General features: G+C 45.3%; 5 protein-coding genes across 6 annotated transcripts; 2 read left to right on the forward strand and 3 right to left on the reverse strand.

Moving 5' to 3' along the window:
• The first annotated feature begins 16,503 nt into the window (after positions 1 to 16,503).
• Positions 16,504 to 21,708, forward strand: LOC136467639 (aspartyl protease family protein At5g10770-like). The gene is made up of 2 exons (XM_066466399.1): positions 16,504 to 16,676; positions 19,792 to 21,708. Exons 1-2 carry the CDS (start codon positions 16,583 to 16,585, stop codon positions 21,069 to 21,071), a joined length of 1,374 nt encoding a protein of 457 aa, XP_066322496.1. The 5' UTR covers positions 16,504 to 16,582; the 3' UTR covers positions 21,072 to 21,708.
• A 5,163-nt stretch (positions 21,709 to 26,871) lies between these two features.
• On the forward strand, positions 26,872 to 29,996 carry LOC136467636 (protein S-acyltransferase 18-like). 2 transcript variants are annotated; one of them, XM_066466397.1, is made up of 9 exons: positions 26,872 to 27,029; positions 27,138 to 27,251; positions 27,347 to 27,703; positions 28,062 to 28,130; positions 28,247 to 28,318; positions 28,411 to 28,539; positions 28,631 to 28,711; positions 28,888 to 29,046; positions 29,184 to 29,996. In XM_066466397.1, exons 1-9 carry the CDS (start codon positions 26,931 to 26,933, stop codon positions 29,658 to 29,660), a joined length of 1,557 nt encoding a protein of 518 aa, XP_066322494.1. In that variant the 5' UTR covers positions 26,872 to 26,930; the 3' UTR covers positions 29,661 to 29,996. The 2 variants fall into 2 exon arrangements, with proteins under 2 accessions (XP_066322494.1, XP_066322493.1); XM_066466396.1 differs by having other exon boundaries at positions 27,138 to 27,703.
• Positions 29,997 to 33,381: 3,385 nt separating this feature from the next.
• On the reverse strand, positions 33,382 to 34,204 carry LOC136466099 (uncharacterized). The gene is made up of 2 exons (XM_066464575.1): positions 33,809 to 34,204; positions 33,382 to 33,717 (listed from the first exon to the last, which is right to left on the reverse strand). Exons 1-2 carry the CDS (start codon positions 34,112 to 34,114, stop codon positions 33,382 to 33,384), a joined length of 642 nt encoding a protein of 213 aa, XP_066320672.1. The 5' UTR covers positions 34,115 to 34,204.
• A 1,812-nt stretch (positions 34,205 to 36,016) lies between these two features.
• On the reverse strand, positions 36,017 to 36,890 carry LOC136466100 (ubiquitin-conjugating enzyme E2 11-like). The gene is made up of 2 exons (XM_066464576.1): positions 36,657 to 36,890; positions 36,017 to 36,574 (listed from the first exon to the last, which is right to left on the reverse strand). The coding sequence occupies exons 1-2, from the start codon at positions 36,888 to 36,890 to the stop codon at positions 36,017 to 36,019; spliced, it is 792 nt and encodes a 263-aa protein (XP_066320673.1).
• Positions 36,891 to 39,022: 2,132 nt separating this feature from the next.
• Positions 39,023 to 60,573, reverse strand: LOC136467640 (uncharacterized WD repeat-containing protein C2A9.03-like). The gene is made up of 10 exons (XM_066466400.1): positions 60,429 to 60,573; positions 59,974 to 60,147; positions 58,655 to 58,822; positions 58,489 to 58,575; positions 57,617 to 57,751; positions 57,416 to 57,526; positions 40,804 to 40,895; positions 40,620 to 40,725; positions 39,777 to 39,863; positions 39,023 to 39,664 (listed from the first exon to the last, which is right to left on the reverse strand). Exons 2-10 carry the CDS (start codon positions 60,124 to 60,126, stop codon positions 39,251 to 39,253), a joined length of 1,353 nt encoding a protein of 450 aa, XP_066322497.1. The 5' UTR covers positions 60,127 to 60,147; positions 60,429 to 60,573; the 3' UTR covers positions 39,023 to 39,250.
• Between the last annotated feature and the right edge of the window lie 375 nt (positions 60,574 to 60,948).

Below are 60,948 nucleotides of genomic sequence, written 5' to 3' on the forward strand. Positions count from 1 at the left end.
GGATAGCCACATACATATGTAAAGGACTCTCGGATGATAAAAAATCAGTTCATCAAGGTTGCAAATAGGAGTGGTAATGTCCTCTCTATTAACGATGTCCCATTTTGCCTACTTTGTGCAAAGGATTTTTCGTTTGGTGTACTTATTAATTTTCCCTTCAGTGCCATAAAGCGTGTTGCCTTCCAGCCTGTCATGGAGTTTGGGTCAGCAGCAGTCCCATTATGTCGCTATTTGGAATCTAATCTATATACTTGCTCAGCTTACGCGCTCAACCAAGCCACCCTGCAGCAATCGTAGCAGGTAGGCTACAGCTAATTTTTATGCAGTTATATTCCTCAGACCAACTTTTGGTTGGTGGGTTCAGAAAATCTATTTGCGGCATGGCATACACTTAACATATGGCATCACCCTGCCCTCTTCTCTATGTTCTCAGTATGCAAACATGGTTTCTGTTTACTCAATTATATGCACTAATAACGTAATGTATTTTCTCTGTACAGGGATATCCTTCTTACCTCAGTGTGGCATCACGGGCAGCTCGCTGCTGGTTGCAGGCTTCCAGGCTTTGAGCCTATACGGTCTACCAAATGATAGAGTGGACGATTGGGCTACAAGTGCTGGCATCCCAGCAGCAAGGTAATATGGATTATGTGCTTTTTTTCAGCATGCTCATGTCATAGCTCATAAGAAAGGATGATGCTTTCTTTTTCTATTTATCTATCTTGATTATTTTGATAGAAAATTGTATGTGTCCGATGCGCAATGCTCATCCTTCCCAATGCACTGCCTGTGCAAGGATAGGTGAAACTAGCTGTAATTCGTTTCTTTTTTACTGGAGGTAATGGTAGGACCCCTAATTTGTGATTTTTTCCGTTTAGTTTGTTTACCTTCCAGCCTTGTAACAAAGCTTTGTTGGTTCACATAATATGTGTTCCTATTTTATACGAATAAATAGTACACCAAACAACAGGTATTATGAATGAATTGGTTTGTACTGCTTCTACAACTATTACCAAGTTATTTTCGTTGTATTGATACCTATAGCTAGCATCAACTAGAGATTTCGTCCATTCATAGCTAGATTGTCCAGCAGATTTTAAAAGAGATTCCCGCATTACCCACTTTTTGTTAGTTTAAAACAAAGGCTTGCCTTTCTCTTGTAGAATATATAATATGATCTCTATGTTATGTTGCGGCATTCTGATAGTTTATTATGCTCACATCAAATTTAATGTTGCCTCTCCAACACCATATACACAGTATGAGATCCGACGCATTACTATCATGTTCAAATCAGGTCTTTATTATGGTTGAGGTTAGATATTCTTTTCGTTAAAAATAGGTTTTCCTTACTTCTGGTTTCCTCTTCTAAAAGTGAATTGGCTTTCACCCAGTAGCCTCGTTACCTACTACTATTGTTCTTTCCTCTACAGATCGTGTTTAGCATGATTGAGTGCCATGACATTTTCTGGTTGCTAGATCTTAAAGGTATGAACAGTGGAGATTTCGGAGTTTGTAATTCTAAGTGGTTGTCAACACCACTTAAATGGCAACTAATATGTGTTGCGCTGGCTTCTTGTTTTCATAATTTTATTCCCATAATTTAGGCATGTATTGCTAACTTCCTGTGAGTATCTAGGTTAAAAAAACCTGCTCAAGTCATCGCTGCTTTTCCATGTCTCTCTTACATCATTCAGCTCCAAATTAGATACGCCTAAGAAAACAAATATATTCAGTTAATTCCTACCTTATGGACATATTCATTTGTTTTTTCTATGGCAGCTATTTCAACTCAGAATACATATATGTTTTTGCTTAGTTCAGTGCCTTTTCTAATTAATCAAGGAGTATGACCATAGAAACTATTGTAAGTACCTCACTATGTATTCTTAGTGAATGAACTAGCCTACCTGCCTCTATTTATGAAAATTGTAAAAAACATAGATTCTTAATTCTGAAAACTGTAATATGTTTTCATGAATCTTATGCAGGCCACTTATGAGGCTACTGTGCATCTAGTATATGTTTGATAAAGTGAATTGAGGACAAGACGAGTAGGTTGCCCATCATTAGTTTTCTCTGAATATGTACATTTTCTTTCATCTAGTGTTCCTATTGTTGGATATATTATGGGCTTGGCCCATCTAATATTTAATAAATCAAATAAAACTCTATGGTAGGTAACATTAAGCGTTGTATGGTTTAATATCATACGGGATTTTGACTGAACGTTGACTCAGCTTATATGGTTGGAAATTTTTCATCTTATTTAAGAAGCTGAGAAAAGGACATAGGCGTGCCACACGCGCGTGCGCGCGTCGCCACCGCCGGCGGCCGGGCCTAGGCCGTGGCGATGCGAGGCGAGGCAAGCGGCGAGCGAGCGGGCAGGCGTGGCTAGTCTTTTGCCACTTAATCCACATAATTATGGGAGTTTTCTCTCCTTTATGGTGGAGGCGAGGTGATTGCGCCGTTTTCGTTTCCCCGTCTCTTCGTGTCTCCGTCTCCTGGATTCCTCCAGTGGCTCTCTTTCTCCCCGTCGTAGGCATAAAACAGAACGTCCTCCGTCAGTCCTTCCTCCCTTCCGCAACCGCTCCCGAGAGAAACCACATCTCAGCAGTCCTCTGGCTTTTCCGTCCCGTACCTCTGCGCGCACGAAGTAGCGGGAGAGCAGGTGCCTCCGGAACCCTCGTACGCCTGAGAACCTTGCACGGGGTGAGCGGCGATTAGGTTTTTGGGGAGCGATCCACGACTGCTCGTCCACGTACGTCTTCTTCTTGGTGATCGCTCTCGAAACCCGTCTTCTTCCTAGTGATTGCTTGCGGAACAGCAAGGCGTCTTCTTCCTGGTGACCATTCGTGGGACTGCACTACGAACATCTTCCTGCATCGACTGCGGTCCACGACTTTGAGCAACGCACTATGTCGACTAGTGCGAATGGAGCCTCTGATGCCCTCGGCATGGGACCCTCCGCTGAATACAATCTAATCTCTTGATTACTGTATTTTGTGCTTTACTGTATCCATCTGTATATCATGTATGCATATTGTAGCGTTCATTAGAGATATACACATGCACATATATGCCGTCACGAACTCGCTGATGTTATATTTCTGGATTAAATTGACCATGAAAATGCCTAATTATCTAACACCTGTTCCCATGAATATCAGGATTGATATACTCCAGACTACTATATTTCTAGCAGTGTCTGGTATGGAATGACGTGTTTTGTCTCTGCATATGTAGACCCATATTCTCCGGCTCATGGTTCATTTAGGTCCTCATTATATGTTAATCAAGGTTTGGGCCATGCCAATAGTTTGTTTAGTTTTCTTTTTCTTCACAGACAAGGTATCTGCATTAGGGATAAATGAAGCCCGTGCATGTTTTCAGGTGCCCTACCGATCTTAAAAGCACAACATATAGTTGGCCAGCTGATGGAATGTTCATCACAATGACAAGAGCAGATTTCTCGTGATGTGTTCTCAACCCCTTGGCAATTATTAGGTGTGAGATTCAATTGTTTTTCTTCCCTACGTGGCCTTTAGGTCCCGTGCTTGATTCTCTTATAGAAAAGGTATGTCACCCGCACACCATCAACTCTTCTGAAATTATTCCTACCTACATTCAAATATTATAAGATAAACAATCCATGTCAAATAATATGTGCCCTGAGATATATTGCATCTCAGAGAATCGCTCTCAGTAAGGCTTCATAATGATATTTCTTCTATTTAGCTATGTCCATTTCCTACGTTGGAGGTAGAATGCATATTTACTTTCTGCTCATTATGCCTAAAGTCATAGTTGTATCTACTTGGGAAGGTCCATTTGGTTGCATTCCAACAACTAACACCACCTGGGTTTGGCAGACACAGATTGGGACCTGTTGGTTAAGAAAGCGAAAACCAAAGAAAAACAGAGATAGTGGATCATTGTTTACCTTTTGTGGCCTCTTACTCTAGAGTAATAAATAAAATGTTAATTGCTTGGTCTACGCCATCTTTTTCAGACTGAACTGTTATTAAGAACCATGACACTACTACGTTTCATAGGCTCTATCTCTTCGTGTTGTAGGCACTATTCCTTACTAAACTGTTGTGAGACTTTTTAACATATCAAACCTTTCATGCTTTACAGGTGACCAATTGGGATGCAGCCACTACACGGAATGTGTGCTGCTATCAGGCATTTGGTAAATTGCTCAGACATGCACACTACATGCCATTATCTTACGCTTCACAGACCAAGTAGATCTAACGAAAGCAAATGGATAAACATGTTCATCCAGCAGCTGTGCGGTGTGCCTCAGCCTCCATTGGTGACCTTTCTGACCGTGAACCAAAATACTAAAAACCTTGGCAGCGCCGTCAACCCAGATGTATAGCCGCTCCGTCAACCATTGTGTGTACAAAATATGTATAGTTATGTGCAAGACAGCATTGCTACTTATCATGCTGCCTATGTACAAAGCCACTCTGTGCTATACACTGTTATGCAATGTATAAAGTACTGCATATGCTATCAGGTTAGAACATCGCTACGTAAAAAACCAATGTTCCAGCTTCCCTATATAACATATATGATGGATGCATTTCCGCCTAACTTGCGACATGCGCAATGGGGCGCGTGATGGACTAGTGAACTATGAATCATGTGAACTAGTACAAGGCGCGCGCCCCTGCACGCGAGCACAGGTGACCATCTTTAGGTATGTACAGGTAGGTCTTATACGCTACACACACTGCTGATGTATATAATTAGGGTACATTTTGATGGACACACAGGATGCATATGTTACAAGTGGCTGCATATTTCATACAGATGTGGCGAGAGCAAGCGAAAGTTGTTAGGTCTGCACAAGCAGGATCCATACACAAATATTGACGATGTACATAATTAGGGTACCATGGTGGATACACGTACAGGATCTATATATTACATACAGCTAGGCATATGATACATAGGAGGGCCTGATCCTTTATGCCATCAGACGGTTTGTTCAGGTCTGCAGTTGACGATCAGGTAACGCGGCGACGCAGCCAGCGGTGCGCTAGCTGGAGGAATCTGTTTTTAAAACTATAGGATGTAAGCTGTTTGTGGCTGGGCAAACATAACTTCAACTGATGGGATAATGGGGCTGTACCTGTGTTCTGGTAGTCAATTAGGGAGATCATGGTTCCCAGCCATCAGACGGTTTGTTCAGGTCTGCAGCTGACGATCAGGTAAGGCGGCGGCGGAGTTAGCAGTGCGCCAGCCGGAGGAATCTGTTTTCAAAATTATATAATGTAAGCTGTTCGTGGCTAGGCAAACATAACTTGACTGATGGGATAATGGGGCTGTACCTGTGTTTTGGTAGTCAACCAGGGAGACCTGAACATAACTTCTGCTAGGAATTAAGCTAAGGTGATAACAGCCATTCCATAATTATGAACAATAATTTCAGAAAGAATCATGCAAGCAAAGAGCCCATGCAGGCTGTTGGTAATAGAACACATGTAAACCAAAAAAAAAAGCACCAAGAGCTGCATAAGAAATTCACCAGGTTCGCATCCTGTGATATCCATGGTTTTGTCTTGAACACCAACAGCGGAGCAACCCTTAATCTGAGAATAATGGGACTGAAGGGAAGACATCGATATGATAAAAAGGAAATGGGAAAATAATAAAAACTTCCTACAGAACTCACTCAAATGCCGCAGGATGGGTTTAGACTATTTCTGCCGGTAGCACTCCCAACAGGCTAGCCAACCTATGTGGGGAATTTTTTTCTTTAATCAATGAGCAAAGCACCGAAGGACAAAGCAGAAAAAAGGAATATATGGAAAACAGATGTTAGAATGCAGAAATAATAATAAATCAAAGGGACATACAGGAAGAGGGCGTGCTGGAACCGGGAAATTATCTGAACAACAAGCGCCTCACAAGAAGGACATGAACTGAACATGTGAAATAATGAAAAGTATGAACATGAACGCAAAGAGATGAATGCAATCAAGAAGACCACACCACGGATAAGTAATAATTCAGTAGCAGATGATACATGGTTATGGAATCTAGTACGTTCAATAGTTGGGATAGCCATGTTCCAGTTATGATTAGGAAAGCAACTATAATTCTATCTTTGTTCATTGCCGAGCAAACAATGGCAGATAGTAAGGTTGGTAAGCAAGCGTTTTTGTAAATATCATTGAGCAAACAAATATAAACTATATATGTTCCCCTTGTCTATAGCGAAAAATAGAGAGCATGGTATATGACGAATTTAACATTTAATATAACTAAATGTAAACTACTACTGCAGCCACCATGTACGAACTAAAGAATCGTTTATGAATAGGAGTGTAATGTCAATCAAATCAGCATGCTTTATCGGAACTAAGCCATGTAGCATAGAATGAAAGAGTGATCAGTGAGCAGACCATGTCTCATATGACAGTAGAGGGTAGTTTCCTACCAGGGTGAATCAGGTTGTGAGGTTGTCTGCACATGGAACAGATATAGTAACCTATTGACTGAATTTACAATGCAAAATTTAAGAATAACTAAGGAAATAAATTTGTAGATTTTCAGAATAGGAAGGTAGGAGGCAAGAGCAACATAAACATAGCTGTGCCAAGAGGTATGTTTGCTGCTGTATTTGTATTTGGCTAGCTCAAGGCAATACGATAACATAAGAGTAATAAGAAATGTAATACACCAAGGTACAGGTAATCATTCCTTAAATGAAGATTAAGCTATCTTTGCTCGCAGTTTTATACTGTTTCAGTCTAACTTATAAATAACTTCTAAAAATGTGCTACTTTACGTTGGTCTAGGAAATTCAGAAGGAGGGGAAGGGAGAGCAACATAAAGATGCATTCCTGAAACATGATCTCTAGGCTATTCACTGATATGGCAAAAGATGGCAGAGATAGCCTAAATGGCCACTGTACATAATAACTAAAAGATGTTAACGCATACATGTTGTACCAGCACCATGGAAACACTAACTCGAGTGTCGTCCTCCAAAAGTCATGTCGTTAGTGACGAGGCATTCCAATTTCATTGGACCAAAACATACAGTTCAGAAAAAGGACTAATTATTTCTGAGCTCCCGCCAAGGATCAATTACTGGCAGGGTAAAAATGGTAATGACAGATCATAAAAAAAACATAGAGGAATGGTTGCTTTTAGGCTATTAGCTATAGAGAAGCGATAAAAAGAAGAAAAGAGGAATGCTATTTTCCAGTAACCGCTGCACTGGGTACATAAGTCCTATTCTTTTTTTTTCTTTATAGAACAGTCAGGGTAAATTCAATCTAAAACAAATTGTGGATAGGTAACAATTGTTCATCTAACTGGAACCATATAAGGGACTTACCGGACACTGCATCATTTAACTGGAAGTTACATACCACACAAGGGATTTATCGGGCACTACATCTAAAAACCTAGCATAGAGATTTACACTTGTGTGGCTCTAGTTCATGGTATCATCAAAGGCTGGTCAACCAAGGCAGTGATAACTGAGAATGGAAAATTGAAAACTGGTAGCTCTGTATAGTAGGGCTTAAAAAAGTTTGAAGTGCAAATAAGCAAGCATAGGAGTAAAAAAAACAAACCAAAATGGTATCTTTGAAATTACTTGAACCCCTCTCCTTTTGTCGACAGCCCAGGAACCAAGACTTGCAAAAGGGCGTACCCAGTGCAGAGAGCTCCCGCTCTGTGCGGGGTCTGGGGAAGGGTGTCAGTGGCAAGCCTTACCCTCGCCTGTGCAATGCGAGGAGACCGCGACTCGAACCTGGGACCTTCCGGTCACAGGCGGTAAGACTCTACCGCTTGCACCAGGCCGGTTGCAAGGGGACAATAAATAACTGAAATGCTGATGTTATCTCAAAATGCTATCTCAAAATTCACTTATGGAATGATGATGTCGTTTCTCGAACCAAAATTCACACACAAGAGTAAAAGTTATTCTGAAAAACCTGGGCGAGCATTAGCCAAAATAACTTAGCTAAAAACTTGATGGAAGCAATTGTACTGTTGAGCAACTGTACTGCAAGGGAAACCTACACCTAAGTAGGGCAAACCATCAAGAAATTCTAGAATGCTATCAGGAGGGATTAAAACAAGGTAACGAGCACCAGCATCCACTCAAATTGTTTGTTCCAGCCCTACCAAACCTCAATATATCATCACCTGCATCATGTCGTTACAGGGCGATGAAAGCATAGATTATTAGCCTCTTGATGTTCCATATGTATAGCTTCTATCCACCACATGGCCCTGCACACCAATTTGAAATAATCAAAATCTATTATAATGATTTCAGATAGGTTAATTCTGAGAGGCGGACAGACCTTAAATCGTTGTAGTCCAAAAAAAAACAGCACCTAAATAGGTAGCAGCAAAATAGAAAAGGTAGAAAGAGATGCAAACAGCAGCAAGTAACTGGCCATTACCTGGAGCTATTGCAGTTGAGTTCAAAAAACAGCAGAGCGCATAATAATTGTACTGAAAACTCAAAGAAATAGGAGGCTGAAAACTGTTGACAGGCAATCAAAGTGTTTGACAATGTAATCCTTAGGAATAGGGCATGTGCTCAGAACCAGCAATATATAATTTGACGTCACAAGCACTGATCAGAGACAATGATCACAAGCCTAGAATGAACAAGAATGAATCTATGACTTCACAAGCAATAAACCGAACCTCAGATTGAACAGTTACGTGCTATTGACATCACAGGCAATGATCATAAGCAAGTATGAATGGAAAACCAAAGGCAAAGATCAGGCTAGACAAAGGGAAAATCTATCACATAGCAATGACATCAGAAACTCAGATTTCATAAGCAAGACCTAATTCCAGCCACATAGCATGCGAATAGCATGCGACTGAGTAGGCAATAAACACTACCTCTTATCGGTGCCTCCAAAAAAAAAGGGAGTACCCAGTGCAGAGAGCTCCCGCTCTGGTCTGGGGAAGGGTGTCAGTGGCAAGCCTTACCCTCGCCTGTGCAATGCGATGAGACCGTGACTCCAAAATACAGAAAATAGAATAGGCAGAAAGAGATGTAAAAAACAGGACAAAGCAACTGACCATTGCTTCAGCCATCATGTTATAGGTAGATCAACATGCAACAAAAAAATCAACATTGCTCATAATCATTGCCTCAGCTATGAACATAGTAGAGAGATGTAAAAGGAAGACACATCATAGGTCATGACCATTGCCTCAGTCATCTAAAAAACGAATGAGTCGTGAACCGTGGAAAGGTTGCCCATGATCATTGCATAAAACATTCAACATTTATGATGTGATCATCACAGCACTGGCCCATTCCCTCAAATCAAAATGTAACAGCAAGTGGACAGTGTACCCATCACTGCACATGACCAGAATGCAGAACAAACCCAAAAGCATCAGAACTGCAAATCAAACAAATATCATTGATATGGTCATGTGCTCAGATCAATGCCACAAACACGGGATAGCTCAAAGGAGCACCTAAAAACAGTCTGTTGGTTGGACTGTGCTGCGCTGCGCGGGGGCTCATACGCCGAGCTGCACCGCAGCCCGGGGATGCCGACGCTGGGGCCCAGCCGGCAATGCCGAGACATCGGGAGAGAGGGAGGGAGAGGGTGAGAGTGAGGGAGAGAAATGCGAGGGAGGGAGCGGCGGAGGCAGCGCGTCGGTGGGAGGGATCAATTTATTGGAGGGGCGACGTGGCCCGTTCCTGGCCACGAGAAGGCAATTTCGGGCGACGTGGCCGCCTGTATGAATTGCGGGTGACGTGGCTAGTTGGAGAAACCAGGGAAAAACATGGGTTTGGAGGAGTTAATTAGCTATCAACTGTGATGACAGTTTCCCACACAGAAGATAATTGAAATATAGGTGGTCTCCCATCCAGTGACGAAGCTAGAAAAAAATTAGGAGGGGCTGAACAAAAGAATAGAGGCTTTTTTATCTTCTCTCAACCTTAGCCCCTCCTATCTAATACAGATATGTATAAAATTTTAAGAGAGGGCTTAGGGGGCTCCACGTGCCAAGATCGGTAGGGGGGGGGGGGGGGGGGGGGGGGGGGCTAGAGCCCCCCTAGCCCCACCGCTGGCTTCGTCACTGCTTCCATCTGCAAAATTGAGTCAGGCTATGGTTATACTTTATGGAAACTAATGGGCCAGAAATGTGCTAATTATATATTTTTAACCTACGAGAAGCTTGAGCTGTCTATTTAGGCAGGCATGGTTCTACTATATGTCTATTTAGACCATAATGCACAAGAAATATGTAGAAATTTATCGAAGTTGGTATACCGCAAGGGGATAAACTGGTAAGGCTGAAAAAAAAATGAGTTTTTTTTTTTTGTCATCAGACAGACCGAACAATAGGAGACTACTGCTTTGTTCTAGAGAAGTAACCCTACAGCGACACAGCAAGTGCAAAAACATGATGATACCTCAGTCAGATACCATCACCTATTATCAAACCTAAACTGATCCAGGGCAAATTAATATTAATATTGAGTCTACTGCACAAACATGGATACCTCAATGAAGCCGATGTCCTTGGCTGCCTGCAGCACATAAGCGCATACTCATTGATGAGTTCGTGGGGGGACCCGGCTACGAAAACAGAAGCATGTTCACATATACAAGGCTATTCTGTGGTATCATAAAATAGACAGTTTGGACATGCAGGTAAAAAATGGTTTGCCGTAGACATTTTTTTTCCACAAATTAGTCTTCTATAAACAGGGACTCTTCTCTGTTGCGTAACCATCAGAAATTTCAATACCTCCATACTATAAAGCCTAAAGCAAACTCAGAAGTACCTGTGATGCAAACTTTGCTTTAAACATTGAACGTAGCTAGCAGCATTCAGTTTCGTACAGCATCGTAAACAACAATGGAGCAGGGAGAGCAGCTCTGCCCATGACATCGAGGGCTGGTGCTGGTCCGGCTCATTTCCATCCTCAAACCTCGGCCACAATAGTCAGCTCATCCACTCCTGGGTCTGCACAAAAGAACTAAAATGCGTAAAAGGTCGAGTTCGAATCCACCCCTTTACGGTGAACCAATGATATTGGTCTGATGGCCATGAGCAGGCAGAAGCAAAATTTTAAAATATGACACGGGATGCAACAGGATGGTGAGGTATTAGTTAAAGATGAGTAGACAACATGACAAAAATTGTTCAAAATAAAAATCCACTCTGAGTGGGGCTGCTCTCCAGGCTCAGTTAATAAACATTAACATGCATGGAAACAAACTATGGACAACGCCATCATTGCAGGATGACTGGTACATGAAGCGAACCAACTGAATAAATTATGGGGTAATGGACAACTAACATCTATGTTTCGAACGACACACACAAATATTTTTTGCTCAATGTTCATAAATGTAAATGAGCTTCGAGAACCAAAATGACAAAGCATGGTTGTCCTCATGTGCACAGAACTAAACATCTGGTAGCAAATTTAGTAACTCCATATGCCAGTCAAACTCGATGGAGCTATCTTGTAGGACACAACAAATTGTTAGGACAAATAATAGAAGTGAGGGGATAATTTTAGGGACAAATCTTGCAATAAACTAAGAACAACAATTCTGCAATGCATATATGTATTTATGTAATCTTGGAGGAGGCAAACAACATAGAAAACTATCAGTGACATGGTCACATTTGTAAGCAGGCCAGACCTTTCTGAAGCGCAGGTATGATTGGCAATGAGGCGCAGGTACAGTTGGCAATGCCCGGGAACATGCTGATTGGCTGACAATCATAATCATAACTGCAGCATAGAAAGTCATATAATTAGTTTGTAACGGAAAAAGACGCAGCACTATCAATGGGAGAAGATGCAGCACTATCAGGGCAGTCCCAATGGTGTATTGATGATGGTTTCTATCATCATTAAATGACTTGCCACGTAGGCAAAACGCTGACATGGCAACGTAATTAGTGAAGAAAGAGAGCAAAAATCTTAGAAATGGTTTCCTCATGAAGAAATCAGGTCTTCTCTTGATCCAATGCACTAAGAAACTATGAAATCGCCATTGGAGAGAAACCACCAGTTTCTAGGGGGCTCGTGCCGCACTTCCATTGGAGAAAGAAGATAGAGTTGGGAGAGAGAAAGAGAAAATAATTATTACTCATAGAAACCATGGGTTGGAAAGCAGTATTTTTTTTGTGCGGTATCCTATGTTATAGAAACTACTAGTTTCTTTCATTGGGACTACCCTCACATAATCAACAACCTGTAGAATGAGGCAATGATGAAGTAATGTTCACAAACTTAACATATGGGTTAGGAGGATGAATCTTGAATAAAAGTCAAAGGTGGTAGAGTGGGGATGTTGAACCTTGTCATCGTTGCCTGGCGATCTCGTATGGCTAGGGGGATGGCTTCTCTGTAGAGAGTAGAAATCAACTATATTAGTAAGAGGTCAAAGCAACGGGAGACCCAATTTCTTCGAGCCGAACTCATCTGTACGAACTCAGCAAGGGTTTCCTCAATTAAAGGCCAACATGCCGTCTAGCTATAGATCGCCGTCCACAGTGAAGGAGAGCGAGCGTCCGCGAGCGCTGGGAGAGAAAGATCCCGCAGGGAGCAGGGAACTTGTAGCCAAACTTTTAGCGAGAAGATGAGAACAGCCACCTAAGGTTTCCTGTAGCGCAGGCGCGCATCTCGTGTGCATATAGATCGCCGTCGACAGCGAGGGGGAGAGAGCCTCCGCAAGCGCTGGGAGAGGGATTTACCTCTTTATTATTAGGTACAGATATAGATTTCGAAAAGAAATACTTATATAGCAATACATTAATTGTCGATAAAACTTCTGCCATAACTAGTCAAGTGTTAGATTTTTCATTCAGCATCGCGGTCTCTACAATAGCACACTTCGATGCTTGAGCCTTCCTTCAACCTTCTCTCTCTGGTGTAAAAAATTAAACTTCTCTCTCTTGCTTCAAGCATCGGTAGTCTTTAGAGACATCACTAGGGCGTGAACACAATTTCCTCACATCCTCCACGGACTCCAGCAACTTGCAATTGCCAAAAGTTGGACCTCCTGATGCACCAAAGTTTCCAAACTTGAAGTTCGTAATGCGTCCTACCAATTCTTAGGCGAGCTCTCGCAACCACCTCCAAACCTCCAATGGCTTTCTCGCAGCATCATGTTCTTCTCAACAAATTCCTTATGTCATCGATATAACCGTTTTGAGTCAGTGGTACTCTAAACACTAAAGAGTAAATATTTATTAGTCATCTATATCCAGCATTTAGACCGTGTTTAGATAGAGTTAAACAGTCTAAATAAATTTATTTAGTACCACCAAAATATGCATATCATGCATATAAAAATCTAATATGCTAACATTGATACATAATTTGCGTGGGAGCAAGTACAATTTTATTGGTCTATTCGACTTCGTAGAGAAATGATGTGAACATATTATTTTCAAGGCAACATATTTTTTTTTGAGGAAAACAGGAGGATGCCAGGGCAACATATTGAACTTATTTCTAGAACATCCTTTAAAAAGAGAGCAATATATCACTTTTGAAGTTGCACGTTAGAGGCTATAGCTATAGAGATCTTCGTCAAACATTGTGGTTGTCTTTTAAAAAGGGTTACTCGTCTTTTTGACAATTTTTATAAAAAAAACAACTAGAGGCTCGAACTATAATAAGGATTTTACTTGTATATAATTTTTTTGCAGAGGCTCAAATAAAATTTTATTTTCTAAAAAACTCAAATATTTCGATACTTCAAGTCCTAACACTGCAAGGCCTTTATATATTCCTTGTTCCTTGAACCGATTGAATGACTGTTCAATATCCAAACTGTCCGCTCAAAGGGAAGAACCAAACGAGCAATTGATCCGAATGGAGCCTAGTGGCTGAGGTCTACTACTTGGCCCAGAGAGGCATAGCCGCCGGTAGCTTGTAGGCCTGTTGGCCCAGCTATTTTTTCTTTGTCTAAACCCAAACAACGGCCGAATTGGCTCAACAAGCTATGTTGACCTGGTTGGCCCAAACTTTGATTGTCCCATGGGCTAAAATATGGTTAAGAAACATGGTAACGAAAAATGGAATTGGTTTTATTCATCTTCAAAGAAGGACTGAAGAAAACTGTTTTTTAAATAGAAAATGAATAGAAGAAGACTAATAGGATTGCACATTGCACTGGTTGCTCCCTCAGATTTCTTCGTACGTAGTACCATCACTATTCATTTGGAGTTTACCATGCCAAAACATCGTAGGCCTACACGCACCTCATCAAACTCAGTAGACTTGGTACGAAGCATGTACAGTGTAGGTGCCTGTGCATAGCGACAAATTTTATCTCTCTCTCCCCCCTCCCCGATGGTGTCATTGACACCTGGTTCTTTTATTTCTTAAATAAATACTTAAAAGGTGGATAAAATGATTAAGGGCCTGATCAGTACAGCCAATTTTGGCCGGCTGCTGCTGTGTGTACTGTATATCTGTGTTTGAGGCTCTGCAGCCACAGCCTGCAACGCTGCAGGAGTAGCACAGCCGAGCACAACCTAATGGCTTGTTCATTCGGGCTATTCAGTCGACTTTAATTCGTACAAATCAGTTATGGAATAGTATTTTTATCTCATAATAAATTAGTTGTACAAATCAGTAGAAGCCGATTTAATAACAGCCGAACAGAGCGTAAGTTTCTGGTCGAAAAAAAGCTAAAGTTTCTAAGCCTGTTTAAGCGCTTATTTGCGTCGTAGGGTTTGAATTGAATTACCGTGCTTATCGACGTGGCAGGCTGGCAGCATCCTCTTTAACCATATGCATACAAAGCATGTTGTGCCACTTAGTTTAGAAAAACATGTTGTGCCTAAACACTAAATAAAGTCTCGCCGCACCGGCGCACCGCACCATATGCAGCATGTATACATATACATGGCGCTACCTGATACTGCTAGTCTGTTACCTAATAATACACTAGCGCCACAGCAGCCCTGGGCGCCACGATTGTGCGCGCATCCTTTTCTTCCTCGCCTTTGATGGGCGGGGACGAATTTTCGGCGCACGGCCGCGCAACTTTTATTTATCGGCCGCCGATGCCCGATAGATGGAGCTGCCTGGCGAATGGCGATGGATCGGTCACCGGTGAGGCCGCCACGCCCGGCGGAACAGCCGAACAGCTCACGTGGTTGGTGCCCCTCGGCGCCTGCCTGCCTCCACGAGATTATTATTCTTCTGTCATTTCCTGCGGGCAGCAGCTGTGCATTGCGGTTGCAGTGTGCTGCACCGAGATCCGAGGCGGAGCCTGTTCCTTTCGCTGAAATTTGACTTATGCTGATGTTTATATTAAAATAGTGAGAGAGAGAAATACTGTTCATGGAAACGAGCTAAGAGTCGGAGGAGGCGTCTGGCTGAAGCTTCGTTCCGATGAAAAGATTCCGTCACCGGTTAATCAGATGCAGATGCTGGCTACCTACATTCTCTTTTCTTCTGCAACAACTGCAACTCACTCAGTACTGCCTGCCTGCAGGAACATGATTACTACTCTATATGATATGGTGCCAGTTGATTACAGATCGATTAGTAGCATGCAGGTCACTTTCACCTTTTCTTTGTCGTCCTGGCCCCTGGTCGCGGGAAGTTATCAGCAGTAGTGTTTTTCTCTCACGATAAATCAAAGCCGGTTTTTCGGCCAACCAAACGGAAATGAAATCTGAAGTGAGAACGAGACTGAACTCATTAGCTATAGTAGCTCTGACCAAGCGGATATCTGTCAGAGGCAAGTGTACTTGGTAGTTGCTAGTGACAAGTACAGTATACGGAGTATACTCTATTTTCATGCTGGTCATCTCCCCTCCCCCCGTTGCATGTGGTAGGAGCTCTACAGATTTCAATTAAACGAGGAGAGAGAGTCGCCGATCCAGCACCAAGAGCTGAACCCACTAATGCATAGCATTTGGTAACCACCTCGATCGGTCTACCATCTGTCAAAGCTAGTACGAGCGATGTTGGACGCCATTTATATAACTGCTGAGAGTTCTGTTTAGACTGACAGGTGCGCTTAACCGCCAGCTTAATTGAGCATGGTTAGTAGAAGGCGGCTTCATAGTTGTGCACCTACCTTGGCTTTGGGCTGCAGAAAAGCAGCTACCTGTTGGCTGTCGCTCTTGGTCTTGGCTACCATCTCGCTGCATACATCACAGGGCAACAACAGTCCTAATTCTGAAGGCAACAATACTACCGGTACAGTCCATCGGCATACGGAATCAGAAACTTCCAATCAGAGAAATGGATCCAAAAATGAAAACAAGAAGAAGATGAAAAAAAAGTCTGATGCCTGAATTGATACGATGTCTCAGCAGAGAAAAGCAGTTATCGAACTATAGAAGCAGTGGTACTCAGGTGGTTGGACTGGATTAAAACGGATCGTTTTTCAACCGCTGATGCGAGAGACTGAAAGCTACCCGGGGATTCCCAAGCAGGAAGTGCGCGGCGCACCATCGGAATCTCTATAAAAAGGCCGCGAGGTGGTCGGGCTTAGCGTCATAGAGCCACAGGCCACAGACACCTCAAGGAGGACTGGCGAGGAAGCTGCTTTCAGACAAGATGGCGCTGCTTCGGCTTCTTGCCCTCTCGCTGCTCTTCGCAGTGGCCACTCCTATCAGGGACATCACCGATGCTTGCTCGTCACAAGTAAAGGGTACTGCTGCTCCTGATCTTTATGCGTTATTCGTTTTTTTTTCTGATAATTCGTGTGTTTGCTTGCTATGATTTTTTCTGCATGTAACTGATCAGGCTCGTAAACGATAGCATCTAGTGGTACTGAACTTTGACGACAGTACTGTTTTGTTTCATCTTTCAAATTAAGTGAAATTATCGGCGGCGCGAGATTCATGATCTCCAGACAGAAACTGAAACTACGTACTGTGGCCATAATCATAGCTCGAGCTGAATTGTTCGTGTGCAAAACATAGTTTTTTTTTCAAGCAGGGAGGCTGAACCTGTTGCCTTGTCCACGGCAGGCATAAAGCAAGTAATAACTGAACGAAAGCTGACAGCTAGGGTGGGAGCCAAAGGACTGATGGTCGAATCTTTTCAGCACTCGCAGTAAAATATTAACGACAAACTGTATGAAAGTATGTTAGGTACACGTATGTCCGTACTACTAGTAGATTATGCATACTTTGCATGGTTCCATCGCCACTAGCACCACGCAAAGCGTCCATAGTTAGGCCAAGATAGGCGAAAAAAAAGATAGGCGCATGTATTTTCTGACGGACAATCGGTGCTTACCCTTGTGCTACTGATAGCCTGGCTGGTGTGTGAGTCACATGTACACCGTCGAATTTCTTCTTCTTTTGACTCAAAACAGTGGAGGAGACACGCCGTCCATTTGATACCATCCATAGCCTAATCCATCAACCGTGGATGTCTGCTTCTGCCGACATGCATGTGCATAGCGTAGCACACAAGTATTTCTTTGGCAACAGCCATTTTGGCCAACTTATCCTGAGAAGATGAAATCTAGAGGCTTGAATTTACCGCCTTTTTGGAATCCATCGATCACACGGCTCCGATTGATCGGAATTGATAGCAATTCAGTGCCATGCATGACTCGTATGGCTTCACTCCACTGTCCACTAACTATGCCGAGTTGAGATTCAGATCATGAACTGAGTACTTGTTCCTCCGATCCACCCGTGAACGAAGCCAATCAATCCCTCCCCAATTCCCACCGCCAACCACCGTATCTATCACGTCCGCAAAAGGATGGCCGTCGAAGTGGGCAGCCAGCCAATGCACTCCTCTGCGTCAGAAACGTCACCGGACAGATATGCATGGTTTTCAATGCCGATCGAGATGGAAGACGCCTCCTTCAATTTCCCCTTTCTTCGCCATGAATCAGTGCCTGTGTCGGTGTGTGTACCCACGCTGGCGCCGTAGTGGCATCATTCATCAATAGTACCAGAAATGTGCTGTGTGCCTGTGTGCATAGCCGCTGGGTTACAGTGGTCCTGCCTCCTCTTTGAAAATACAGTGATTAACAATAGCAAAACAACTAATGGGTTCTACAATAGTACAATCCATTCATCATCAGTGAGGCAGTGTAGCAGCAGTGCAATCTTCGGCCCTGTTCGCTTCGCTGAAAAGTACGTCATGGCTGAAAATACTATTCGCTGATTTGTTGTGAGAGAAAAATACTGTTCCTTCGCTGAAACAGTACGGCTCATAAGACAAGCGAACAGAGCCTTCGTCGTTGACTCGTTGTCTTGCTGGGGAAATATCTTTTGTGGGTGTTTTGTGCGGGTTTTTTTCCTCACACAAAAACATAATGTGCACAATATGATTGGGCGGTATGTACTTGGGAGCAAAAGTCACGTAAGGCGTGTTCAAATGGATGCCACCTTGTGACTAGCCGACAACCGCTCCAATTAACCTGCTGCTGGCCATTTAGCACAATGTTTTTTTCCCAGCTAGGACCGTATCAACATCTTGTTAACTACCAACTACATGCATTAACATTCGTTTAAAAAAATACATGCATTAGCTTCGTTTCTTCTTCTTTTTTTTTACTTTTGTCTCGTTCTCGTGTTACATGTTCGTTCCGTAGTGAAATCGCACTGATTTAAACGAGGGTAAAAAAGAAAAGCTTACGTAATCTTCAGTGACCATGAGTAGTACTCCCTACCAAACTTAACTGCCCAAATAAGTGGCTAGAACTATTATGTGTTCTATGAATCGAACATGTCTCAAGCTTAACAGCTGAAGTATCACACGTGGTTACCCAAATTGTCTCCAAGCTAGGAGTACTATATACAGTACATATGAAAATTAGGAAAAGTTTGATGTCGTCAATAATAGCTTCTCTGCTAACTACCTCAAATTAACACGTCTAGGATGGAATTTAATACGATTACAACCAGTTGATGCGTACATCATTTAGCTACGCTCTAAGATCTAAAGCTGTCCTCGTGAGAGAGTGCTCGTGCATCAAGCTGTAGTTGTACGTACATGGTACATATACGTACCCTGTATGGCTGTATCACGTCATATGCATGATTGCCACTCGCCCACTCACAAGCCGTACCCCAACCTGTAAAATAAAGTACTCCGAAACTTCGATCTCTTTGGGAAGGACAAACAATAATCTTATGTAGATTAGGCTGCCTTTTCCCTGGCCATGCCAGTTCGTTCCAAATCCGATGACTGCTCTGCATGTTCTAAATTTTGTTCGGCTGTTATTAAAGTCGGCTGATAAGTCGGTCTCGACTAATTTGTTGTGAGAAAAAAATAATATATATTCTAGCTGATAAGCCGACTTATAAGGCGAACAAGCCCGCACTAGTCCAAGTTCACAGCAAAAACTAGTACAGATATATATATTTTTAAAAAGAACTACTCGTAGCATGGAACTGTACTACAGTATATATACTAGTACATGATTGTGTATTCGTCTTTATATTGGCCACGTTGCAACGTTTGGTAAGACGTCAGAACATTATATATGCTGCATCACTATCCAATCATATAAGGCTACTGGCTGGAAAACTACTGGCTGGAAAACTGCACGACAGCAACTGGTGCGGTAGCTAGGCTCAGTGCATGCGTACGTATTCGGTGTCGTGGCCACGACAATGCACTGATCGAAGACGAACCGAAGAAATAGTAAGGGATGCCTTTATAATTTCTTTACTTGCGCATTGGCATGCATGAAGCAGAAAAAAAAACGTTATTACAACGACCCTTGTCAAGATCGCTGTAAGTTTTCACGAATTAATTAACTGACGGAGATTCAAATTAATCTGAAAATGCAGATTTCCAGCACCTCAACAGCACGGGGCTCCACCTGACGCTGCACCACCCACGGAGCCCCTGCTCCCCGGCGCCGCTGCCCGCCGACGTCCCCTTCTCCGCGGTGATCACCCACGACCATGCGCGCATCGCATCGCTCGCGGCGCGCCTCGCCAAGACGCCGTCCTCGCGTCCCACCACACTGCGCGGGTCGTCGTCGTCCCCCGACGACGCGTCCCTCGCGTCCGTGCCGCTCGGCCCGGGCTCGTCCGTGGGCGTGGGCAACTACGTCACCCGCATGGGCCTCGGCACGCCGGCCAAGCAGTACGTCATGGTCGTGGACACGGGGTCCTCGCTCACCTGGCTGCAGTGCTCCCCCTGCATCGTGTCGTGCCACCGCCAGTCCGGCCCCGTGTTCAACCCCAAGTCGTCCAGCTCCTACGCCTCCGTGTCCTGCTCCGCGCCGCAGTGCAGCGACCTCACCACCGCCACGCTCAACCCGGGCGCCTGCTCCACCTCCAACGTCTGCATCTACCAGGCCAGCTACGGCGACAGCTCCTTCTCCGTCGGGTACCTGAGCAAGGACACCGTGTCGTTCAGCTCCACCAGCGTGCCCAACTTCTACTACGGCTGTGGGCAAGACAACGAGGGGCTCTTCGGCCAATCGGCGGGGCTCATCGGCCTGGCGCGCAACAAGTTGTCGCTGCTGTACCAGCTGGCGCCGAGCATGGGCTACTCCTTCTCCTACTGCCTCCCGACGTCGTCGTCCTCCTCCGGGTACCTGTCCATCGGCTCCTACAACCCGGGGCAGTACTCGTACACGCCCATGGCGTCGAGCTCCCTCGACGACTCGCTCTACTTCATCAAGATGACCGGGATCACGGTGGCGGGCAAGCCGCTCTCCGTGTCGGTGTCGGCCTACTCCAGCCTGCCGACCATCATCGACTCCGGCACGGTGATCACGCGCCTGCCCACGGGCGTGTACTCGGCGCTCAGCAAGGCGGTGGCGGGCGCCATGAAGGGGACGCCCCGCGCGTCCGCCTTCTCCATCCTGGACACGTGCTTCCAGGGCCAGGCGTCGCGGCTGCGCGTGCCCCAGGTCAGCATGGCCTTCGCCGGCGGCGCGGCGCTGAAGCTGGCCGCGACGAACCTGCTGGTGGACGTGGACAGCGCCACCACGTGCCTGGCCTTCGCGCCCGCCCGCAGCGCCGCCATCATCGGCAACACGCAGCAGCAGACGTTCAGCGTCGTCTACGACGTCAAGAACAGCAAGATCGGGTTCGCCGCCGGCGGCTGCAGCTGAGGAGAAGCTACACGCATGCACAGGCCGACTTGGTAAACTAAAAACGAGCAGCGCATCTACCGTCCGGTTTCGTCTCAACTCATCATTTCGATCGTCCACGAAAGTTAAGGTGGTGGATATACATGACAAGGTAAATATAAGATACAGGAGAACTGATGAAAGAAGTGTTTCTCAAGCACCTAGCTAGCTTAGCTTGGTGCCTTGGTGAACATGTTATTATTAAATTACCTCGTCGTTGCACAAAAACAAACACATAAAAATATTACAGGAGTAGGGTATTTATTGTAATCATTGTTCAGGCCAGATATGTGAAAAGTGGGTCTTTTAACTTAATTTGGAAGATGCATATATAGCACTCCAAAAGAAAAGATTCATATATATTCACATAGCCAACATGTTGTACTGTTGTAGACTAGTAGCTGCGCATATGCATGTAATTCTTTTGGCAACTCCTGATCAGAAAGTATTTACCCTTTGTATAGGAATAAATTAAGGTATGTGTATGTTTCTGAGTTCCACCGTCCTTACAACTTCCACGGATCCCTTCTATACCGTGGAAAATATTGTAACAGCAAGATACTCATATGTATCCTATGTATTTTTTTAAAAAGGAAGAATTTATTAATTTTCAATAACATTACATCGAGATAATACAAAGTCTTAAAAAAATTCTTATGGTCTCTGCTTGAATAAAGCAAGCCTAGCTTAATTGGTTAGGTTTCTTGTGGTGGAACCTACCCACCCGTGTTCTAAGTCCTCGACTTGGCACTGGGGCACGGGTGTTCGTATTTTTCTGTATTTATTACAGGATTTAACGGCGTTGTGCTTTCGGTGGTAAGCGACGTTCCCGTAGACAGCGAGACGTCTGTGATGACTTCGTCAATCTTGTAAAAAAAAGCACACAACCATAAAAAAGTCAGAACACCATGAACACTTATTTGAGCAACAAAAATTGATTTACACACTTTATTAACGAAATACAAATGGCCTCGGAGTACTATTATTGTTAAATTCGTGCCTTTTGCACGATGTATGATCGGCATTGGGACGAACAGGTGGTTAGCAAAGCTGGACAGCAGCAGGAGAATAAAGAGGGGAACTTTAGTTGTTCGAATGTTGCGGTCGTCCATAATTGCAGCACAGGAAAGCGAGACCGCATTAGGCTTTGGTGTTGCCTTTTTCCGTTACGAACCGAAAAAAATGTCGAACGGGACATTCTTTTACGTCGAAGCATGACGTTCAGTTGCTTTTGAGGCTCGCACATACATATATCCGCTACACACTTGAGCTACTTTTTGCCGGCCGGGCGTGGCAGGAATAGAAATAGAAACAGAAACAGAAACAGAAACTCCTACCAGGATATCATACCACCTTAGAGGTGTCGGGACATGAGGCTAAAGTTGAAGAGGTATCATATCGGTGTTGTATGGAGTGTCGCATGGGATGCTATACTAATAAAAAACAAATTACAGAAGTAATCCGCGAAATGAATTCATTAAACCTAATTAATCCATCATTAGCACATGTTACCGTAGCGGCACATTGTTAAATCATAGACTAATTAGGCTTAATAAATTCGTCTCGTAAATTAATCTTAATCTGTGCATTTAGTTTTATAATTAATCTATATTTAATATTTTATATATGTGTCAAATATTCAATAGGACAACAACTAAAATTTAGAAGCCGGAACCAAACACCCTCGACCACCGATCATCGTCCTTCCTATACTTTTGACACCTCAACGTTTCGACGCAAAGTGCACTGACCTGAGGTCCTGAGCGAGGCTATCGTACTGTTCTGTTCGCTTTGTCGTACTGTTCTGTTGGCTTTGGGTCTATGGCAGCATGTAATTGTTTGTATCTAGGTTGGCTTATCAGTCAGTCAACCGTATTTTTCTCTCATACCAAACCAGCTAGCAGTATTTTAGCTATGGGCTTATAAACTAATCCAGCCGAAACAAACATGCTAAGGACCCTGAAGCGTGCAGGCTACAGTACTGCATGGGGATAGATATTTTTTTAATAAGGAGCCCCTACTGAAGGTTTTTATTAAATTGAACAAAAGGTAAAGATACAGAAAAAAAAACAAGTGCAGGAAAATAGCAGGGATGTACCTTGAGAGTTTGAGACGCTTCTTCGACGTGGACGGGTGAACTACCAGACTGTTCGCTTGGTCACAAACGATTGTGTATTATAAGGCAGAATAATATTTTTCTCTTATACTAAATCAGCCAGTAGTAATAATCCACGATCGTATCGTATCAGCACTAGCCGAACAGATTATACGAAGGCCGCCGGCAGGACTCAACAGGAGCAGAGCAGACGCCTCTTAAGGCTTAACCGTAGCAATGGTGACCGATGAGCAATGAGCCGACTACTCGTAGCCTGTTCGTTTGGTCGTAAATGATCATAAATTTTTAACCAGAATAGTGTTTTTCTCTCATATCAAACCAGCCAACAATAATAATCCACAATCGTTTCAGCCCCAACCGAACAAGCTGTCGGCGGTTTAGCTTGTACTACATTAAGAGAGTGGCTACCACCACGTGCACATCACACATCAGTACCGGTGCGCTGTTGGTGCCGAGTGCCGAGTGCCGAGTGCCGAGGCCGTGACACCGTATATATGTACGTATACGTAGGACGGTAGCCGGTAGGAGTAGGGCGCGGCGGATTACAAGCGCACTGACTTGACGCGCGCTGTAGGACTGGAGCAAGGGTGTTAAATTTTAGTCGTTGTCCTATTAAATATTTAGATATGTATATATATAGTATTAAATATAGATTAATTATGAAACTAATTGCAGAGTTTACGATTAATTTGCGAGACGAATCTTTTAAGCCTAATTAGTTCATGATTTGACAATATGGTGCTACAGTAAACATATGCTAATGACAGATTAATTAGGCTTAAAACTCCGTCTCGTAAAGTACTAACGAATTATATAATTTATTTTTTTATTATTATCAAACATCCTATGCAACGTTCTTCCCACGCACCTTTTTAGTGACCGGATCTAAGCACGACTCGCTCCTCGGCAGCTCGGCCTGTGATGCCTGGGGGCCTAGTACTACGTACCATACGTACGCCACCGGCCAGCCGCGTCGTCGCGTTCCGTGGGATTCACCGTGGGATTCATGAGTCGAGATCGTGACGAGCTGCGCGCCCGTACCGCATCGCACCGCGCGCTCACGATGAGTTGATGATATTTCTCGAGGGAGCGAGATGGATAATAATCGAACAAGTTCGGTACTCCGTCGACGTCCGCTGGCCCCTCATCACGAAAAGCCCGCGTACGACACGGCCAGTTCTTTTCGCCATGCGCCGGGCCCTCACCACCGGCCGGGGGAATCGCCGTAGCTGTGCCGCCCGATTGAAACCACCCAGGTGTGCCGCGCCCTGCGACTGCGAGCGGCCATGATGGATTGATTGGTCGATCCGCTTCTATGGTTTTGTTCGTGTGTCTTTAAATTCGACTTGATCTGCTTCTTTTTTTATCCGAAACAATGTTTTTTACTCATAAATTTTTTCAGATTTATTCAGATTTCTCTAAAATTTCTCCCAGTGAACGGAGTCTATCTTCTTCCTCACGCGAAGGAGCCGGGAGCGGTGCGTTCGCCGGATTTTGTCACGGGGCTCGTCCGCTCGGTAGGGCGGTCCTTGTTTGCAAGTTGGAACAGTCGGTTGAAGTAGTTTCATATTGGCCTTGTTCGCTGGTCTGAAACTTGGCTGAAACTGGCTGAAAACACTGTTCTAGCTAAATTGTTGGGAGAGAAAAATACTGTTCAAACAAAAAAAAAAGTCGAACAAGCCGAATATCAGGTAAGCCGAACATGGCCATTGCCCGGAGCAGCCTAGCTACGGCTTTGCGTACGGGTGCTTATCAATATCACGATGTACGGCTGCCGATTTGTATCCAACGACGAGCAGAGTTCTGATGACTCGAGCAGAGTTCTGATGACTGTCGGTGCGTAGTGGTCCGTCGGCTCACGGCTTTTTTACACAGTACGTAAAAAAAATGTAAACGCGTTGCATGCTGGCGATGGAATGTGCAGCCAGTCCCCGGTGGGTGTAGAGTCGTCAAACTATTTTTTTTATAATGATGGAAATTCTGTAACGTTGATCGAGTCTCTAGAAAATATATTAATATATGTAATATCAAATAAATGTAGTATCGATATGTACAGTTACATTATGGATTTAATAATGAAACTAATTTGATCCTATATATGTTGGCGGTATTTTTCATAAAACTGAGATAAAAAATGATATAAAATTCGGAATAGAGAGTAAGACCCCGTTTGGTAGGGCTTCGCTTAACTAGGGAAGCCATTTTTTTTTTTAGCTTTAGCTCCACGAACAGTTCCACCGGTAGAGCTAAAGCGGTTTTGGTAAACCGTTTGGCAAAATGGCTTCCCTGTGAGAGCATGTTTTTAGGGGCCTGGAGGAGGAGCTGAGAGAAGCCACTTTTTTTGGCTCCATCCCACCCCAAATCACTGTGAGAGCATGTTTTTAGGGTCTTCACAAGTGAAGCTATTTTTCTTTACCCCGTTTGGTAGAAAACGGCTCCAAACGGCTCATGAAGCCGGTGGAGAAGCCCTGCCAAATGGGACCTAAATGCGACTCAACTATGCTATTTCCTTAACATTTTGCATTTGCCATTTTTCCGTTTTGGAAAAGCTATATTACAACCAGATATTTGGCTCTACTGGATACACGTGTCTTGTTTCCTTCACTCAGAGCTTCAGACCCCTTTTGGAATATAGGATTTTTTTTCCTTTTTATGTGTTTTTCCTGTAAAAACACTGTACAAATCCTATCAAATCCTCCGTTTTAAAGGAGCCCTCAGCCTCCACCCAATCCTACAAAATTAATCTCTTTCTCATCCATCTTTTGCAAAACTATGGTGGAAGTTGAGGTGTTTGGCATGCCTCCTGTGAAGGAGCTCCTCCAGAGAGTCATAATTTGTGGCTTCTCTGAAATGGTTCCGACTCCCCTGCTTTTTTTTACTGAAAAATAGTTTCTTTAGAAAAAACGTTCGGTAGAATTCCACCAAACAGGCCCTAATTCTTTTCTCTATTATTGGCCAAAAGATCCCCTTTGCTACCTACAGTCTGTTCGCTTGATCGTATTTGACTTATAAGTCATGATTTATTAGTCAACGAACAGTATCAGCCAATGATACTTTCAGCCATGGCTTATAAGGGGGTGTTTAGTTTGCGAAATGAAATTTTTTGATATCACATCGGATGTTTTGGAGATGTCGGAAGAGGTTTTCGGATACTAATAAAAAAACTAATTACACAGCTCGCCTATAAACTGCGAGACGAATTTATTAAGCCAAATTAATCCATCATTAGCGCATGTTAGTACTGTAGCACTTATAGCTAATCATGGACTAATTAGTCTTAAAACATTCGTCTCGCGATTTCCAACCAAACTGTGCAATTAGTTTTTTTATCTATATTTAATACTCCATACATATGCCGCAAAATTCGATGTAATAGTTTAGGGTGAAAATTTTTGAAAACTAGGCCTAAGCCAAACAAACCCAAACGAACGGGCGCTAGACCGATGGCCCATCCGACGGTCCAGATGCGCTCACTCGCCCCACCCCCGATTCGAATTTCAAAAATCATGGAACGCGCACGAGCCAGGGCGGAACAAAAAGGAAAGACGTTGGACACTTGGGCTAAAGCAGAGAGAGCAGCCGACCGTTGCTGCGGGCGGCTACCCTACCCCACCTGCCAGTCACACGACCCCCCCGCGCGCACGCCGCTTGACTTTACTCGACCGGTGGGGAGCGCAGAGCACCTCACTCGCGTCGCGTCCACCCCACAGATCTCACCGCCAAAGATGGCCCGCTGCGGCGACAGGGACATCGTGACGGCGGCGATGGCGCGGCAGCCCTGGCGCCGCCGCCACGGATGGCAGCTCCCCCTACACCCGCTTCAGGTTTGCGTGCCAATCCCATCCGGATAGTTCCTCTCTCCTTGCGATATGCTGTCCTCACTCCTCAGATCAGCTCATGTCGCCTCTGTCTTTCTCGTCGCGTGTGCGCAGCTCGTGGCCGCGGCAGTGTTCGCGCTTCTCGTCGCCGCGTTCTACGTCGTCCTGGGGCCATACATCGGCAACACCCTCGCCGGCAATATCCTCCTCGCTACTTTCTCCTTCTCGGTTCGCACATCTATCTCATCATTGACGGAATCATCACAACTTTTTTTTTGCGCCGGTCTGGTCGTCTTTCGGATGCTGAATCGGTGATCAAACAGGCCGCGGCGGCGGCGGCGCTCTACGTGCGCTGCACGGCGGTGGACCCGTCCGACCGGACTGACGCGAAGAAGACCAAGCGGCGGCGGCAGCTCGCGCGGGGCGGCGGGGCCACGGCGAAGCTGCCGCGGCTGCGGTATGGCTACATTTTGTGGCGCTACGCGGTGCGGTTGCTGCGGCGGGTTGAGGCGCGGGTCACCAACCGCTGGGTGCAGCGGAGCTACCTTGAGCAGTGGAACACCAGCGTTCAGCTCGATCCCATGCTCCCCTTCGCCTTCACCAGCCTCGATGACATCGTCTCGCCATGCGCCACCGCCGACGGGCACGAAATCTCCTTCTGCCCCATCTGCGACTGCGAGGTATTTGTTTCATTCTTCCCTCTGCGCATCGGTGATGATATGGCTCTGCTCGTTTCAGAGGATAAACACAGCAGCAAATGACATTAGTTCGATGTGGATGGATTAGTCTCGAAGCTTCGAAATTTCGAAATATATCAAATGAATTGAATGCTGACATTGTCTGTGAAACTCCATACCTTGGATTTACTATGACTGAAATGATATTTGCATGGGGAATTCTAAATGCTTGTACTTCTGTTACTATGCCAAAACGAACTGAATGTCTGAATCCATGGAATGTTTGTCAAATTCTGTTTTTGTTTTTGGGAATTTGCAACAATTCCCCAATAATCTAAACAGGAATTGAATTGTTCTACAGGTGAAGTTGCGTAGCAAGCACTGCAAGACCTGTGAGCGCTGCGTTGATGGATTTGATCACCACTGCAGGGTAACCACCAAAACTTACATATTAACTAAACTCCCAACTCCCTGCTTGTTGTATTATCTTAAACACAGTCCTCCAAATGCCAAGTGAATTAATCTTTTATGCTTTGTTTTGTACAGTGGCTAAACAATTGCATTGGAAGAAGGAACTATGCAACATTTATTCTGCTTATGTTCTTTGTCCTGCTGATGGTGGGCGCTAACGTTTTTGCCATCATTTTCGTTTCTCATCTCTTGAATTTGACTGGTACTAATTAGCTTATGATGACACACAACTTTACCAGCTTGTCATTGAGGGAGGAACAGCAATCGCGATCTTCATCCGCTGCTTTGTTGACAGCAAAGGGGTGAAAATGGAAATGGAGCACAGGCTGCACATGAGGCTCCCAAAAGGAGCTCATGCAGCACTATCAGTAAGTACATGAGGCATACACATGGAATTAAACATGACTTCTGTATTTACTTAGTTCTTGACTCAAATTTTATCTCCAATTTTTGCCACAGATGGCTTTTGTCATCTTCACATTGTACAGCACTGCAGCCCTGGGCCAGCTCTTCTTTTTCCACATGGTGCTCATTAGAAAGGTGGGGTATTCATTGCTGGTATTACTTTCAGCAATTGGCTCATATGATCATATCCACCTGAATAATAGTTTAGTACTGTGATTCATGTTTAGTATTAAGTATCTTTTGCTTATGAAATAGAGCAATTTTCTTCTAAGAAATAAAATGGTCGGTAATTACTTTCTCAATCACTACAGGGCATGAGGACCTACGACTACATTCTTGCGATGAGGGAAGCAGGAGCAGCATTTGATCCATTCGAAGACTCTGACTCTGACGAGAGCATCGACTTTGACTCACCAGAGAAGCCATCTTTCTTTTCAAGGGTCTTTTGCAGAAAAGATGAAGTAAATGAAGTAAGCAGCTTTTTTTTTTTTTGAAAGACCGAAGTAAGCAGCTATTAATTGCAGTAGTACTACTGCTGCTGCTGTATACTCATTACCAGTTAGTGAACCATTTAATAGTAACAAAGCTCACTTCAAACATGACACAGAGTGCTCGGAAGCTTCAGGAAGTCAGGATCGAGAGCGACCAAATGGATGCTTCAGGAAGGAAGGATGACATCCAGATCAACCCATGGACATTGATCAAGATGAGCAAGGAGAAGGCGATGGCAGCCGCTGAGCGCGCACGCGAGCGAATCAGACAGAAGCTGCCAACATCACCGATGAAACCACTGCCGGTGGAGACAAAGCGAGGCCCTCTGAACCCAGAGAGAAAACACATCACAACTGGGAAAGAGATCGTACCGGTCTTCACCAAGAGCTGGCTGTCGGTGTCGCCCACGGCGAGGATCTCGAGCCCCAGGAGGCGATTCTCAGGGTCATCGTCGCCTAAGCCGCAGAGGTACAGGAGCAACTTCGACCTGAGGCTCGCTGAGGTGTCGAGGGATCTGGAGACCCACATCTCGAAGCAGGTGCTGTGCTCCGTCGTCATGAAGGGTGTCGAGGACGAAGGCTATTCGTCGTAATGTAGGTGGGGTGTTGTATGTTTAGTTCACAAGATTCATTAAAGGGCGTACCCAGTGCAGAGAGCTCCCGCTCTGTGCGGGGTCTGAGGAAGGGTGTCAGTGGCAAGCTTTACCCTCGCCTGTTCAATGCGAGAAGACCGCGACTCGAACCCGGGACCTTCCGGTCACAGGCGGTAAGACTCTACCGCTTGCACCAGGCCCGCCCTTCAGTTCACAAGATTCATTGGTATTTTTTTTTTGGTTCTTGAGAATGGTGTGCTGTGCTTGCTTAGCATGATGCTGTCAATTCTCATTACATAGCTATTAGCATGATTCTTTCTGTTCCATAAAATTTGTTCAAGCACATTATCTAATCTTCAGAACTGAAGATTGATCACTATCTCCACTGCTTAGTGTAATGCGCTGGCTTTAATCTACACAAGAATTCATTCACTCATCACAGCCTCAGCCCTCAGGATGCCAGGCCTACCATCATATCTCCTGATACGGTAGTGTATGATCGTTTGTAATCCTGTATCATCTTCTCTCTAAGGCAGGTATGTAATGTACTTCTACATAATCTGCCCAAAAGGATCAGTAATCTAATCAACAATTCCACCAACTCTAGTCTCCTAAATGGTACCACAAGTCCATTGTTAGATCCTAGACCATAAACCCTAAAGCTTCTGTTTCTATATATGCGCGCATCGATAAGAAAGACCTTATAAATTATATATATGATAACAAAGATCTTTTCAAGAAAAGATGCAATATTTTTATGACTAGGCTAATATTAGCACCGAAGCCTATAGACACGTTATAGCATAGCCACAGAGTAAGGGGTTGTGCACGGTTGAAGCGTCTTTCGAATGATCACCTCTTCTAGTACCTTGATTAGGGTCCCAGAGGTGCCAAATCCTCTTCCTAATTGTTTGCATCCTAAGAACCAACCAGATCACGCTAGCACTGCTCTCAGTGCGCCTTGGATCCGATGTGGTCCTGTCTTCACGAACTTCTTTTGATACCTCTCCTGCTAGGGTTGGGCGTTCGGTCTACCCGAACTGAACTGACGAGTTCTTCGGTTACTTAGAAAGTTCGGCCATCTAAAAACAGAGACCAATCAGTTAGCTTTAAATGCCAGGAGTAAGCAAGTTCGGTCTCAGTTAGTTTGATTCAATCACGGTCATGAAACCCGTGATCGAACTAACTTGACCAAACTATCAGCCACAAAACAGCAGATTTTTTTAGCAAATTCTAGAAAAAATGACAAGACAACACGTAGATAAAACAAAGTGATAAGAGTGACAGTTGATACAAACCGACCAAAATGTAACATCATTAATAACAATCCAAAGTATGCATTCTGGCGACAAAGTTTGAATGTTGTAAGTTAGTTTTGTTACCCAAGATATATAACCGAACTAATCGTAAAAGGTTTGGTTAGTATAGACTTGGGACCGAACTAGTGATAAAAAACTTTGATCTTGATCTCGGTCAGTTCGGTTCAATCTTTATTTTTCAGTCAATTATCCTCAGTCCTATCTCCTGCACCATCTTGACTACGAAGGAAAGATGTATGTGGAGATTTTCTCTTAGAAAGAGGGTTCCTCCTAGAAAAGCTCAAAGGAAACATCTACAATAAAATATTTTTTGACATGGCCGACAAGAACATAATGAAGCTCTTCGTAGAAATGGGATCATCCTCTGATTAGACTACAAGAGTGTATCTGGGAGGTCTATTTAGAGCAAGGCTAATAATACAGCCGACTTGCTGGCTGTAAGGTTCCTTGCAGCCTTCTCTCAGCCCACTTATATATATTGCTCCATTAATACATGGCCACTTGCTCTCTCACAGACTTCTGCTGTGCCCAAGTAAGCTTCATCTCCCACTCGCATTTAGCTTACAATGTATTATAGTCTTATAACTAGAAGCAATTAATGATAGGTAGAGGCAGGTGGATTCGTTTGGTGGAGGACCAAGTAATCAGTGGTACGTGAATCCGATGTAGGTTATTGTCAGGGTCATGGCTTAACCCGGCGGTGATGTCGATGTGTTTCACCATTGGGTCAAGTTACCACCTGACATTGACATATCACTATTGGATTGTGGCCTAATCAATAGTGATATCCCTATATCACTGCTGGATCATAGCTCTACCCGACATTAAATTCACCGTTGGGTCAATAGAATCCTCAGTAGTTATATGGATCCTAGGCTCGTTACCTAGCAATGAAGATAGATCCTAGGCTCATTACCCAACAATGCAGATAGAATTCCTGCCGACTCTAGCATACCGAACAAAGATGGGCTAGTAGGGATTGTGTTCCATAAAACCTTCTTTGTTGGTATAATATTTTGATTAAGTAAAACTACATATTTTCTTCGTTAAAAAAATGTCATATTCTTGTTTTTTAGGACTCAATCCATCTCAACTTTGACCAAGTATATAAAAAGTACTAATATTTATAATAATAAAATATATATTTTGTAATAGATCTCTCGGGAGTATAAATATTAATATTATTATCTATAAAAATAACTAAGAAAAATTGACTTAATCCAAATCTAGGATGTTTTTTTTTGGATGGAAGAAGTAGTGTGAAGCGAAATAAATATATGTTTGGTCAATTTAGATCTCCTTTGGTAGAGCTTCCACCGATTTCAGCTTCTCTGACGCACGCACTGTTCACACATTGTTCGCCAGGGCTCTTTTTTTCTCTCCTCCCACAAGGCCGGTGAAGCAAAAAAAAAAAAAAAAAAAACTAGCACCACTGGCTCTGTGAGAGAAGGAAAGAGAAGAAAGAGAAAGAACTCATGTAAACAGTGCGTGTGTCAGAGAAGTTGAAGCTGGTGGGAGCTCTACAAAGAGCAGCTGATGCACGAACGCTGCCTTTGCAGCTAGCTCACTCTGTGGAATCGATTTATCCCCGAAAGGATTACATTTTGTACCTTTACCGTTCGCGTCGACTTTTTCGTAAGTTAGGTTGTAGGAGTCCTTGTCACGAACTCACCGCGATTTGCCCTTCTAGCTGTAAGCAACCGATGTGCTCAGTGCTCCCTCAATCGCTTTCCCTAAATTAGAGAGTGGTAAAATGGTAGAAACTTGGGAGACTTAGCACACAAGGTTGACCTATAACAGTCACGTACGTTTAAGCACCTCCAAGCTTGTTTTGGAACTTTCCACCCTTTATTTGAAAGCTGGAAATAGCTAAGTCACCTCGAAGATAACTGCATATATACCAATCGAGAGGGTTTCTTCTCCACGATGCGTGACAGTCTATTGTCACGACTCACGAGTCACAACAAACAAATCCTCCTCACGAAACCAACACACCGGCTCGAATAAGAAAAGTGGGATATGATTCGGAGCACTACGCGACCATTTCATGCATATGCTTGCGAAAGTAGTACGGGAAATGACTCGGCCCTGACAGACTTTAATTAGAAAGCAGCAGACGCTCATCATCTCCACATCATCCTTTTAGTTTCTATATACAATCATTTTGTAAACGACCATCCAAACCCCGAAGAACGAACGTGTTACAAACCTCCACGGATCAACTAGCTAGGCACTAACTCAACTACCAATGGTAAGCTGGTAATAAAGTGGTAAGCATAGAACAATGGCTTAATTGAAGATGAAAAACCCCATCGCGTACATGTCCAGCCACAGCATCACATAATCTTGGTTTTCTCGGAGCGTCGTAGACAACCTTTTGCAGCCTCCATGCAGGGCCCCTATCATGAAGTCTGAAGAAACGCCACCCTTGTCATGAGCCGACGGCACAGCGAAACGCCCCGGGATTGCGGACGCTCCTTCTCTGAAGACGCCGACGCCGTGGCGTGCTCCAGGGTCTTGGCCCTCGCAATCTCCATATACCTGGGTCTCTTTCGCTTGTAGAGGCTCGCGGCGTCGGGGTTGATGGCGCGGCCATCCATGACAGGCTCGTGCAAAAGCGAGACTATGACCAGGAGAATCTTGTCCACCGTCCAAGCCGGCGTCCACCAGTGCTTGTTGTCAGTCAGGAAGTCCAGGCAAACCAGTCCACTCCTCGGATCGATGTTCGGGTGGTACACCTGAAATCGCAAGGACATGCATGCGTGAACCAAGAACTGCAAGGAGCTAGCGAGCCGGAGATCATAGGAACAGTGCGTGGTACATACGTACCTTGGTTGCGAAGGTGACCTTGGGAGGCTTCAAGGGGTAGTGGCGAGGGAACTTGAAGCGGACGGTGAACACTCCCCCGTCGTAGGGGCTACCTCGGGGGCCGACGACGACGACCTGCCAGTGGAAGAGGTCCGTCGCGTCGGCGCCGGGGACGCACCACTCGGGCGGGTCGGCCCAGAGCCCCTCGAGCTCCTTCTGGAGCCGCGTCGTCCAGAGACGGGACTTGTCTGGCCTCGCGCCCGTGGTCGTCGTCGTTCCCTGGAGACGGAGAGCACCGCCACCGGGAGCCATGGCCTTTGCCTGCATGGCCGGTGGGCGGTGATGCAACGATCGGGGAGCCTAGCTAGGGACTCCACGAAGGCACCAAACGAACAGAGGTCAGAATGTGAAACGTGGACTTGGTTGGTTAACTCGAAATGGCTTGAAGGGGGGAGGGGCCGGCATATATAAGATGGAGGACTTTTTACGCACACTGCGTGGGCGGTGGGCCGTAGTCTAGCGCAGTGCGTACGTCAGTACGTGGTGAAAGCCATGAGCCTGTGAGTAACCGAGGAGAGACTCAGACTCCATTTATCGACAACTTGCACTCTTGTAGTGTGAGGCAATACCAGATACCATGAACAAAGTACTCATGAAGTCTACGTCAAACCATATAACATATATAAAGGCTGCATTTAGAAAATTGAGAAACTTCCGCATGAACAATTGCTTCAAAATAAGCTAGAGACATATATTACTTCACTATTAATAGCAATCGCACAATATTGTGCTCTTTCTTTTTTGGAAAAATATTTGGTACAAACCACACATGCGGTGCAATCATAAAAATAAAATCCTCGAAACATAAAATTTTCATCTGATGCGTATGTATAATGTACCTATAGATATTTTATCTCAAAAATTGAGGTGCAAAATCGTTGTCGGTGTTTCCTACAACCAAAAGTTTCCTTGGCATTATATATATGATTCACTATTTCAAGTATAAAATTGAAAAAAATGCAATCGCCGTAAGACAAGAAAATAAGGGGAGTACTTGATTACAACATTCGTGCTTAGCTGTCTTCGGATCGATTTTTCTTACCACTAGTTTCTCGCAAAATACAATTTTTGAAACAGCTATAACAATAGTGTGCAAAATCCTTCACCTAAGCCGCCCCCGCGTCGCTCCTCTGGAACGGCACGAACGGTGGCCCAAGGTGCGGGGAGGGCCATGCTAACAATAGTGACATCATGGCTTCACACTAATGGGATGCTAGAGAGGATCAAGGCTTTGGAGGTGTGAGAGGTGATCACGTCGTTTGCGTCCGTAGTCCACCCTTCTTGGCTACGCTGTGGATCCTGCAGGGCGGTGGCCAAACTTGGCAGCCCGGTCCTCCAATCTGTGCAGACACCGTGGCTATGGGTTGCTCTTCTCGGCAGGCACGGCGCCGTCTGCTGCGACGATGTGGAGCGTGTCAATCATGGAGCATCAGGCTAGGCATCCCATGGTGGTCGGCGATGGCTAAGCCGGCGATGATTGTTGGAGACCGGCGCAACAACGACTAGCTTTGAAAGGCGGTCGGTGCGGACTAGAGGCAACTTGTTGTGGTTGGGGCCGTGCACGCTGGTCCCACATGACAACTTCTAGTTTGGTGTTGCGGTGGTTCCATTTTTGCCTCATGGGGCTTAGCAGTGGCACGACGGGAAGGTGTGTTTCGACCTTGGGTATAGAGGTAATGACGTCTTTGGCGCTATTTGTTGTGTGGTCACTCTCCCCCACTGGGGGGTGGGGGTTGATTGAAAAAACTTGTGCCAGATTATCAAGTTGGCATTGGTGGCGTGTGTGGATGTTGTTTTTTCTCCTTGGACGTGTTGTTGCGGACCCTCCCTACCCCCCTACCCAAAGCTCGCTGTTGTGGCATGTTGTGTGGTGTTATCGGTGCTCCGGTTGTCCTGTCGTTGCTTTCTTCGTGTGGGTGTTTTTTATTTCTTTTTTGGCTGCATATTTTTGTTAAGTCACTTCTCTATTAATATGTATCGGCCAAATTTCGTGCCGTTGTTTTTTGAGAGAGAAAAAAAGGTAGTTATGAAAACAACCTACTGTATAAGTACTTTGAAATACAAATTTACCAGTTTGATAAGATTTATAAAGTCAAAATAATTATTTACAACTTAAACAACAATATAATTGTGCAGATCAACATATACAAGAAATTTGAGTTTTTCTAATTAGAAAAATACGCGGCCACTATAGTTTGACAAAGGGATAAAGTAGAGGCCGGAGAAGCGCCGCCTAAAGGTAGGAAATGGTAAGGCGACGGTGCATCCCCGAAGAAACGCCACCACCTTTTTCCACGTCTCACGGTGCACCCCGATCTTCGTTTCATGGGCAGGCGACGATGCGTCGTCGCGGCGCTCCAATATCTCACGGGACTCGGGCACCACGATCCTCTTTTCTTTGTAGGCAGAACTCCTAGACCTAGCAGCCACATCGTTGTGGTACCTCGGCCTGCTCGTGTCTTTCTTGGCCGGGTAGAAGTGCGAGACGATGGGCGTCGAGGAGTACTCCCAGGTCCACGCTCTGGCCGTCCCCTCGTACAGCTCGAGGTCGGCCGCGTAGATATCAGCGATGTCCTCGTTGATGGGGTCGCAGTCGAGGACGGGGTCGTAGAGCACGGAGACAACGTAGAGGAGGAGCTTGTCCACGGTCATTGCCACGCTCCAGTTTTCGTAGTGGAAGATGTCCAGCATCAGCTCCCCTTCTGAGCTGGTGTTCGGGTGGTACACCTGCGGACGTGTACGGATGGCACAATATATAAGAGATCGTCATCGAATCCATCGAAACGAGAAGAGAGGGATCGAGACGTACCTTGGTTTTGAAGGTGATCTTTGGGGGCTTCAAGGGATAATTGCCGATGAAGTCGATGTCGACGGGGAACGTCCCTCCGGCGTAGGGGCTGCCATCAGGGCCGTCGATGACCACCTCCCAGTGGAGGATGTCCGTGACCGGCGAGGCGCCAGGCCGGCAGAAGTCCGGCGGGTCGACCCACAGGGTTTCGAGCTCTTTCTGGATCCGTTTTCTAGACGGCTCAGAGCCCATCATCATCCTTCCTCCCAGGAGCTAGTGATCCGGCCGATCTGTCGCCGTATACTCGTATCGCGGGCGGTGCCAGCCGTGCGCTCCTCCGATGGCCTGTGGAAGGTCGTAAAACCCTAATTTGTTCTGGCGAAGGCTGCGTTGACAGTTTATTTACAACGAAATTAAACGTACTAGCCCTGGAGTGAGAAGAGATCGCTCCGAAATCCACGGTTTCGACGCTTCAATCTACTCGACCCCAGAGATCAATATATATAACCACTTTTCCGTGTCCGACATGTGGAGTCACCCTCTTTTGCTACGGGATTGGTTTGTTTCTAAGATGCACTAAGACATGATGAAAAAATCATTTAATAAACCAACCAAAAGCGTAATGGATCCACACCCAAACGTTACGAATAATAAGAAGTACAAATGATCAACGATCATTTCAATCCGTCCATTCTTTTTTCTCGATCACCCAAAAGACTTGCGCGCTTTTGTATTAAGAGAAAGCGTTGTAGTCCTTCCAAACATTGCCATTCGGTCCTTTCACTGATCCAATCATTCGATACAAGGCTATGTTGCCCGTTGGCACCATTAGTATGGACGGTAATGCTAGGAACCAGACGTCCGTCTGTGCCGGACACCCCTACTAGTGGACCCTGACGTCCAAAAGGCTATCTTATCCGTTCGTTTCTATCCACTCTCCTCCAGTCACCACAGCGCATCACCGCGACCACGCTCCGCCATGCCTCCCGCACGCCTTCCTCTCCACCACGCCTCCCGCACGCCTTCCTCTCCACTGCCGCCGAGCCCGCACTGCCGCGGCGTGCTCCCTCACGACCGCGTAGCCGCTGCCGCCTTGCTGCGTGAGGCCGCACCCACCCGATTGCTATCGTCGCCTCCACCGCGGGCACCGCTCGCCGGGGACACTGCACGCGCCCTACCGCCGGGGCCAGCGCAACAGCTTACCCGCTGCTATCCTCGTTCTCCACCGCGACTGCAGAGTCGGATCCCGTTTTGCCCGCCTGCTTGCCAGGTTTTGCTCAAAGTGCATGTTGCAAGCGTATATTTTAAATATTTTAGATGTTTCAGAGGTATGTTGCAAGCGTTTCAGATGGATGTTGCAAAAGTATATCAGGATGTTGCATATGTTGCAATGGTTGCATACGTATATTTCAAGTGTATGTTCTAAATCTTTCATCTGGTCCAGACGTATGTTGCAAGTGTTTTATCTGGATGTTGCAAAAAGTAGATCTAGATGTTGCATATACATGCACGTTGCAAGCATATGTTTCAAGTGTTTTAAGGTGTTTTCTACGTATGTTTGCAAGTGTTTTATCTGGATGTTGCATATATTTGCAATGGTTTTCAAATGTTTTCCAGACATTTTCGCAAGTGTTTCATATGCTTGTTTTAAGTGCTTCATTTGTCTTTTTTTTTATGTTGCAACTGTTGCATCTGGATGTTTCAAAAGTAGATCGGATGCTGCACATGTGATACGTGTGAAAAGCGGCTGGCGGCACACGACATTCAGGGCGGGGTGGGACCACTACTGATGCGCTCGCTCGCTCGCCCGACACGTGGTATCACCGGATAGATGATTACTTTAATTTAGAGTCTTTTTAGGTGTATATAGACATAGATATATAGATATAGAATAGATAGATAGCTATAGAAGAGAAGATAACTTGAGCAACGCCATCTTCATCTCAGTATACACGTGTCTATGACCTGTCAAGTGCCGCGTTGACCTCCTCGTCAACTTGGTCAATCTTCATCATCCTCTGTCCAGATGTCTTCTCGTACTCCATGTGAGCAATGCAGATCACCCATGGCTTCTTTAATTAGAAGTCCCTTCTTTGTCAAAGTCTTACCTCACCCTACCCTTCGCCAAGTCTTAGCTCGCCCTACAACACCATGTGGCCCATAGGCGTCAAGCCTCCTTGCCACACAAACCCATGGTCACGGTCCATCAATGCCGAGCGTAGCCTACCCTTCACCACATTTTCCTTCGACACACATTCCTATCACCACTGCTTAGTCCCGTGATAAAAACATACATTACATGTGCCCTACATGGAACTACACGCACTGTATTCAATCCCGTGCACACAAGCTCAAACATATTCTTCAAGCACACACAAGCACTGCCCTGCACACAACCATGTCGATCATTCATCACACATAGAGTAGACCAAGTCACATCTCAACTTGGTCTCAATAGGCATCTGTATACATTTCTTTTTATATATACACATCGGGCACAGTACAACATTTATTAATTCAATTATCTTTGTCAGTTTAAGGATGACCGCCTAATTTATGCTGACAACATTCAGAGCACTGCGGTACAGCAGACCCAACACTCGTTTGGTTCCACATCAAGACAGGGAGTCAAGATACGAGTAGTTGTACAGGCGGCCGAACTGAAGCAGGCTGCCATACATCCTATCCCACACACCAACGAAAAGTGTGTCAGTGTCTGGGCTGAACGACGTACCGGATATCTCGCCAAAGAAGTCCAGCTCCTGCCTTTTGTTGTAGTCACTCTTCACATCGTAGATGTGCACAAAGTCAGCAGGTTCAGCCATGGACATGAACTGGCCATCCGAGGTGAAGCGGATCGACCGGATGGCTCCAAGGTTACCCCTCAACACATGGACGGATTTTGAGAGATTCCTCACGTCCCAGATTCGGCATGTCTTGTCTTGGTTGCCAGTAGCAAATGTTCGCCCATCAGGGCTCCAGGCCGATGCAAATGAATAGTCCCGATGTCCTTTTATGGAATGAAGCGTCTGCATCCAGAAGCAAAATCAAATGGTCAACTGGCCTAATTCACATCATTACAACACTTTTACACAGTCTGGTAACCTGAGCTTAGTAAACCATATTGATTAGTGATGGTACCTTTCCAGAGTTGGCATCAATAAGTAGACCATCAGGATCATCCCCCACAATAACAACTACCTTTCTGTCAGGACTCAACGAAGTATGCTGCATCAACAAACTACAAGTAAACACAGATACAGCAACAAAAATAATGAAGAATTGCACTAAACTTGACCTACTCCCTTCATTCCAAATTATAGCTCACTTTATCTTTGTTCTAAGCCAAGCTTCTTTAACTTTTGACCAAGTTTTCTAGAAAAAATGCACCAACATCTACAACATCAAATCAGTCTCATTAAATTTTCATCAAATGTCTTGATGGTGCATTTATTTGAACTTTACTTTGGAACAAAAAGAACTTATTTGTGAAATTCATACAGATGTTGGACCCATTTATCCTCTACATTATGTTAGAAAAGGTGACAAGGAAGAGGGAAGCTAAGGATCCCATGTCCAGAATGGCCAGGTATATTGAAGGGTGCCAGCAGTGCATGTCACTTTTCTTTTATTATTAATTCTGTATCCAGAAGATGGAAGCCTACTATGTCATCTGCGGCAACAGAAATGTAAAGGCATTTTGGATTTGTTCTACAAACCAAGTATAGGTTTATGTCTCGGTATTGCTAGATTCACCAACAGCTATAACCAATAGGTCAAAAACATGCCCAAGAAAGTAGAACAAGCTGATAATACAAGCACAACTATGGGGCATATGAAATAGCAATGAAGTCTGTATTCTGTAAATTTTATTTGCTGGCAGCATGTGTAGAAAGATGTACCTTGTAATGATAGCACCAACAAGAAGATCCAAATATAGAACATAAAGGTAATAGAAATAGCTAAGAAACCAAAGGAACCTACATTCACTGGCCATTCAAACTGAAAATGCTTGAATAGCTGGAATCTCTCCATGTCATAGTATCTCAAACCAGAGTCGTTATTTGATGCGATGAAGTGAACGGCGCCACTGGGGGTGCAAAAACAGAATAAAAATGAATATGTGTTCGGTGAGATAGCATCTTTAGTGACACAGATAGGAAGTTACCTAGAGGTATTAAATATCTCAACCGCATTTGTAATAGCATTATCATCATAAGTTGTTCGACAGCAAAAACTAATACCTTCCCGATCAAGGTGCTGCAACAGAAGCCAATCAATTGAACAAAAGATCAGTACACAGAAACATTAACCATGTAAACACATGCACAACATCCATCAGCTCGTTAGTAAAATATGACTGGATAGTAAATTTATATGGATCAAAACTAGATATTATGCGGCCTAATGTAGCGAAGCTGTTGGGCAGACCATTTATTACCTGGTGCCCAATCCAGAATCTACCCATTTCCATTGACTAATTTTACCCATCCCCATGGATATGCCCAATGGGTATGGACTATGGGTATGTCCGTTTCTGCCGAAATTTTTATTTTTTAGCCCTTTTTTTGAAATTTTTCACAAATATGCCCCTGGGGGTATGATTTCAAAATTTGGACCCTTAGCTCGGCGCCTTACACTTCTCGGCGCCATCGTTGCTGGCGCCGAGGTCGGGGCCACGTTGGCGGCGTGGACGCTGATATGGCAACCAGCTCGGCGCCGTGGATCTTGGCGCCGAGCTCGGCGCCAACAATCATGGCGCCGAGCTCGGCGCCAACAATCATGGCGCCAAGCCCACTCTTACGTATGGGCCCTCCCTTCCTTTCTCTCTTTCTCTCTACCGAGCCGAAACCGCTGCCGCACCGCCGCGCCCGCCGCCTCCGCGCGTTGCCCCGGACGTCCTCGCTCGCGCCGGCCACCGCGCCCGCGCCCGCCGTCCCTGCCCGCGCCCTCGGCGGACGGCCCCGCCCGCGCCGGCCCCGCGCCTGCGCCCCCGCGCCCGCGCCGACCGTCCCCGCCCCCCCCCCCCCCTCGGCAGCCGTCCCCGCCCACGCCCGCGCCGTCCTCGGGCCCTGCAGCGCCAGGTAAAAATTGTGAATATGCAATGTAGGTACTTAGTTAGCTTTGATTGTAATATAGTAGTTCGATTATTTGTTATTTACTAGTTAATGTGATGACTTAGGTAGTTGATTTAGTTAGTGATCTAGTGAGATAGATATGTAGATAGATAGAAACATATATACATAGGTACATAGATATAATTAGATATGTAGATAGAAAGAAACATAGATACATAGGTACATAGACATAGCTATTTTGTGAGAATATTGTATATATATGTAGTTATTATCTTATTTACTTAGTTTGTAGTTAGAAAGTACTTGTTAGGTACTATCTATCGTCTAATTTAGACTAAAGGACATGCGTTTCGTTATGTGTTTGAACTAGATGGACAATCTAGTGATCATGTATCATGGAGGCACCGTTGAGTGCGATCGCTATGGATATGTTGAGTTTGTTGACATGCAAAGCGTGCCTGTGCTATTCAATGATAGGCCTTCATTTAGTGAGATGGTTACAAGAGCTCGGGAGGAGCTGCATTGCCTTGAAGATGATGATGATGGCATTGCAGTTAAGGGTGTACTGCACCTAGGTTCTCCCAACATCCTCAGGCGAATGATCCCAATTGGGTATGCGGATTAGTGGAAGAACTATGTGAGATCGGCTATGAAGAGCCAGCTGCAATGTTTGGACGTGGTTGTGCGTCGGGTGTTAGTTGATCCCATCCCTCATGGGTTTTCCTCACCAATTGGTCAGCAGGCACACTTCGACCCTCCCGTCCCGGAACCTGATATGGATGTGGAGGTTGCACCTACGGTTCTCGATGCTCAATCTGCCCCCAATCAGGTAGTTGGAGATGTTTGTCAGACTCATGTTGTGGCAGAACCTCCTCATGAGATCCTTTTGACACAGAATCATCCGAGTAAGTGTCTTATCCGCATGATTATTGGGAGCTTACCCCCTTCCTTACATCAATTTCTTTCATTCTTTCCTCATTTCTTTACTTATGTTGCAGGAGACATTCCTGACAATGTGGATGTGCCCCTTGTTGCTACGCAAGTGCACTGTGGAGATGGATTCCGTGGCTCCAATAGTATCGAAATTATGAATGATTCAGAGCCATATGAGATGGCAAGGGCTCCTGATTCTGATGATGATCGCCCTGTTGGAGAGCTGACAGAAAGTGATGTTGAGATGCTGAGGCGTATCTTTCCCGACCGCCGTGATCCAAGAGTTCATGAGTTCAGCGATCTTGCTCATTCCGATCAGGCATGTGCACAAGGACGTGATGACGAGCTCCTAGAAGCTCCTGAGACCGGCCCTAACATGGTAATTGAGAATGAAAGGGTATTCAAAGACCTCCCTGCATTGAAGAGGTGGTTGCAGACGTTTGTAGTGATAAGAAAAAGACCTTACAAGGTCTTACATTCATATGCAGAGCGCCGTTACACAGTTATGTGTGACAAGGAACGTTGCCCATGGAGGGTTTGTGCAAGGAAGCAAAAGGTCACCGGAAAGTGGAAGATCACAAAAGTTGTCGGGCCACACAATTGTTCTGACCATGTGCTGACACTGAAGCATTGACAGTTGACATCTACCCTCATTGCCAAGCGGTTGATGGGAATATTGTAGGGAGAACCCAACATGAAGGTTAAGACAATTATTAGGACCGTTGAGGCGTTGTGTGGAGGTTATGTGATAACTTATGGTAAAGCTTGGACGGCTAAGCAGCGAGCGTTGAAGATGATATATGGGGATTGGGAGGATGGGTATGAGCAGCTGCCAGTACTTTTCAATGCAATCAAAGCGGTGAATCCGGACATGCATTATGAGTACATCCCAAAACCAAATGCATGGAAATATGGGATGCAGATATTCTTCCGTGCTTTCTAGTGCTTCCCTCAGTGTGTCGAGGCCTTTAGGCACTGTCGTCCCGTCTTCTCCATTGATGGTACGTTCTTGATTGGCAAATATCAGGGCACACTTCTTATAGCCATATCCTGTGGCGTGAACAACAAGTTGGTTCCTTTGGCATTTGCTTTGATTGAGGAGAACAATGACAGTTGGGGATAGTTCTTGAGTCTAGTCTGGATACATGTGGTTGGGCTTGGCAGAGAGGTTGGCGTCATATCTGATAGGCACCAGGGCATACTTAATGTCGTGCGAGAGCAGATAGAGGTAAGCACCTTTGCACCATTGTTGGTGTACTCGGCACCTTGTCGAGAATCTACTCCGGAAGGATGATGTGAAGGATAACTTTGATCTGTTCCTGGAGGCTGCTCGACAGCTTAAGGAGAATTTTTTTTAATTTTAACGCTTTTTGGAAACTAATTTTAAATCTAACACGGCCGGGTTTTTTTTAAACTAACACTTTTGGCCGTGCCTATTTCCCTGGTGCAGCCAAATACCTGTGCCGCACCATGCATGGTGACGCGGCACAGAGCTGACGTGGCGGCAACCGGGTCCGCTGACCGCTAACGGGCCAGGGCCTGCCGCGCCACCGATCTTGGCGCGGCAGTGCCGCGCCACGAAGCATGGCGCGGCTGCGCCAAATAAAACCCCGCAGCGAGGCCGCCCGCCCGCCCGCTGCCCTGCCTGCCCGCCCGCCGCCAACCGCCTCTGCCCCGACGCCGCGCAGCTCCAGCGGCCGCCTACGCCGCACCCGCCTGCCCACGCCGCGCCCGGCCACTCCTGCCGCGCAGCGCCCGCGCCGGCCACGCCCGCCCGCCCACGCCGCGCCCGGCCAGTCCCGCCGAGCAACGTCCGCGCCGGCCGCGCCACGTACGCCGGCACGTCAAGGCCGTCAGCTCCTAAGGTACCTCCCTCTCGATTTCATGTTATTTTGATTATTATTATTTTAGAATAATTAGTGATTGAGGATAATTAGTGATTTATGATAGTAATTTAGGATAGTTAGGGTATTATGATTGTTATTGATTTATGATAGTTTGTCAAATTTAGGATACTTACTGATTTAGGATAGTTAGGTTAGTGAATTTGTTTGTGATTTACATAGGTAGTTTTTAGGTTCGAGGTTGTGTGTTCTAGTATAGTTAGGAATTTGGATTTAGGGATTGATTAGGTATTTATTAATTAGTTTATAGTTAGTTATTTAGTTATGGATTTTGGGTATACCTACTAGTTTACAAACGTCGATACTTACTAGTGCGTTATACGTCAATTTTGATGATTTCATGAAGTTTCATCAAATGCTTATATTCCTAGTGAAGTTGTTTATGTTACAAGTGTGTGATATGTCTGTTAATGTTACTTTGAATATATATATGTGCTTTCATTTTGTGTTCATATTGCATAACAAGTAGTTTAAATTTTACAATGCTACATAATGTTAATTTGAATACTCTAACGCTTTTTTTTATCAATTTGTAACAGGCTGGCCCCACCCACGCAGCACCCGTTGTACCTCATTCTTGAGGTGGAGTACGACGACCAGCACCAAGCACATATCTTGAGTGACAACGACGCAGAGGTGGCCTTGCCTCCTTTGAGGCCCCGCACGTTATACCAAGGCGCACCAGTGGAACGAGCGTTACGCGCCGTACATACGGCGTGCTGGCTTCCTCGAGCTTGTCCGTGTTGTCAACCACAGTCTTCCACCTCTTGACCCAGCACTACTTACTGCAACTGTAGACAGGTGCGAGTGCGTTCTTTGTACGTAAACTTTCTTTTAACAAATTTGAGGCAAGTAACAGTCGTTCTATTCTTATATCAAGTGGAGGCCTAAGACCCACACGTTCCACCTAACTTGTGGCGAGATGACCTTGACCATGCAGGACGTGAAGGCTATTTTTGGCCTTCGGTTGGGAGACTTTCAATGACAGAGATAGTTGACAACGATCACTGGAGGGAGTTGGTGGCTCAGTTTACTGGCTTTCTTTCACCGGATGACGAGGCTTCTAAGAAAAATAAGTGAGAAATTAAAGCTTATTTAATACTTGCATTGCTTTCCTGCAGCCATCGGGTCTCATTTTGTTTGATAAATTTCAGGAAAACTTCTGGTGTTTTGTCGTCCTGGATCACGGAGCGCTTTGATTACTTGGACCCACAGGCTGAGGAGGCTTAGATCGACAGGTTCGCTCGAGTTTGGCTCTGGCACTTTCATGGTGCTTTCCCCTTCCCAGACGCCTCGGGCAACACCATCAGCTAGATCTTGACATACTACGCCAGCCGTGGGAGAACATAGCGCCGTAAAGCTGGGGCAGCGCAGTCCTGGCATGGACGTATCGACAGCTATGTGTTGCCTGCCGTCGCACCTCAGTATACGCGAATCTTGGGGGTTGCTCGTACCTACTCTAGGTTTGGTGTTGGGAACGATGTGTAACACCTCTGGTGTTTTGACCTAGCACTAAAATTTGACATGTCATCATATGCATTGCAAAGCATTCATAAAGTAGAAAATTTTGAATGCATTCACTAAATAAAGTTTATTTCATAATGTTGTTATTTCATTTGATGTGTTTCAAAAACCCTAAATAAAGATCATGACCACAAGTGTCAAATTTCATGTGATCATGTGAGGCCATGTGTCATTTGACTCAAATAACCCTAATGGGCCATGTTACTGGTCAAAAATCAAAATTTAAATAAAAGGAAGACAAATCAAATTTGAATTCAAATTCAATTTATAAAATTCCTTTTTGCCCCTTTTTACTAATTCAAAATCCATGTGGAATTTGGGGTTGAGGCAAAAAGCAAAGTTGGAGATTATTTTATGTAGATCAACTTTGGTATTCAAAGTTTTTCAAGTTTACATATAAAATTTGGAGTAATTTTGAAATGATTCAAATGCTCAAATGCACCCCAAATTTAAATTTCAAAATGGAGGCAGAATTTGAAAATATTTCTAGAAGCAAAGTTGTAGAGTTTGAAAAATTGAACAACTTTCATTTTTGGAGATTTTCAACTTCTTTAGAAAATTTGTGAGTAATTTGAAAAATGGACGCAGTGGCAGTTCTGTAATTATTTCAAAAATCAACCTCCACCTCTCTGCTTGCCGCCGGCGCCACGCGGAGGTCACCGCCGATCGGATTTCGCCGCTTCTTCGCACGTTGACACGCAGCCGGTGCCGTGGCGAGCGCGGGCGTGCGCTGTCGACGCTGGGCAACACCTTCCCGGCTATAAATAGCAGCCGCCGCCGTCGTCATTCCCGTTTTTCCCCTTCTGCTCTGCTCCGCCACCAGCTTGCTCCGCCGCTCGCCGTAGCCTCCGTCAAGCAGCATCCGTCGTGCCCAGCTACGCCTACGTGATCACCTCGGCCTTGCGCCTCTCTGCGGCTTGTCTACGCCACTTGGGTTGGCCGGAGTCGCCCAGCGCAACGCTTTCTTCCCTGAGACCGGCCGGAGCTCCGTCATCATCGCCTCGACGTGGCCAGGCCGTTCCAGACCGTCTCCGGCTTCACCGAACGTACCGGCGTGACCGTGGTGAGCTACTGAGCGCGATACTTACCTTGTTTTAGACTCTACTGCGCCATTGTCGGGGTTACGCCGTGAGCCGTCGTGCTCGAGCCGCCATGGCCGGTGTGGAGCCTTCTCCGGCGCGCCTTCTTCCGATCTGAGGGCTAGGATGAGTTCGTAGGAGTGTGTAGGTCATTTGGGTGCGGTCTGCCTCGCCGGAGCGTCACCGTCAGCGCATTTTGGGGCCGGCCAGTGAGGGCAGCGCCGCCGTGACTTCTTTGAGTCACTGACAGTGGGGCCTGGCTGTCAGTGCGAGTGAGGAAGAAGAACAGTGAAAATTTTTATTTTCTGAATTTGTGAATAGTGCTGAAACTTTGGGAATTTGTAGGAAATTCATGATAGCTCCAAAAATTCTGAAATTTTGTGTGTAGCTTCTGTACATGTTCTAGTATGATTTAAAAATTTAAAACTTGAAATTTGAATAAATTTTTAATGTTCAAATATTCAGTCCATTAATTGAAAAATGCAATTTCCATGATTTTTTGTAGGTCACTGTATAATTCCAAAAATTATGAGATTTATTTTGGTACATTAATTTGTTATAAGAAAGCTTACATAAAATTTTCAGGTCATTTGGAACAAGTTCATTTTTGGGCTTAATTCCAGATTAATTCAAAAATAGATAAAGACAAACCCTAAGTGTTGAATAGTGTTGGATCTTGTTTTGGTCATATTTTGTGACTAGTAGGGTTTCAAGATCCATTTGGTCAAGTCACATGTGTGGTTCTTAATAGTAGGATTGCAAGTTGGTTTTGTTGGCTTGCAACTGTACCGTAAAATAAAATCTTTTGCGGGGTGTTTTTACATTTCATGTACCATGAAAGCATCATTTTTACATTATCATCATGTTAAAGCATATGTTATCGTTTCGTGTAGAACCTGAGAGTGAAACGATTCTAGTTGAGCAAGTTCTGGAAGAATCCCCAGTTGTCACGGGATTCGATAATCGTGGTACTGATACGGAACCTGAGATCGTCAACGAAGGCAAGCCCCGGTTTATGCATTAAGCCATTACCTTGTTTACTTTGAAAAGTTTATCACCTATGTTACTTATTGCATTAAGTTGTTTAATTCAAATATTACCTACTTGATGCATTACCTACCTTGATAATTGTTTACCATCTTTGAAGATGTTTTCATTTATAAAAGCGTAGTATGCTTAGTATGCTTTACGGTAGGCTTTCAAAGTAAAAGTTTTGATACAATCAAAGATGGCATACTGGCCAAAGAAAGAAAGAAGATAGAATAAATTAGAGACTAGTCGGGTGACTTATTTTGAATTTTTGGGTAATGTTGCCGGCTATGTCGCTTAAAGGCCACTCATTGTGGATCTTCTGAACGAGACACTTTGTAGTACTGGTCATATACTCCGGTAAGCCTACTTCGGCTAATCCAATACTAAGACGAATGCCCACACACTGGGAGTGGAGAGATGGCGGGAGTAGCGTGTACCCTCGTGGCTGGAATGTGGCCGGATTTGAGGTATGCTGTGCTCTTTGGTGGCGTGGAGACGGCTTAGTATAGGAGGATCCGGTAGCGAGGTTGATGTATGCAAGATTAAGTTCTACATATGTCGTGTGATAAGGAATCCCCAGCTGGGACTTAAATCAATTCGAATTGTCGGTGCTCCGCAGATATGGAGACTCGATTCATTACAGAAGCAATGCAGGACTGGTGAATTACTAAAACATGAGAAAAGAATGAAATGAGAAGGAATAGAATATGGGAAATGTACATTTAGTTTGAGATAATGAACTAAAAGGACTTAGGGGTAAAACTGAAAAATAGGATAAGAATAGTAAGCTTTTGGCAAAGTACTTTGAATTTTGCTACATCCTTACCTTGTCCCAAACCCCTGCATCTCTAAAGTCTTACACCCCGTTACGTCGGGTTAGTCTTGTTGAGTACCTTTGTACTCAGGGTTTGTTAACCCTTGTTGCAGGTGTGTCGGGTACCGCGAGAAGGGGTACCCTAAGCAAGACCCAAAAAACAACTGCTTAGACTTCGTAAAGATCGAAACCAGCTAAACGCTGCCGGCCTCGGCCGATTCTCCGACTCGCCCGAGGCTCCAAGGGCCTCGGCCGATTCTCCGACTCGCCCGAGGCCCATCGCCGCGGGCCTCGGCCGATTCTCCGATTCGCCCGAGGCCCCCTCACTACTGACCCCGAGCGATTCCCCGCCAAAGGCCTCGGCCGGGCCACCGACCCTCCGTCTCGCGCAAGGCAGGCTCGGCAGCACTCCGCTGCCTCTTCATTCTCCCGTCCCTCTGACAAAACGTCGTGTCGCATCAACTCAGCCAACTGCTGCCCCTGACGACAACGGCATGCTCGGCACAGTACAGCAGAATGGCCGATGGGACAGGAGGCAGGACTGGGCAGGGGTTACCCGCCACTGTACTATCCACCGTGCACATGGGTTGACGCCCATGCCTCACTGTGCTGCCAACTCCTGCTCCGAGGACAACGCAGCGTGGGAAGCCACGTCTGGGCTACTGTGGCCTCGAAATCAGTACCCAGGACCAATAATTCCCTCCAAGGCCTCGGCAGTTTGCTTCAGGGGCTCGACAGCCTGGGGACCCATGTCCGCCACGCCCCCCGCGATGGCTTGGCCTCGGCACCTACAGAACCACGGCCCCCTACGACGTCATCACGCGATGACCTGCACGTCCCTTGGACTGGGCAGGGGTTACCCGTCACTGTGCTAACCACCATGCACATGGTTGACACCCATGCCTCACTGTGCTGCCAACTCCTGCTCCGAGGACAACGCAGCATGGGGAGCCGCGCCTGGGCTACTGTGGCCTCGGAATCAGTACCCAGGGCCAACAACTCCCCCGAGGCCTCGGCAGTTTGCTTCACGGGCTCGGCAGCCTGAGGGTCCATGACCGCCGAGCCCCCCACGATGGCTCGGCCTCGGCATCTGCAGAGCCGCTGCCCACTACGACGTCATTACACGGTGACCAGCACGTCGCCCGCCATGTCCTGCATCAAGCTGTACTGGAGCCCCACGACGCACAAGATCAAGTATGACCGGCGTGTCACTTCTGCACGACAAGGACGGAGCCACTCCATCGACCGTACCACAACAACAGTGGCCGGCTACAGGGCTCGGGCACGACACCCCATTTGCAGAAGCGCTATGTAGCAACCTATGTACGTTCCCGGTCCTCCCTTAGAGTATAAAAGGGAGGGACCGGGGCCATTTCTAGGGGACGAGAAAGACGAACACACCGATAGAACCACGCACTCCTACGCTGCTTGGGAACAACGCCTCAAGCAGCCTGCACCACCCACGCCGAGACCTGGGGCTAGTCCCCTCTCTCACCTAGCTTGTAACCCCCTACTACGAGCACTCCGGTGCAAGGAATACAAGATCGATCTCTCGGACTGGACGTAGGGCCTCGATTGCCTGAACCAGTATAAACCTTGTGTCTCTTTGCACTACCATCCGGGATTAAGGGCACGCAGCACAGATTCACTCGTTGGTTGAGGGACCCCTGGTTCCAAAGCACCGACAAGGTGAGTCGCATGCGCAGGCTTGTTTTGGTCCCTGCTACATGTCTGTGTTTGAAGTCAATGACGATGAGGAGTGATGAATGGCCTTTGGACAAGCACTAGTTTGTATGATAAATAAAGTTAATGTAATATTATCCCACTACTATGGTTGTATGACACTTATGGTATTGTAAGTTTGAAAACAACTGGTTTGTAATTATGTTATCTTAAGACTTCCGCTATCTTTTACTCTGGTGTATATTTGAATAAACTGTTGTAATCTGCAATGACTGTGATTGGGATCCTGTTTGAAAAGAGAATCGTGGATGATTCGGGTTTCCCGAGGACACCCGACAGACCTGTTGAGTTGTTGGGAACTCGTGTACGCTATCCGAGGTCTGTTAAGACAACGATAGGTGCACGTGGGCCCAATTCCTTAGGAGGTTCTGCCACACGATGGCCCGTTGGGAGGCCCCTTAATACTGGTTTACCGGTAAGTACTTCGGTTCATTATATTCTTTGATATGGTTACATATGATGAGTTTATTAATGGCTAATTCATTATCGTGTTCAATGCAGCACTGGAACGGACAGGATACACTCCCTACAGCTCTGTTTATCTGGACGGAATCTGAGTTAGTTAGAGGGAATGCGAGGCGCAAGTACAGGAAGTGCACGAACGGTCTCGACGTCCTGACACAGCACCAGGTTACGCTCTCTTCACTATCATACATGTGTCTTGTCCGATCTACACTATATCACAGCCTAACTCAATTATAAAATGTTCAGGTGCATTGGTGTCCTTAGGATGCTCCGGAGCTCCAATACTATCTCAGTCTTGTCACTAGGGACGAGTATCGCTACAACGTCCCTCTTATTTTTTTTCCACGTGGTCGAGATTCACATGCCCGTCAAGGTCTGCAGACAGTTTGGAAGAATGATAGACTGTCCACCACCGCTTTACTCCACCAACCAAGGATTGCACGAGTGAGTTATCGATTAATAACAGAGCTACAATTCAGAGGTGTGTGTGGTACAACTAACATCGTTTTGTTGTAGGTATGACCGCAGGAAGAGGTACAAGACCAAGGATTGGCGCGTGACACACAACGCGCACATCCACTTGTGGGAGACCAGGGAACGGCAGCCGGTCCATGTGGGTCCTCTACACGACCAGCACACCTTCGACGAGTACCTGCGCTGGCTTCATAGGTCTACGAGGACACATATCAAGCCCCCGTACACTGAGAAAGCAATTAACGAGGACTCGGAGGAAGATGTGATCGAAGATGTATACGACGTTGCCACTAGAGATGACAACTACAGAGCGCCCCGCTACAAAGATACGTGGTAAGATACTTGAATGGTATAATTTGTTATCCATTTGGTATTAAGTATGTATACTAAAACTGTTCAACCGCGTTTCTGTACCCAGGCGACACAATTGTCGAGGCTATCCAACGAAGCAGCATACCGGCTTCACGAGTCTAGAGGGCTGAGGCTAGGCGTTCTCGCGACTTTTATGGAGGTAAACATAAACTTGTCCATTCCGAAAATGTTTGTTCAGTGTATATGCGTTTGGGAAATGCACTAACTTTAACGTCTATTTATGCAGAAGGTGAAGAAGAGCTGCAGAAAGCTAGCTCAGAAGCTGAGCTGCATGGACACTCCTTATGAGGAACCGTCACTCCCGGCGCGGTCGGGTGGCACGTCTTCAGCCTCTTTGAGGACACCAGCCGGCTTTTCTCAGCAGATGACAGATGCCACTTCCACGGTGCGTACACCACCACATCATAGCGCTGGCAAGAACCCTACAACCGAAGACGAGGAGGACGACGATGATCAGTGGGAAGATTGGCCGCAGGACGAGATCGGCATGTCTCAGCTAGGTGGTGCTCCGCTTGCTACCCAAGGAGCCTCACAGGTACTAACAAAGGTAGTTTCTTTAAATACTTAGGCTACATGAACTAACGATCATAAAGAATTCTAAGTAATCATGCATATCACAAACTTGCAGGGTACGAGCCGTACGCACCGGCAACGCAACAACACCGACATTGACTACACTCCCAATGTGTTGCCAACAAATCCAAAGAGACAAAGGCGTTCGAGGGATTCTTACACTCCTGGGTCTTAGTTTGTTAGGTTGAACTATTATTGGCGTCCGAAACTTGCAGGCTTAATTGGTTATGTTATGTCGAACTTATGTCAAACCAATTAAAATGTTATGTGGCAGCTTGTCAACTTATGTTATTTGCTTCATATCCGTTTCAATGCGTCGCGTCATCACTGCTTGCGAGATTAAGTAGCAACTAGTTTGAAAACTGGCAGTCCCAGGGTATCTCGACGCCGGTGGCCGACGTCTTGTGCGAGGGGTCGAGAAAGCCGGGGTCTATGGTCGCGTCGCCGCCGATCCTACAATATGGGGCCAAAAATATCATTGACTTATCAAATTCTCTATTCGGCCGTGAAATTTTTTTAACAAAATATAAAAACAAATTCATTATTGACTTTACGTTACTTAGAATAACTCCCACTATCGGCGCGACGCGTTCCGGGATGGCGGCGGGCGCAGCGGCCAGGGTTGCTTGCTGCTCGGGCAGGCATGACTAGCAGCGGGGTTTTATTTGGCGCAGCCGCGCCATGCTCCGTGGCGCAGCACTGCCGCGCCAAGATCGGTGGCGCGGCAGGACCTGCCCTGTCAGCGGTCAGCGGACCCGGTTACCGCCACGTCAGCCCTGTGCCGCGCCACCATGCATGGCGTGGCACAAGCATTTGGCCGCGCCAGGGCAATAGGCGCGGCAAAAAGTGTTAGTTTTAAAAAAACGGCCGTGTTAGATTTAAAATTAGTTTTCAAAAAGTGTTAAAATTAAAAAAAACCCTTGAGGACAAGTACTTTCAGAAAAAGTTGGAGCAGGTCAGAACCTCATCAAATGCAGAAGGTAGACAATGGCTCACAGGTTTGATGAGGGATTTGAAGAAATGGACAAGAGTTCACGACGCCGGTGGATGGAGGTACGAGTTTCAGTGCAGCAACATGGCGGAGTCATTCAATAAGTTGCTATTGGGGATACGTGGTATGCCCGTGAATGCAATCGTTCAATTCACCTTCTACAAGCTTGTTGTCTGGTTCAACGATAGACACGCCCATGCATTGAAGTTGCGGAGTGATGGAGAGATATGGGCTCCGAAACCAAAGGCACACCTAGAGAAGGCAAATGAAAGGGCTGGCACACATGAGGTTACATGCTTTGACCGCGCCACAAGGACTTATCAGGTCGAGCATAGAGACGGTACAACGTCTAACGGCGAGGTCCGAGAGTCGAGGATGCATGTGGTTATCCTCCAAGATTTCAAATGCACTTGTGGTAAGCCAAGGCAGTACCACTTTCTATGTTCCCATTTGGTGGCAGCAGCTAGTCATCGCAACTATAATATCGAGAGCAGGATACCTCACGAATTCAGTGTCGACACGCTTGTGCACACATGGAGCCCCCGCTTCGTGCCTTTCTGGGACCCTGGAGAGTGGCCTCCATATGATGGACCAAAGTACATTGCAGATTCAGCTTACCGTTGGAACAAGTGTGGATCAAGGAAGAGGACGAGGCACAGGATGGTTATGGATCAGATACCCAGAAGAACGAGGTGTGGGAGAGGAACCACATTTCTTACTGACCCCGAGCAGTACGAGTGCGGCAAGTGTGGTAGACTAGGCCACAATTCACGCACTTGCCATTGGCAGATTAGTGAGGTGCGACTATAGATTGTTTTCATTATTTCATATTTGTCGTATTCATTTAATTAATTATGCATGTCTCAATTTATGCATGTAATTGTGTCAATTAATTGTACATTTCTAAGTTCATGTTTCATTGTATATTGAATTTCTATTTCATTGACTTTTTCTTAGGATGGCGCAATTCCACCGGCTCGACCCGACGTACGAGGCGACCCACCGAGGGCATCTCAGCGCGGAGGGACAGGTAATAATCTATACGTTTTGTTCAATTTTTTGTGAGCGTACATGTGTTCGTGAAGTAACGGGAGACTATGTTTTATTCCATACAGGACCTTCCGCTCCTTCGTCCTAGAACCCACAATGGGTTCTTGGACATGCAGTACGACAACAGGTACACTCCTTTCCTGCAAAGAGCTGGCCTAGATGTCATCTCTTTTCAGGTTCGTCGTGGATTGCCCAAGTTCAACTTAGCGGCCATAACTATGTTGGTTGATAGGTATTATCTTTAATCATTGCCTCCATTCATGGCCATTTGTTCATGCGCTTGCCTTTTTGACATGTAATCTTGCTTTGTCTAAAATGTAGGTGGCGGCCGGAGACTCACAGCTTCCACTTACCTTTCGGAGAGATGACAGTCACGCTCCAGGACTGTCAGAAGATGCTAGTCCTGAGGATTCACGACAACGCAGTTACTGGACAGTGCAGGTCAGAAGGTTGGAGAGCATGAGTAGAGGCCTTCCTTGTGCGTGAGGTTGGCGAGCAAGGGGCTCGCACTTCTGGAGTTCTAATCTCCTGGCTCCGACAAGAGTTCGCATAGTGCCCCGAGGAGGCAGATGAGGAGACAGTTGGATACTGTTGCGGCAAGAGCTCGGGCAGGAAGGTTGGGGGCCGGATTAAAACACCACCTCGCCGCCATAGATCCTGGCGCCAAGCTCGGCGCCAAGATCTACGGCGCCGGGATCTACGGCGCCAGGATCTACGGCGCCAAGCTGCCTGCCAAGTCATCGCCACATCTGCGTCGAGCCCAAGACCTCGGCGCCTGCAACGATGGCGCCGAGAAGTGTAAGCTCGGCGCCAGCAACGATGGCGCCGAGCTAAGGGTCCGGATTTTGAAATCATACCTCTAGGGACATATTTGTGAAAAATTTTCAAAAAAATGACTAAAAAATAAAAAAAATCGACCGTTTCTGCCCAAATCTTTCTTTGTTCCTGTTACTTACCTTGGGGATCTGAGAGCTTAACCATTCCAGAAGTGGAGATGAGTATATATAGAGCTAGAGAGCCTCATGGGGCGGGCCATATCGGCCTATAATATAAGAGCCTTCATACAGTTAACACCCCCCTTCAAACTCAAGGTGGAAGCGGAGGATTGGAAGCATTGAGTTTGATCAAGTGAAGCCGATGCTGCTCTCGAGTTTGTGCTTTAGTGAAAAAGTCCCAATTGCAACTCTGAAGGCACATACTGGAGAGAAATAGTTTTCTGTTGACAATGAGACCGAGTAAAGAAGGCATCCACACCAATATGCTTTGTAAGTTCATGTTTCACAAGATCATTGGCAATTTGTATGGCCCCTGTATTATCACAGAGAAGATGTGTGGCAACATCACAAGAAATACTAAAATCGGCCAACCACCATCGAAGCCATACAATCTCTGCATTAGTAGTAGCAAGCGCTCGAAGTTCGGCCTCCGTACTAGAACGAGATACAGCTGCTTGTTTCTTGGACTTCCATGCAATAGGAGAAGAGCCAAGAAGAATGCAGTATCCCATGAAGGAACGTCAATCTGTTGGGTCACTCGCCCAAGTGGAGTCCGAGTAAGCATGAAGCTAAAGCGGACTATCATGCGCATAGAATAAACTCTGAGATGATGTCCCCCGTATGTATCGCAGCACACGAAGTAAATGTCCAAAATGAACAGAAGTTGGGGCACAAACAAACTGACTCAAAATATGGACGGCATGAGCAATATCAGGCCTATAATATAAGAGCCTTCATAGAGTTAACAGTTCCTACATCAATCTCTGCGTGGACTAATTATCCATGTCCTGTGATTAATTCTCCCAGTGGCGCCAAGTCCCAGGCCGGCGACCATGGCCTGGCTGCGGTTGTTGTCGCCTGCATCCGCCACCAGTGTCAGTCCCCATCCCAAACTCGCACAGGCCGCAGCCAACGACAACCACGGCACCAGAATTATGGGGCAGCAAAGCAAACAACGCAGGCGGAGGAGAGCTGTCGCCAGTGGATTCCTGAGACATTCTTCCGCACCATCGATGCACGTCTCTTGGCCTCGCCTGACTAGCTGATACCTACTCCGTGCTCATCTGCACCATCCTTTTCTCTGTTGTTGTCTCTGCCTCCCTGGCCCCACGGGTCTACTTCACCATCACTGTCTCTCATGTTTAGAGTGGGTATGGGTGTAATGGGTAAAACCTGTTGATACCCTCCCCATATCCATTCTTTACTGGATAATCCATACCCTCCCCAAACAACACGGATATGGATTTGGGTACAGGGACTGGATACCCAGTGGCATCATTAGTCTAATGCGTGCATTATATGTCCAAGTTTCTACAGAGGATTCCAGTAGTAAGAATAGATAGTGTGCTGCGATCTTTAGGTGAACATCCAATAAAAGAATATATATATATACTACTATGTAGCTGGCTACAAAATAACTTATTATGTAGCCACTTTGAGTTACGATAATTACTATATTAATTTACAAGATTATAGTAACTCCTTACTAAGTGGTTTACTGTAACGTTATGGTAAATATTCCTATGTGTTATAGTAACCCAACTATCGTAAATATGTATTGACATTATCGTAAATTAGTATATAAAATTATCGTATATATATATATACACACACATACTGGTTAGCAGAGATAATGTGACCACAGTCCACAGCAAAGCTGCTGTGCCAACAGCTAGCACATCAATGGCTTGGATTCAATCGAACTTGATCCATAGTTGTTAACTTACTTTACAGATTAGCGTTGTTAACTTACTTTACAGATTAGCTCTCCTTGAAACCCACCAGCTACCAGTAAATTGTCCTTGACTGCCAAGGTACTAACTTGAGTCTGAGAAAAACCCTCTAATAAACTTCCTGCATGCTTCTGTACAACAATGCCCATCATCAGTATAAGTTGAATAACAAGAGAGGATGGGAAGACAACAGACAACAGAAAAAGAAAATGATATCATACCTCCCTTGGTGCCACATGTCCTTGGACGTTGATAAGTTCAGTATCCACACCACTCAATGCTGACCAGTGCCGAATTGAGTAATGTGATACTAGGTAGATGTCGTGCTTGGACGTAGCCCATACCAAATTCCTAAGCTGTAGGCACAAATCAGACTCTCTGTTTCATATTACACCAAAACCATATAAAAGAGAGGGCAACATTGATCAAAAGTTCAAGACCATTGCAATAGGTTAGTTAAAATGCAGGGAAATCTTAGTTTACTTTTGAAAAGCAAACATAGGCAGAACTGTGTAATTGGACCATGCAGACAACCCTGGTCCCTGAATATATTGAACCATTACCTCAGCATAATATCTCCAAATAGATGGAGTTGAATTACTACTGAAGGTGGCACAACCCTTCACACATTTAACAGGTGTACCTTGTGCTTATGTCACTGTGCATGGCTTGCATGCAAAGCTTGAGTATTTTTTGCGTAACTCAGTATACATCCAAGAAACCAACACAAGTGTGTCGGTGTTTCAATGTACATGCAGCTTCCTCTTGGAATCAATAGTTAGTTTGCAATCACAAACAGCGAGTTGAGTGAAATAGACTAGCAGTTAAGTCACAACTGAGATAATCTTGTAACTTCTTGCCATATATCAATATTTATGGAGAAATTGCTCTGCAGATATATTACAGAAAAAAAATCCAAGAGACAAAGTGACATTATAAGTACAAAATTGGTTTATGAAAAAATTATAGCACGCTCCTGTGAGGAAATGTCCAGAAAATTGGTGCGGTCTATCAACAAAATACCTTAACTCATAATTAACCTGTATCATATTCTATCAAAGGATTAAGAATACACAAAAGGGAGTTAACTCACCTGAAAATGTAGAATAGTTGATTTAACCGATCTAGTATTTCGTCTGAACTCATAGTACATTCCACCTTTCTCTGTTGGTTTGCAATCCTATACCAAGACAAGTGTCAACCACATGCGGATAGAAAATTTTACAAAGCCGAACTTCCAAAAAGAGTAAGAGGCAAACCTTCATAGCTTCTTCTCCAGAGTTAGGTACATTCTCATAATTTTTGTACTGTTCTAATCTGGACTGTCTGTATTTTTTACGGGTTATGTTTATCTGCTCCCAGGGTATTCCTTGAATGTCCCTTCCTTTTCTTGCATCCGCTGATGAAGTATCTGGGATCTTATCATTCTAAAGAGAGAGAGAAAAAAGACAATCACTTAGAGCAGTATAAGTGACTGTATAAGCAACTTGACCAATGTTCGAGTTGTAACACAAATGGTACACCATGCCAGGGCTGTGGAGGCAATGAAGTGCACAATAAACAATATAACATTGACTTTATTGGAATGGATTTTTTTGTCTAACACTTTATTGGAATGGATTGTATCATAGCTTCCAAGTCACACAGCGAGTTGAATCTCAAAATTCCTTTGCATGGGAAACCAGAGGGGTGGTACAATAGAAAGAAAAACCAAACTCATACAAAATTGCGTCTGCAAAGCTAGAAGATAAATATTGTAGAGTCATAGAATGAACCATGGACACGGCTATCATCTTATATACTATTATGCTTCCAAAGACAAACCCAAAATGACAGCAATTTACCAAGGGCTCAGACACCAAGACAGGCAACAACATAGCAAAGCCAACAGAAATTAAGGATAGAGAGGAGCAATTTTAGAAAGATAAAAGAGAAGATAGTAGCGAATCCATAATTTGGGTAATTGGCTAATTGCAATTTTCAGAAGACAGACATTTTGCAACTGTATGAGGACATCACTCTATATTAAAGAAAACAGACAACTGTAAGAGGCTATCAAGTACATGCAGTATGAAAAACAAGAACGTTGGTGTTCAATGGATTCAGTTAACTAATAAACACGGGCATGCACAATAAGTGGCTGAAACCAATCATTGGCAGGGGGGTCTCATTGGTTCAGTGTCTAGTCACGCACACTCGCTAAGCAATGGCATGCCAACTACATAAATGAAACACTACATCAGCATCCAAGATGATATGCTCTACATCAGGAGAACTACATGCTACCTAGCCAATAAGTTTTGCAAATGAGAAAAGCAGATAGCACTACTGTTACAAGCAGCATGTGGGGTATTGGTGCATCATGCGAAATAAATCTCTCATTGATTTGCTGCATATTGCGCTACTAGTAGCAATGTGGGGTATGTAAGAGATATGCTAAATCAGCATTCAAAATGATACAAGCTTGTAGGCACCAGTTGATAATGTTCTACTCGTCCAATAAGGATTGTGCATCTCAAAAGCTTTGTGAAGGCTCAATTGCACATGCAATAGATGACAAAAAGAAAATAAAACGCACCGGTTGGCCATAATCATTATCCTCTGCATCAGAATCCCTAATCCCTCGCTGCTCGTCTACCATGTCATCAGCAGGATCATCCATATCATAGTCATCCTCCATCTCATCAATGTCGTCGTAGTCATCATAATAATTGGACATTGATCCTCTCATACGAGAGAAGGTGTCCCCTGCCTGCAAACAAGAACCACCACGAATGACCATGCCATCCTGAAATCAGTTGCATATTTGCATTGACAAAAACATCCTAGCCCAATCAAAAATCACTGCACTCTTCGAAATTTGTGTTGGGCACATAACTCAGCGAATTCTAGCATTATACAATTTCGGATTCTAACATCAGGGGCGGACCCAGTACTTGTAATTCGATCAGATCCGGATACAAATAGTAAGTTAGGGTTCGGGTGCTCGGTTTCGCACAGCAGAAAGGGAAAACCAAGGGATGGGCGGCGTACCTTGTGGTACTCGTCGCCGGCGAAGGGCCCGAAGAAGACCTGGGCACCTGACGTAGGGCGTCAGCGACGGCCCCCCAGTCGTCGTGACGAGAGAGGGGGGAGGGAGCGCGTCTCCGCGCACGCTGGGGTGAAGAAAAGGCACTGATTCCTGGTTGGGTGGGGTGTGTGAGTGTGGTGGGTGGTGGAGGGCATTTACGTATTTTCCATTATTACGGATAGCATTTTACATGGTGCCTCAAAATCTTGAGGGTGGAGGCTATGGTTCTCGTCGTGTGAGCTTATTGCTCAGAATCAATCCATACTTTTTTTTATGAAACAGTATTTTTCTCTCATAATAATTTAGTCCTATAAATCAGCCATAGCAACAATAAGTCCTGCCGAACCAGACCTATAGTTATTCTGCAATTTACAGGAGGCTGTTTATCTATATTCTTTGCTCACTCCATTCCAGATCATAACAAGTCGTTCTGACTTTTTTAATAGTTTTTATTTACTATATTTTTCAAACGAATCACGTAGA

This window comes from Miscanthus floridulus, chromosome 7, assembly GCF_019320115.1.
Source record: "Miscanthus floridulus cultivar M001 chromosome 7, ASM1932011v1, whole genome shotgun sequence".
In the NCBI taxonomy this organism is placed as follows: Eukaryota; Viridiplantae; Streptophyta; class Magnoliopsida; order Poales; family Poaceae; genus Miscanthus; species Miscanthus floridulus.

Excerpts from the sequence above, each read along its gene's own strand:
- LOC136467640 (XM_066466400.1), bottom strand. The coding sequence starts at position 60,126 with ATGAGAGGATCAATGTCCAATTATTATGATGACTACGACGACATTGAT. Across the intron at positions 58,576-58,654 it reads CTGGAGAAGAAGCTATGAAG|GATTGCAAACCAACAGAGAA; the intron begins GTTTGCCTCTTA and ends GTCTTGGTATAG. Across the intron at positions 57,752-58,488 it reads CAACTATTCTACATTTTCAG|CTTAGGAATTTGGTATGGGC; the intron begins GTGAGTTAACTC and ends TTGTGCCTACAG.
- LOC136467639 (XM_066466399.1), top strand. The coding sequence starts at position 16,583 with ATGGCGCTGCTTCGGCTTCTTGCCCTCTCGCTGCTCTTCGCAGTGGCC. Across the intron at positions 16,677-19,791 it reads TTGCTCGTCACAAGTAAAGG|ATTTCCAGCACCTCAACAGC; the intron begins GTACTGCTGCTC and ends CTGAAAATGCAG.
- LOC136466100 (XM_066464576.1), bottom strand. The coding sequence starts at position 36,890 with ATGATGGGCTCTGAGCCGTCTAGAAAACGGATCCAGAAAGAGCTCGAA. Across the intron at positions 36,575-36,656 it reads AGATCACCTTCAAAACCAAG|GTGTACCACCCGAACACCAG; the intron begins GTACGTCTCGAT and ends ACACGTCCGCAG.
- LOC136466099 (XM_066464575.1), bottom strand. The coding sequence starts at position 34,114 with ATGCAGGCAAAGGCCATGGCTCCCGGTGGCGGTGCTCTCCGTCTCCAG. Across the intron at positions 33,718-33,808 it reads AGGTCACCTTCGCAACCAAG|GTGTACCACCCGAACATCGA; the intron begins GTACGTATGTAC and ends TTGCGATTTCAG.
- LOC136467636 (XM_066466396.1), top strand. The coding sequence starts at position 27,002 with ATGGCAGCTCCCCCTACACCCGCTTCAG. Across the intron at positions 27,704-28,061 it reads GCCCCATCTGCGACTGCGAG|GTGAAGTTGCGTAGCAAGCA; the intron begins GTATTTGTTTCA and ends ATTGTTCTACAG. Across the intron at positions 28,712-28,887 it reads ACATGGTGCTCATTAGAAAG|GGCATGAGGACCTACGACTA; the intron begins GTGGGGTATTCA and ends CAATCACTACAG.